Consider the following 72,089-nt stretch of genomic DNA (forward strand, 5'->3'; position numbering starts at 1 on the left):
ATGCCAAACTGTTTTTCAGTAGGAGTTGGCTGTACTATGAAACTAATCGTATGTATGTTATCTAATCATAGGGAAATTAATGAAACTAATATGTTTGCGTTTGACTTCTAGCATGACAAATTCATCGAGACTACCTAAACACAGTTGGACTAAAGAGGAAAAGGCAGGCCTCGTCAAGTTGGTCAATGCTGGTGGATGGAGGTCTGACAACGGGACCTTTTGCCCTGGGTACTTAAATCAGCTGGCGACAATGATGGCCTTCAAGATCCCAGGTTGTAATATCCATGCTTCAACGATCGATGGCCGAATCAAATTGATGAAGAGAATGTTTCATGCACTTGCGGAAATGCGTGGGCCAACGTGCAGTGGTTTTGGGTGGAATGATGAACAAAAATGCATCATCGCAAAGAAAGAAGTCTTCAACGATTGGGTCAAAGTGCGTTACTAGTCATTTGAACAATTACTGTACTATATTTCAATAAATGGACTAACAATTTATTATTGCACTTATACAGAGTCATCCGACGGTGAAGGGCCTCCTTAATAAGTCATTTCCCCCACTATGACGAACTGTCGTACGTGTTTGGCAAAGATCGTGCAACGGGAGGCCGGGCCAAGAGTTTTGTGGACGTTGGGTCAAATGATCCTGCTGGGTACGATGCATTTGTCGCTGACGCTGCACCGGATATGGACTTCCCGCCAATGTATAGTCAGGGATTGAACATGTCGCCTGATGATTTGATGGGAATAAGAACCGCTCGGGTCAGTGAAGGTTCCACTGCGATTGAGTACGGAAATGAACAACTGAACCGCATTGCTGAATGGCCTGTCCTACAACGTCAAGACGCAAGCCAAACACGTCAAAAGGTTGTCCGACAGTTGGAGGCCATCCCTGAGCTGACATTGATGTATAGGTGTCGTTTAATGCGTGTACTTATGCGTAACGTCAATGACATGAAAGTTTTCCTTGACGTTCCCGACAATATGAAGTACCCGTACTGCAGCATCATTCTTCAAGAAAACTGATGACTAGTTTGTTTGTTGTATTTGTATTAATGAAACTTTTCTTACTTCGACTATATGTTCTTCTTCTAACTTGTTATGTCTTATTATGTAACGAACTTGAAATTATGTTGAAGCTAATTGGTTTGTATTTTCATTTCGCTTTCCAATGTAATGGTATCAATTGTTGTATTATTGTATTAATGTAGTGTTTTCGTTGAAGTTCTTTTTTACAATATTTATAGGTTGCGTACACATTGAAATAATTTGGTTTAAATGCACTAATGAATTTACGAATTTACGAATTAATTTTGCACGACATAACATAAGAGAAGAAACAAAATTATTAAATGGGACTCAATATAATTATTTTAGAAAATAAATATTTTCTTACTCGCAGGGTACGTAAAAAAAATATTTCAAAACCTATATACAAAAGTTATTCTAATTACATAATTGAATATTGATCATGAATAAAAAATGTTAAATTATATATTTTTTATTCTTATATTAACATTCCTTATTTAAAAAAAAAATAACATAAATCTAATTAACGTAATCTTTGCTCCAAACAAGTTTTATAATAATAATACACTCATAACTCTTCCTCCAAACACATATTATAATAATACTACAATAATAATCTTTTCCTCAAACACATGTTATAATAATACTACAATAATAATCATTTCCCCAAACAAATATTATTATAACACTACTATAATAATCTCTTTCCCAAACACATACTATCATAACACTACATTTTATATTTCTTCCCCCAAACATATATTATAATAACACTACCAATAATAACTCTTCCCTCAAACACATATTATCATAACACTAGGATTATCATAATCTTTTGCCCCATAACTCTTTCCCTCCCCCAAACACACTCTGAATATTTAAAAAAAAAAAAAAAAGTAGCCACCTTTATGGATTTTTTCATTTTGTTACATAGGCAGTAAATATTTTGTCAATTTGTTATTTTTATGAGATATACCTAGAATTTATATGAGAAATAAAAAATTAAAAAAAATATTTAAAATTATATATATATTATCTCATATTAAATGTTCAAAAGTAAAAATGAATAATAAACATCGAAAGTTAAATTTGAAATTAATTCAATATGAAACTATTTTCAATTTTTTCCATATTTGTGTGATTAAGAATTTTTTCTTTTTTTTATTAATATTAATCAGAATGATGGATGATGTTGGTCATTTGAGTTTTAATTTTGTATAAATTTATCTTTTATTAAAAAAATGATAATTTTAATTTTTTTTTTTATATAATTGAGCCTATACATTTCGAGCTGAAACTCATTTTTCACAAGCGGCCTTTTGCCATCGGTACCCTAGAAACCTTACGGACTTTTCATTCCTGAACCTTTGCCCAAAATATTTCGAGCTTTTAGTGGGGATTTGACGTTTGGGGCCCCCTTTTTCGGCCCAATTAGTTGAACCCTATTGATTGAGCCCAGGGTTCTTACAGGCCCTTACCAACTCTAGTAACTGCTAAATTTTACTTGCCTCAATTTTTTAGAAACAAATGTACTTGCTTCACTTTTTTTTTTATTTAAATTGTATTTTCTCTTTCATATTAAAAAAGTGATGATCCAACCTTTAGTCTTAATTTTTTTTAATCTTTTACAATTTTTTATAATTTTCATTTATAAAAGTTTAAATTCTCATTTTTGTTTTTCTAGTACAATTAAGAGTTTGAAATATACTTTCTATACATGAATTTTATATTAATTATCGTTAAAAAATTAAGTTTTGCTTTGAAAAATTTGCATAAATTGCATTTATAAACTTTGAATAATCGTATCCAACGAGTTAGTATAAAATTGAAGGCAAAATTTAGCCCCTAAAAAAATTAATTTCACCTAGAAATTTCTAATACACCAACAAATTAAATTTCATCTTCTACGACTCTATTAGGTTTTTAAGTTTTTGTCTAAATTATTGTAAACCCAAATTCAATATGTGTCTTAGTTTTTTTTTACGACTCGTTTGGCTTGTTATTTACCCTATATTTTAAGCTTTATTTACCAACATTTAGTATATAATATGTATAGGAGTACATTATTATTAAATTTATTACCCTTGTACTAGAATGCAGTGTATAGTGCACGTACACTATTTTCAAATATTTTGACCCTGCATGCTAATGAATTCTGTTTAATGTTTCATAGTATGCCCTGCCCCTAATCTGTCATATATTATATAAGACTAAACTTAAACTATGTTGTATATATTATATAACTAACCTTGAATTTGTAGTACTGGTTGTACATACGTTTGAAAGAAACATAGTGTGTATTCAAAAGAAAATGAAACTCATATGAAAACAAAGTTTTGTAACCCTACTTATGCATTGAATGCACATTTAAAATTTACAAAAATTATTTCTTTTACGAAATGACAAAATTGGAGAAGAATCCATCTATAAAAAAAAATCAAAGGGAAAAATTCAAACAAAAATTTAGAAAATAAACCCTTCCGCTTTCATAAACTCGCCACGTGTGTGCATATATATATATATATAAAAGTATATTGAAGTAATTAAGAAAGTTGGTTGTTGATTAATTTATTTACAACTATAATAAAAAAAATCCTCAATGTATTGAAAAGTTTATTTTTTGTTGTTTTATTATGATTGAAAATATTTAGGGTAGAAAAAAAAAATTGTTATTTCAAATTAAAAATTGAAACTAATACCAAAAAAAAAAAAAGAGGTGTGTTTTAAAGAAAAAGAGAATTGAAGAGAAGAAGAAGAAAAGGATGGTGGGAAAGTAAAAGATTGGAAGGATAAGGAGGAAAGCACCAAGTGAAGGTGAAGCAGTAGAAGAGGAAACTAAAAGAGATCAATCTTGCCGAGCAAGGAAGAACGAAAAAATTAAATTTAAAATAGAAGAAAGGAAAAGGAAAAGGAAAAGGAAAAGGAAAATAAGGTAGCGATGGACCAATCAGGTGTTGCTGACGTGGCTGAAGTGGTCCCAACACGATATTGTGTCTTTGATTGTCGTCAGTCCGGTGACGATGATGGCGTGACTAAAACAAAAGAAAGAGAGAAAGAGAAAGAGAAGTTAAAAGTCTCTGTCAATCCCTTTCTTTAGAAGGCCCCACATTCCCCCCCCTCCTTATTTTATTAAGTCTTCGACGACTCCAGCTCAGCACCATGCATTCTTTTCCTTACTTCCTCCCCCTTTCCTTTTTATTTCTGTTTCTTTTTCTTCTTCTTTTTTCTCTTTCTATAACTGGGGAACACAATAGACTTTTAATTTCTAAATTTAGTTATATAGTTTCAATTAGAAAAAATGGTTTTGTTATTTTTATATACATTAATTTTAAATTCAACAATTAAATGTTTTTAAAAGCCATTTCTTTTGTTTGGTTTCAAAAATACTACTAATATTTGAAATATGAAATTTATAAACTTCATTTTCAAAAACCAAATCACTAAATGGAACAATGACCATAATAGACCGTCCATATTATACTTCCTTCATGAATAGTTAGATTATATTTATTATTTATGAAAGTTTTGTGAAACAATGGGAGCTAAATTCTTGTTTCTTTTCCATCATTTGAACTGAATTTATAGTTTAACTTAATTTTTATTTTTTAAATTCTTACAAAAACATTTTTAAGAACAATCTAAGTTATTGAATAGGGATTAGAATTGTCGATTGATAAGTCTATTTAAAGCAAACATAACTCAATTGGTACACAGAAAAGTTGGACTTCTATATAAAAAAAAATGTTTCCAATTTTATCCTTAAAAAAAATTATTGTTGGAGTAATTGAAGCAATTATTCTCTCCCAACACCATAATACTTTAGTTTAAAAGTGGGCAAAAAGTAGGCATATCTTGAGTGGAGACTTACAGAAACGAATATAATGATTCGCGGAGGTTTAGTTTAAACATTCGATTCAACAAGACCTTTTCCAAAATGTAATCCGTACGGGGTTTTAGTTGAATTAGTTTATAATAATATATTTATGCCTTGTGACTCATGGAAAAGAATCTCTACATACTTTTTTTTTTTTATTATTGACTAAAAGTCTCCACCCTGCCCTGCAGACTTGATACGTGGCCAAATGGTGCCACGTGTCAAACAAACTATTTTTTTAAGAATAAAAAGAGGATGAAAAAAAGGTTAAATGAATAAAAGAGAACTTTTACACGTGGCACTAGAACGACGGATGATGTATCTAGTCAGCCGGAGCTGGGTGGAGACCGTTTGCAGAGTAAGTTCTTGTTCTATTTATTTTTCCTTCAAAAAATACTTTTACTCTGTCCACTTTCACAAAATTAATAAGGTAAAGAAACGGAGGTTTCTGTTGATTCATTCCATGATTAATTTGCATAAACATCATTTGATTCACAACTCTTCTTTTACTAATAAATCCTCATTAACGTTACATCTTATGTTCTTGTGTGTTTATCGGTGCGAAAAGGAATTGACTTTTTATTACTTATCTATTTAATTTTTTTGTAACTCTTACTTAAAAATTAAACTGATATTAAATAAACTCACCATTTTTTATACCCATTGGAAACCCTAGTCATTTCTCTTGTCCTCCTTTTTATTATCATCTTCTTCATTAGATCTCATGTTCAACTCTTACAAAACTTAATCCGTCTGCACAATTTTCCCCTTCATTCTTCTGCTTTGAGCATTCTTCTCTCGATCCTATTCCTTATTATGACGACTATCTGCTTGAATTTGAAAATTGTTTTAACTTTGAAGAGTAATCGACATTGCGATTAACACCACAGTTGCATCGTAATTAGTTTCGAGACCATGATTCATCACGACGTAACAATTCTTTTCAACATATATTCTAACATTTACTATACACTACAAATATTCATAAGGCTGGAAATAGTTATATTTTATGTTTTTATATATATGTTTTGTGGCATATTCAAAAATTGGATTACAGTTTTAAAAAAATGTTTAATGTATTTCATACTATATATGTATTTATAAATTATAAAAACACTTTGAGATTTAGTTGATAATAAGTTATTATTAATTTATTTATGAATATAATTTATTTTAAAATATTGGTTAAATTGCAATTTAAGTCTCTATTGTTTGCAAAAAGCTAGGTTTTATTCTATAGTTGGGTTAAACCTCATATCTAGTGCTTATGGTTTGAGAGCTTTCATAAATTAATAGTCCCGACAAGCGAGATTATTTTATATGATTTTATGAAATCAAAAAACTAAATTTTATTTATAAACCATAGTGACTAAATTCTATCATTAACCAAATTTGTAATTAAACCTAAAATTTTTATATAATTATTATTTTTTATTATTATACAATTTATAATACATATATCATATTAGAAAAATGAAGTGAGTTTATAACTTTATATATTGTAAATATTTATTGAACATAATTCCACTTTTTAAAGTTTAAGATTCAAATTATAGATACAATAAAAATATTAAAAAATTTGTTTTTTCAGAAACAAAATTCTAGTTCTCTGCATATTTAATGAACTCATTGAATTGAATTTGAAAACATAAAATATTTTTTGAATTGTTTACTGGATATGTGCTATAAAAATTTATTTTATAACTAACTAAGAAATTGTTGATAAAATAAAGATAATTTTTAAAAAATTAAATAGCGATAAAATAAAAGTCTAAAGTGATTAAAATGAGATTTAAAAGAAATAGGTAAAAAAAATTAGCAAATTAATCATAAAAATAATAATAATTAAAAGAAAAATATGGAGAAAGGGAATTAAATCAGGATTGTTAAATATAACTTAAAAAATTGAAGTTAAATTATTTACGAAATATAGCAATATTTATCCAATTAAGATAATTGATTTATCCATTTAAGATTTTTTATATTTTGTAAATAATTTTAGTTTTTTTCGTCTATCGAAGATTTTTCTATTAAAATATGGTTATTGCTTTCGTTTATAAGCACATCGTAAGGAGATCGCTAGTAATCATCTTTTTTTTTTTCTTTGTCAATTTTTATTAGATTCTTTGTTTATTATGGTTTTTTTCCTTTCCACTCAAATCTTCAATCCACTTGGTCAAAAAGGTATTCCTAATATCTTGCTTCTCCTCCCTTTCTCTTAAGCAAATACTAACGATAAATGTCTTCTTTTAAGGATAGAGTACACCTCACTAGGATAATCAGTCTCCTAGTTAAGCATCTCGTCCTACCTTCACAGAAAGAAAAACTGGATTGAACAAAAGTTCTAACAGTAGCTCATGCAAGAGAGTAAACAACAAAATAACAAAAGTGATTACAAAAACTAAAAAGAGACATTGTCAAACGCTTAGCCATAACTATAAGTATCGTCCACTACGCTCTGTGTTTTAGTTAGGTCAACATTTGGATCGTTAAGAGTTTGAGCAATATTGGTCGAATATGACTTTACAATCAAAGGCTAACCTAACATGATTTCGTTCTCAGTTAGAGAAGGAAAGATAAACTGGGTTGCTCCTACGATCATAGATGATAAAATAAATTATCCTTTTTGTGCCATCAACCTAATTACATACCTGTACTTAAAAAACAAGCTTAGAAAATCGAACTTTGCAATATATACCTTATTAATTTATAATGGTTTGGAAACATATTTGATAAATTGCCCATCAAGAAAATCAGGCCAAACATGTCATTTAAAACCCTTTCCAAATGCCAAGCCATCTAGAAAAGAGATCTTGACGTGTTTTTCCCATCAGAATAACATATTTTTTTAGGGTTGACAAGAAGAATAGCAAAATAAAAGGTTTCCTTTAGATAAATGACAAATTTTTATTTAAATTGATAATATAGCAAAATCAGAAAATATGGAAAACTAATTGCTGGAATAACGTCTTAAATAAAAAATTGAATCCTAAATACAATTATTCAAAAAACTACAATTACCCTATAATTAAAATCAAACTCTCAACACATGATTAACACAATTAGAATCAAACTATTGGAGCTTCCAACTCGTCTCCTTCAAACCTTTCAAAGTCTTCATACTTGGATTTTCTTCTTGTCGGCTCATCTGACCGAAGACTTTGAGATTTTCATCTTGCTTGCGGCTAAACCCATGAAAGTCGACTAAACCCGACTCCAATAAATGTCAAAACGTTAGAACCCATCGCAAACCCACGACCAACGTTGGACGCCGTTAAATGCTGCTAAAAAAAGCTCGTTGCCGTTGTCGAAACTCCAACCTCTGACGACTCCAAAAGCATGGTTAAACTAGCCGTTAAACACGTTGCAAAGCTGTTGAAACGAACGCTGAAGCTACCAGAAACAGTGAAAAACCGTCATCTTCTATCCGCCTCGAAACCCATGACTAAACTTCTAAATGTCTTCCTCTTCATTGACCAACGTCTCTCTTTCTGTTGGAACGCCGAAAACCGTCACACCACACTCTTCTCGATCAATCTTTTTTGCTAGAAAAAACTCTGTTTTTCAACTTGCGGTTGCCCCTCTTCTTATTTTTTATGTTTCTTTTCTTTTCTCTAATTTAATTTAAAAGACATAAGGAAGAAGATTCAACTAATTGCAAAAACGCCATTGAGGCATATTTAAGATCATTTAAGAAATTGTAATAATTACTAATATTATTAATGAATTATTTAAAATATAACAAACTCCAGAATCTTATAGATATATTTGCATCATTCTAGGGTTAGTGTATAAATTTTGAATTCAAAATAACAATTGCGTATTATGTATTATTTATGAAATTATTGTTAAATCAGCAAAATTTGGGGATAAAAATGTTGTAAATGAAATTTGTTATTTTAACATTATTTTAGGGATAATAATCTAACTCAAATTTAAGTTTAGTATTTTTAGTATAATTTTAGGATTCAAATTAACTATTTAAAATTCAAGTCTAAAAATTAGATTTAAAATAAGGTTAAAAATTGAGATTAAAACTAACTATTTTAAGGTGAGATATATATTTCTAAACTCAAAAGGTTAATAAATATCAAATACGTATTATGTATTATTTACGTCTATTTGTTGATAAATAGTTTGAAGAATAAAAAATGCGAAATAGTTAAATTTTATCTTTGTGTTATTTTGGGATACGAAGTAAAATTCAAATTGACGATTTTAGGAAATTCAAATTATCTTAGATGATATAAATTGTAGATTCAAATTGTTATTAAAATTTTGTAATATGTATTATTTAATAAATTTTTGATAAATAGTATGAAATATAAAAAATTGGGAATTAATTGATTTAAATCCTAATAATTAGGGGATGTTGAAACTAAAGCCATATTTTTTATTTTATTTTGAAATAAAATCTCAAATTCCACTTTTAAGATAATTAAGCATATTTAAATATTTTAAAATTTAAATTTTACCACCAAAATTTAAATTTAAATTTAGAGTTTACCTTTATTTTTATCTCAAATTTAAGTTGGAGCCATAAATCTAACCCAGGTCTCGATCTCAAAATTAAATTTAGTCATTTTATCCTAAAATTAACATTGTTCATTCCAAATTCGTGTACATGGTAGAAACTTTATCCTTATATCAAATTAAAATTTGGTTTCAAATTTTTTTCAGAACAAAAAATTATCAAATTCAAATTTTTATCCTCAAGTCAAGGTAAGTTGAGGATAAAACCTCGAACTTTTCTCAAATTAAGGATTGGCCATATTCCAACCCTTAATTCAAATTTAAATCAAATTTTAGGTACTAAATTCATAATTTGATTTGATATGTCAAATTAAACAAAAAAAAAATGCTCGTATTTGAACTTCAAATTTATCTTTTTTAGATTCACCCACTCTTATACGTGCATAAATCTCAAAAAGGGGTATTTGTTAGAATGAGAAATTTTGAAACCAATCACAAATTGTCACGTGGTTTACTAAAATAATTGTATTTGGCATTAACTAAAAATTTGAACGTGTCCCAAAATTAAATTTAAAGACAAATTGCGCCACATGTCTTTATTATTACAATTGAATCAAATTAATTATTTTGATTCAATTAAATATTATTTAATTTGGCTAAAATTCAATTATTGAACCTAAAAAATAAGCTTAATTTAGTGCAAACGTTAAATATGACCCAAATCATGTGATCGAACTCATGGGTCTAGTCCATGGACCAACTAGGCCCAAGTCTATAAAAGCCCACAAGAGAATAGAATTCTCTTCATTTGTAGGGGTAGTAAATTTTTAACTCCAAAAAGCTTAGAGATAATTCTCGAAAACTGAGCCTTCGAAGATACAAGCTTTATTTTAAGACTCCAACTTCAGAACATCATGTGCTATGCTTCCAGCGTAAGCATCCAACCAAGAGAGAATCAGAGGATCAAAATCTAGAGATCAAATCACATCGCATTAAATCAACATAAATACAACATCAACACAAGTTCAACTCCACGAATCAAATTTCTCCAAAATTCTCGTGCGAATAGTACCCTTATTCATAAAGAAATACATTACATGTGAAAAATGTTATATCTTGAATATAAAAGTTCCCATGGAGTAAATACACGGTAATATATCTATGGTTGCATATCACATAAAAGGAATCTTGGCACTGAATGTGATAATATAAGTAATCAAATTTTGATTGTGGAAATCTACAAACATGACTAAACAAAGTTGATTTTAATAGCAATAAACAACACTAGCGTAACTCGAATTTGTTGAATTTAGAAAATACCAATTAGCATATTTTTAAAGAGTGAATTGTAAGGGTGCCTAAGTATTCACTAGCATCTTTCAAAGTATTTAAAATGACAATAATGTATTGTAATATATTTAAATTGTAAACCATTTTGAAAGTGCCACTATATATAAACAAATACAATGTACGTGAAATATACATACTTGAAGATAATAATTTTCATAGTAGAAATATATTGTAAGGTAACTATAATTACATATAACACAAAATGAATCTTGTCCCTAAATTAGAACATAAGTCTCAAATTCCGATTATCAAAACATATAAAAATTTAATTGCAAACTAAAGAGGGTTAGATTTAATACTAATAAACTACGATAGCGTAACTCACAAAATAGTTATACTTACATGGTTCCCTTAGATATAAAATACACTGTAATTTAATGATTCTTAGATCACTATTGCGTTCTGTTCGCGTCATATCTTACGACATCGTCGGAATTACTCATCGGAAAATACTCCAAAGTCATCTTTATCGTTAGAGTTACCCTCAAATTTTCAATTCAAAGTCCCCCCCCCCCTTCAAATTTTCAATTCAACCCCCCTCCCCTCTAATTTTGAACCCACCCCCTTCATATATTCAATTAAATCTCACTCCCCCTCTTCAAATTCAACCCACACATTCAAAATTTCAATTTTCCAAATCAATTTCTCAAATACCCCCTCTTTCAACCCACATTCAAAATTTCCATTTCAAAAACCAAAATCTATTCCTAAACAATATCCTACAACTAATTCATCATTAAAATCCTAAAACTAATTTTAAAAAACAAAAACCTAAACTATTTAAATAAACCTAACATAAACTAACATTTTTTAAGATTTAGGATTTTAAACTTACCTCAACTAGGAATGTGTAGTGGCAGACGGTGGGAGAGGGACAACGATAAGCTCACGGCGGTGAGGGCAAGGGCAGCGACAGTTGGGCGCTTCTCTTCTCTTCGATCGTCGGCGGAATCGATCTCTCCTTTTTCTCTCTTTCATTTCAATTCTGTGTTTCACATAACTAAAACATCTATTTTAGAGGGGAACTCCCACCGCAGCAAGAAAACGTTGAAAAATCCCCTTACTCTCGACGTCATTCCTGACGAATAACTAACAGCGTCGGAATTTCGCATTACTCCCAAAGTCATTCCCGATGCACCAAAATATCATCGAGAGCTCCCTTAACTCTTAAAGACGTCCCTGACGCCATGCAAGATGCATCGAGGATATCTGTCTGACATAATTAATGTTCAAAAATTTCTGACTGATAGTTCCCAACGCGTGCATGTCGCGTCAGGATAATTCATTATTTCCGATGCCCTACACCCAAACGTAAAAAATGTTATCTTCTTTCCCGACGTCTCTATCACGATGTCAGGAAAAGGTTATTCCCCCGATGTGTGAAAAGTGGCATCGGGATAATGCGTATTTCCCAACGTTTGTTCTTCCGATGTCTTTTTCTACGTCGGGAGAACCTCGATTTCTTTTAGTGTTAAGGAAATCATCGTTTAACTCATTCCTTAAAGTTGAAATCATATTGATTTGAGGGTTTTAGTGATTGAGAATTACGGGCTCTCTATCCCAAAGGGTTCTTAGTTCTAATTCGTTAGGGATTTCTTATCACCACCAACTCTAATATCATCTTAAATTATTGATTGACTCAAAAACTTAAGTTGATAGGTAAAAAAAATTAATAATAATAAAAAACGTTTGCAGAAGGATGGAGGACACTCAACTAGGATAATCAGCTATCTTCGAACAAGCATCTCGTTATACCTTCACAGAAAGAGAAAACTGGAGAACAAAAATTCTAACAATAGCTAGTCAAGAGAGTAGACGACAAAATTACAAGAGCGATTACAGAAACTTAAAGAGACATTGTCAACACTCTTAGTTAGAACTAATGTGGTGTCCACCATGTTCTTTGTTTCACTTAGATCGACATCTGAATCTGTAAAAGCTTGAGCAATACTCATCGAGTTTAACTCTAAAATTAGAGGCTTACTTGAATAATTCTATTATCGGGTGGAGAAGGGAAGATAATGTTGGGTTTTGGCAAGATATGAGATGTGAAGAATCCTATATTGATTAATTTTATGGAGTTGAATGACTCCAAGCCCATCTCATGTGTTTTAAGATGTCCCAATTAGCACCACTATAAGTTTTTGTGTACTAGTTTTAATAAATTCTCTTTTGTTGCCAACATGAACTTAGCTTAACTAGCATTTGTATGCTCGAACTAGAAGTCTGGGGTTCAAATCCCTCCACCTCAAGTTGTACTTAAAAAGACACTTTCAAGAAAAAAAAAATCTTTTGTACTCTAAAATGGTAAAAAAATGGGTGAGTAATATAAAACTTTGAAAATAGTGATTTTTAACTGAGATTATGAGAGAATTGTTATATGTGATTGTCACAAGTTTCACATAGTCTATTTAAAAAAAAAAAAAAGGTGTATGTGATACATTTAGCATTATATATACACTAGCATTATCTTCCAAATGAATGAAACATTAATTTTAAGTAAAGAAGGGAAGCGAGATATTTTTTAAAAGATAATATAATAATAATAATATTTTTATATAAAGAAACTCTAAAAGAAAAACAAATAGAAAAATGAGAAAGTGCATTTTTTTAAATGTTATTATAATTAAAGATAGAGGGTATTTGGAATGAGTTTAAAAAAAGTTTTTTTAAAAATTCATTTTTATTTAAACATTTTTTATAAAAACGTATTAAAATAAAAAGATAAATGTGTTTGACAATCCTTTTCTAAAAGTATTTTTATATACAAGTTTGTTTGGTTTGCTATATAAACAAAAAATGTGTGTGTGTGTATATCAGCAGTCAACTTTATATATATATATATATATATATATATATATATATATATATATATATATATATATATATATATATATATATATATATATATATATATATATATAAAGTTGACTGCTGACATCCGGTGGTTGGTTAACGACGATCATTGAAGTTGGCTGCAAGAAGTTCGTCGTTAGAGTCATCGAAAGTGGTGGTCAGAGATTGACTGACGATGGTTACCGAAGGGGTGTCAAAAGTCGGTCGACAAAGTTTCGAATTCTTGAAACAAACACCCCCTCAAGGTTAAAGAAGAGCAAGAGTGTGGGTAATTTGAAATCTTAATCCTAATCCTTAGTTAAAGGGATAGTTGCAAATATAGTTATTAGATTTAAAATATTAGTATATATATCAACATTTTTAAAAATTTGTAAATATAACAAAATCTGTCAAAATCTATCACCGATAGAAGTTTATCATTGATAGCTCATGTTGCAAATAATGGTCTACCACTAATAAATCATAAGAGTCTATCGTCGATAAAAGTATATCACTAATAAACTTTGTTATATTTGCAACTTTTTAAAAAAACATTACTATATACTTAATTATTATTTATAAAATTGCTACTTATTATAATACGTTGAACTAAAAGTAATCTTAGTTTAATCCAGTCCATTTGTAACGCCCCGAAAATTTAGATAATTTTTGGAAGATATTTATCTTAGTTTTGGTTAATGAGGTTTCAAATAATGGACGTTGTTTTAAAGATTTATTTGTTCTTAAATAGAAATTGGAGTTAATTAAATAATTTTGGGTGCGTATTTAATTAAATTGGAGAAGTGGGTTTTTTAGAGATTTGGAAATTTTATGTATGTATGGATTTATATACATATAGCAATTATGGAAAATGAAAAGGATAATTATATTGGTTTAAATATAATTATTTTAGGAATTATATTGTATGGTTGAAAGAAGATAAAGAGATTTATTTGAAGAGTGATATTTTGGAGAAAGACATTAGGGAAAAAGAAATTTAAAATAATAATTATATAATAGAAAATATAATTATTATTTAGTAAAAGGTAATGTGATATTTTATTTGGAGGAAGGGTGAGGTGATTGGTGGAATTTTTTAGAAAAAGAAGGAATTTAGTGGGTTTTAAATGAAGAGAGAGAATTATGATTGTTTTGGAATATTTAAGAAATAGGAAAAAGGGGAAAATAATGATAATTGTATTATTATTATTTTGGGTTTAAATAGGGTCAACTATTCATCATCTTCCCCAAAATAAACACTAATCCCAAAACTTCCCAAACCCTAAAAACCCTAAAGAGGGAAGCCGTCGCCGCCCTCCTTCCACCCGTTGGTCGCCGCAACCCGCAGCCTATTCATCATACAGCTCCGTCGCGTCACATCCTTCCCCGCACTATCGAGGTTCCGCCAGCGTCCGCCGTCTTCCGTCGTCGAACCAACCGAGTCGACCCTCGTCGTTGCCGTCGTCTACCTGAGCACTCCGTCAGCTGCCGTTGCGAGTTCAGCTGCGTCGTCCAGCCGCTCGCACAGCCACGCCGTCGCACATCGAACGCCGTCCGTCGAAGCCAAGCCGCGCCCGTCTCCGCAACCCAAGTCGCACGCACACTGACCCGAACAGCCACACCCGTCTCCGTAACCCAAGTCGCACGCGCACCCGACTCGAACAGTCGCGCCCGTCTCCGGAACCCGAATTGCACGCGCAAATCTGCACCGAGCCGCGCCTACATCCATCAGTCGAGCCATCCGCGCTAAGCCGCGCCGACGCCTGCTTCCAGCCGAGCCACGCCTGCCTCCAGCCGCGAGCCACGTCTACCATCAGTCGAGTCGTCAAGCTTTTTTTTTTTTAAGCTACAAGCGTATTCTGGGTTTTTCACCTGTTTTGGTAAGCTGATTGGGTTTTGGAATATCCAATTAAGATTAAATTTTTGGATCTTAAATAATTAAATTTTGGGTTAAATTAAATTATTTTTTCTTAAAGGACAATTTAGACCAAGTGACCTTAGAGCGTAGGATTTCTCCAGTTAAGGGTTTATTCGTTACAACCTCAACCTCGGGTAAGTTATTTCAACTGAATTCTTGGGTCCTTGGTCGTTTGATGAATAAGTTATGAAAATTGTTGTTTCCTAACCATTTAGGACTTTCGCTGTTTGGGAAATGTGTTTATACTCCTAGAATTCGTTTAAGCAAATCTCCAGATAAGAGATTCTACTACTAGACCTTTGACTGAATTTACGAGACCGTAAATACTTATGTTAGCTAAGATGCATAAAGGGATGCGGTAGATGACGATTGATGTTGTGTTTATGATGACAATTGACGTTATGGTTGATGATCGTTATGTTATGTTTGATTTTGATGCATGTTATTTTAATCACATGAATAAGGACGTTAAGGTTAATACTCAAGTCATGTTATGATGCTTATGACGATATTACATGCTTTGGACTGTGGTGTGTCTGTTAACTTTATATGATGAGTTTCTTACCCCACATGTATCATGGTCCTATCTATGGGGTCACTCGCACAACTAGGGGTGTTCCTGCGGGATCACTCGCACAATTAGGGGTGTACCTACGGATCACATACACGGTTAGGGGTAGTTATTTTGTGTATACGGGGCCACTCGCACGACTAGGGGTGTTCCGACGGGACCACTCGCATGATTAGGGGTGTACCCTCGTATCACAGATATGTTTATGGAGTGTGTACCTGCGATCGCTCGCACGACTAGGGGTGTTCTCATGGGATCACTTGCATGATTTAGGAGTGTTCGTATGGTCTCACTCACTCAGGTGTGCTCCATTGGACACACGATACTACTTGTATGTTTCTAATGAAAAGTTAATAGACTACCTAATGGGACTAGTAGTGAGTCTCTTACTGAGTATATTTATATACTCACTCTTTCTTATGTTTAACATTTCAGGCTGAGGCAAAGGACTTAAGAAGCTGGCGAGCGGCAGCGAGGGATCCGTGACAGGCCATATGGGGACACAGTTCAGCTTCCGCACCCGTTTATATGTCTTTCAGTATTTTTTTTTTTTAATTTTAACCATTTTACTTAAAGATTTTATCCTATTTATTTATTTGTAGTTCTCTCAAAATTGTTAGAACCCGCGGGTCACATTTTTAAATTATTTTTTTGTAGATCTTGAAAATCTTATGTTTTTCGTGAACGTTTGATATTAATTTATAAAGATTTTAGTTATTCTCTTTTAAAAAATGTGTTTTTTTATGTTTATCTTTTAGTAATGACCTTAACTTAGTCTAAAAGTTCGGGTCGTTACACCATTCTAGTATTGAACCCAAAAATATCTTTGAGTTTATAATTATAGGCCACATGAGGTAAGTAAGTAAAAGCTCCTTCGTTTTAAATTAAATATGCACGAGCATCTAATATATTATTATTATTATTTATAACAAGATACAAAGTAAAACAAGAAAAGAAGTTAACTGAAGCTACAACGTACAAAACTACTAATAAAAAGAAGAGTAAGTTAATAGCAAAAGTAAAGTTTTTAATGGAAAAAAAAAAAGTAAAAAAAGTTATAAGACTAAGAAGGAAAAGAAAAAAAGCAATATGTTGGGATGTAACATACAAAAGATAAAAGAAGTGAGAATGGAATATAAAACGATTAATTTCGTAATTTCGCAAGAAGAGAAACATCCTAACTTGTACGGATCGTAGCTTCACTTTATTCCTTTCCTCTCCTTTTTAGTTTATAGATTAAATAAATTTAAAAAAAAAAAAAGGATTTAGAAAAGAAACTAATTATCCAGCTCAGTTGTGGGGTCCACACATATTAATTTTTTTCTTTTTTGTTCCTTTTCAATAGAAACGTTTTCAATCTTCAAAGAAACAGCGCCGCCGCCTGCAGTGTACAGTACACACTTTTTTTATTTCCACCCACTCGCATTCCTTTCTCTCACTCTTGGAGCTGAGAGGTCTTTTTTCTTAAAACAATAGATGTAATATTTAATGATTAATAACTTCGTTTTCATACAATTTGAATTAAACCTTCTAACTTACATTCTTCTACCTATTATTTTAGCACTAATTTTCATAAATATGGTGTTTTTAAAAAATAATGACAAAAATAACATAATTGGAAAATAATTGATAGAAATGGGATAGATGGACAAAACAAATATAATAAGCATGGTTGTTTTTTATACAATGAAAGTCGTGTACCCGATACTACATGACTTTTATTAATCCACGTTACATGACAAACTGATCTACGTGGAACGTGATTGGAATAAGGAAGTCGTGTACCGAGTACATGATTTCTTAAAAAAAAAAGAAATTTACGGTTTAATTTTTTAAAAACATAATTAATCAAATATGTAATTAAAAAACTTTAATATCCAAATGTTTTAATTTCTTAGACATTTAATTTATCGGAAAAAAACTATCCCATTTTTAGAAAAATAGGATTGCTATTGTATGGAGTTTTTATAATTTATATCAGATTTTGAGATAATATATTTTCTCTCCTGTTTTACTTTTTAAATTATTGGTTTCCTTCGTGATTGTAGGTCATTTTGATCTCTAAACTTTTAAATTTGTTTAATAAATTTCTCGAGCTTTTAATTTAAAATCAAATAAGTACTTAAATTTTAATTTTGTGTTTATTGGATCATTGATAAATTTAAAAATTAGTTCATCTAGTTGATTTTGTAAAAAAAAAAACTCTTGATATTATCTAGAAATGAGAAAAAAAATAAAAAAAACTCAAAAATTAACATGAAAAAACTTCACAAGGAAGAAAATAAATATTAATTTAAATTTTGTGTACAGAAATTCTAAAAACTTTATTTTGCATAAAATAGATAATTATAAAACCGCAAGAGATTTTAAGATTTTAAGGATTAAATTTACAAGTTCTAAAGTTCATATATATACAAATATTTTAGAGTTCTATATATATATATACACATAAAGGACTAAACTCAAAACTCAAATGTTAAAACGTGAGTTTGTAAACTTCGGACTCAAATACAGTCTATCTCAAATTTCATAAACCAAAAATTAAAGGTTTTAGTTTTATTTGGAGATCTATAATATTCTTAATTGTTATTATAGAAAAAAAATTGGCAACATTCTTTTAGCAAATAAAGAAATTGTGAAAAATTTTCGTATAAAGTAGTTTTGAAAAATCTTCAAAAGCATTTTTTATTTTGTCTATCAAATTGCGTATGGATTAAAAATCCTTTTAAATTTTTAATATTTTATTAAAGTAACAATGTTGTCCTTTAAATTTCAAAAATAACAGTTTGGTTTACGTATTTCAAAATGGGTGACAATTTAGGACCACTTTTTAATAAGATGGTCGCTAATTCTAAAGAATATGAACTAAATTATTACTTTTAAAAGTTTAAAAGGATTAAATTATAAGTTTTATGTAAGTTAACTTTGATTATATTAACATGATTAATAGTAACTTAAATACCTTTCTTGACGTCCATGATTTGATCTTGAAATTTTGGGATCTCACTAATTCTTTTACTACACCATCATTTTGATTTATCCATTGTGATTAGAATAACATCGCTCATCTTTGAGCAACTCGAAGTTCTTTTAGTATTGTTTTCTCTCGGTCCTCAAATGTTTTTGATTGATTGATTTCTATTAATTCTTAAGTAAGGGGCGGATTTATTAAGGGGTTAGCGAGGGCACGTGTTCCGTATCACATTATCGATTTTTGTATTTTAATATTAATTTTGAAATGTCAGATTACAATATATATTAAATAATGTTTTGTTTTTTTAAAGTCTTGTTTTGGTGTAATGGTTGTGGTTTCTCTTATTATGGCTAAGTTAAGAGGTTAAGAGTTTGAATCTTGCATATTGCAACTAATTTTACAAAATAATTTTTATTTCAAATATCAATAGTTTTCTTTATCCAAATATCAAATTTGTTCCTAAACTGTCTCAAAATATATTTTATTTTCTTAAATATCAAATATTTTTCCAAATTTCATTAATTTTATTTCTCCAAAAATAGTTTTTATTCTAAATATAAATAATATTTTTTCCCGAATATAAAGTTTCTTCGTAAATTGTCATAAAATATATTTTATTCCAAACATCATTAATTTTCTTTCTCCAAATTTCAATAATTTTATTTTTCAGACTCTAAATGTCAATTTTATTGATAAAATTCAATAATATTATAAAAAGAATATAATTTATTAATAAGTTGAAAAAAAACTAACTAAAATAAAACTCTAATTTATTTTTAGATTTTATTTGATAGTTTGTAAGTTTTAGTTAGATTTAAAAAAAATGGAAGGATATGGTAAATGGTAGAAATGGTAAAATTTGAAGTTGGGAATATAAAATAGGGATTTGGGATAAGGTGGAAAAGTGGGGCGTGAGAAGAAGAATGGTACGTACATTTGCAGCTGCTGCCTACCCATCCGATTCGTCGTAGTTTCTATCCACTTTCTTTCAACTCTCTCTTCTTCTCTTGACCAATATGTTTCTGTCTATGTTACACGACCATTTTACCCCCATTTTACACCAACTCTACTAATTCTAAGTAATTCTAAATTTTGTATTTTATGAACTCTTAAACCTCCTTCCGTAGTGTAGTTGCTTATATTCAACATGTTCTCAACTTTCAATTTTTTATTTTTCAGGCTTATATTGATCATTTAATTAAAAATTGTGAAAACGTAAAATTGAACCTCTTACATCTAAAATAAAAAATAATATCAATTATCGTTGTGTTAAATTCATTTTTCGTCATATGCTTCGTTGTAATTTGACTCGAAAGAAACTATGTTATCCGTTCATTTGAAATGATAACTCTTGCAAACTAGTTATCAACTTTACCAAATTTTAATGAGTCAAAATATTATCATATATGAATTATTAACTCCATACAAATAGTAATTTATAAAATTTTCATATTTGTTCTTGAATATTGCAAACGATTTTCTATTTCTTTTTCTTATTCTTCCTTACGTTTAATTCATCTTATCTTTCAGATTTTCTTTTCTTCTACTTTTAGATGATATTTTTCTGTTTAAATCTTTTATTTTATCTTCATCATTTTTGACATAGTTTAAATATCGTTATAAATGATCAACACGCGTTTACCATAGTCAACATGATCATTAGATTTTAAGCTTTTACGACCATTTACATTAGACTATACGATTGCTTACCATAACTAACACGATTACCTACCATAATTAACACGATCGTTTACCATGGTTAGCACGACCGTTTATCATTGCAAACACAATCATTAGATTTGGAGTATTTAACTATCATTGGCATTGAACTAAACGATGGTTTACCATGATCATTTACCATGGTCAAAGATCGTGTAAAACATATTATTTCATTGTACGATCGTCTATCCTTGTGATATATCTTAAACGATTTTGTAGTCATGGTAAATGATAATGTGGTCGATTATGTATTATTAAAATATATTATTTAAAATGAACTGTACGATTATATCATGATCTAAACGATCACTGATCAATTGTTTAGAAGGATATTACTCACATATTGATAAGAATATTTTTATTATTTTGTATTATAAATTTATAATTTTTTTTGTATTTGTAAAATTATTCTATACGATATAAATATTTTATGGTTTTGTTCTATTCTTAAAGAAAACTATACTATATTTGTAATTGAAGGAAGGAAGCTTATATACGTACATTGGAGCCGTCGTGCATTAATGTTTTATTTGGTGGAGCTGTCATTCAAGCTCCATTCATCATTGCCTCCTCACAAACTTCAATAAATTTTAAAAGATAATCATAACAATTTTAATTAAAATAAAAATAGTAGAGATAAAGGTTAAAAATATACTCCGATTTTTTTTTAAAAAAAGCTCAACTAAAAGTTTCTAACCTCTTCAACTTTTAAACAAAATTAAAAATACATTATCGTTAATTTCAGATGAAAGTCATTAATATTTTATTTGAAAAATGTATTAATCATACATTTTCCTTAATCGTCTAACTTTCATAGAATTACTCAAAATATCATTATTTTAGCTTATGAACTGACAATATAAATTATTAGTATGATGTGGTTAAAAATAAATAAAATGTGTCTTTTATCTTTCTTTTTTTTCCTTATGCAACAAATAAAACTGAAATAATTTGAACTTTTCTTATATCTAAGTCACAGAGTAAAAAAGAGTAGAAGCTAGAGACAGCTCGTGGGTAAGACTCAAGTTATTTTCTATGAAGTTATATAATAATTGTATTTATAGAGAAAGTTGATATAGAATGTGCTCCAAGGTTTTTGAGTCTTCTTAGAATAACTAGATAATCAATGGACCAAAGGGATGTGTTTGATTTCGTGTTTGGTTAGGGTTGACCTTAGCCTCAACCTCGGTTGAACGTCTTCCTTTGGCTCAAAATTTTACTTTGAGCTGGGACATGTTGACTTTTATGTTTTAAAACTCATGGTTTGTGAATAGTAAACACATTTCTATTTGCAATAAAGTTATTGAGATATATTCAATAAAAAGTATTATAGAATGTGAATTGCTCATTTTGTATTAGAAAACCCTAAATCCAATAAAACAAGACCCATACTACTAGTACAATTACTTGAACTTTATGTGGAGACATAAAAGTGGATCAAGTTCGATTAGATAGCTTAAACGGTTTATAATATATGGATAAGGTCGAATGCCTTATTTTGGGGACAATATTGGATGTGACCTATTTTGTAAAAGTTACAAAATCTGTCTTGTAAAATTTTATAAACGACGTGGTTCTAAATTGTTCATGTGTAAACATGAGAGTGAGGGACATTCATATGCAAAATTTTTGTATAAAATCAGACTAAGAAATAAGTCACTTTTATTTTATAACATCGTTTACTGTTTAAGTGTTATAAACGATGTGATTCTAAATAGTTCATATGTAGACATGTGATCGAGGGACATCCCTATGCAAAAAGTTTGTATAAAATCGGACATAGAAATAAGTCACTCGTACTTTATAACGTCGTTTATTATTAATTAAGACTGGCTATTTCAATACGATGACTTAGGTAATTGACCTTAATCCTCAGCTTACTATGAACTCCTGTTTATTTAAGATTGTACTTTGATATGCATCGGTGAGATGGGTTAGATATCGGTGTCTCAACAAGCCTTCTATTTCAGGGGTAAGTATGGATAGATAAGAATACATGATACAAGATGGAATTTACTCTTACTCGCTTCTAGAGATAGTAGAGAGGTTGGTTTCCTTAAGTGCTGACTCGGGGTCTTAAACAAGGGGTCTCACCTCTCTCTTTGACTTGAGAAAGACTTGGTTTGGTAGTTAGATTACAAACCAATTTTCATTAGAGGATTGGTGAGACTCAAGGAAGACTCGGTTTGGTAGTTGAATCACAAACTAATATTGTTCATTAGAGGATTAGTTGGACTTAAGGAATATGATGTAACTACGAGATAAAACGAACATTCGATCCCATTTGTGATTGCGAACACACCATGTGAAGGGTTAACTTACCAATGATAGTTATACCGAGTGGATATAAATATATCTATGCTGAGAATAGTGCAAGTTTTAGTGGGGTGAAGTGTAGTAGTTAACGAATATTTGCTAACTAGATGTCAATTAATATTGGATTGTTGGAGCAACTCCTATCGAATTAAACCTTAGAATAGTGTTATTTAGTAAATTCAAAATGTTTGAATTTAGTTTTGATAGTAAATATTAGTTAATAAGGATATATTAATTAACCTAAAATCTTTTAATTATAAATTAAATGACAAGGAGGACTGAAAATATTTAATTTTGAACATGGATTCAAAGTCCAAAGTGATCGATTTTGGAAGAAGTCGGGATTAAGTGCAAAACGATTAATATTTAAAATTAACTTTTTAAAATAAAAGCCAACATTTTACGAATTGGGGTTGGGATCATTTAAATTGAATTTGAGAAATTCAATTAAGCTGTGGTTAGTGGGTTTGTATGAATTGATGAGTCTACTTGCTTAAGCTATTGTGAATTCACATGTTGCCACTTAAATGATGAACAGATAGTTGCAATTCTGCCGTGGTTAGTTAATCTTGCATAAAACTTCAATATATATGGAAGAAGAAGAAGATGGGAAGAGGTCAATCAAATATTCTTCATGCTGGAATATTTTTCTTTTGAAAAATAAACATCCTTCAACCAAAATCACTCAGAACTCCAAAAATCCATCAAATTTATCACTTATCCGAACCCAACATCCCGCGGTAAGAAAGGAGTTTAGTTGGAAACACAATAATGATGCTCCACCAAGTGTTCTTGATCAGAATCGTTGAAGAGGTTGTTTCAATTTCAAACTACAAAAGGTTGAAAATTTAAGTCTATTAGTTTTTAGAAACCTAAATCAAAATATATTTTATTTATGTTTTAAATCCCAATGATATCTAGAATGTTACGATTTAAAAAATATATTTATTTTTGGAATAAATTAATTGCAGATGTATTTGAGGTATTTTTGAAATCTATTAATTTAATTAATTAAATTCAAATTAGTTTGGCTACTTTTTCTATTCTTTAACAAATATTATTTATTTTGTAAATCCTATATTTTTAGCAATCTGAAAATTGAATTGGTTGGATTGAGAATCCACAGAAAAAATAAATTTAACCAAATCTAATTTTAGTTTTGTTAAAAAAATTAATTTAGTCACGAAACCTAAAAAATTTGGGTAGTGTGGATTGTCAAATAATTCTAATCACATACTTACAAATCTGTTAAGATTAATATTTTTTCTCAGCAAAATATAAATCATAATAAAACAATTAAACGATTTTTAAAAATTATTTTGTGGAATGTTGTAATTTGATAATTTCTTTAAAAAAGTTATTATCAAATTATGAAAACAATTTCTTTAAAAAATGATTAGGCGAAGAATAATTTGGGAGAGAGGGGAAAACAAAAGGAAAAGGAAGAGGTTCTCTGAGAAGCCACTCCCACGGTAATTGCGCGGAACGGTTAAAAATTAAGGCCACGATCTTGCAGTTACCAAATTGGATTCCGGTAACCATAGACGTCCAGGTGTCGGTTTCAAAACGGTACGGTCGGGGTTATGGGAGTCTTTAAACACCGTCCCACTGTACCACGATCCATTTCTTTCCTCTTTCTCGGGGTTTGGAAGGTTTTCATTTAAAGCAGAATATACTTCTTTTGTTTTTTTCTTTTTTCTTTTTTTAATAAATATATAATACCATCACTTTCCTACTCTTCAATGATTCCAAATTTTTTTAACCACAAAATGAGGTATTTTTCAATTTTTGTTTCTAAACTATTTTCAAACTCAATTTCCACAAACTCTTACTTCATGGTCTAATCTGATGAATTTATGTGCTTTTTAATTTTTGGCAATAAACTTGAGGCGATGTTAATTAAAGTATCTAATACTCATTCATCTATTTTAATACTCTTAAAATACAATATTGAAAATTTTAGCCTATCTTTAACATGTATGTCTAATCAATGAGTTAATCTTGAAAATCTCGAATATTAAAATAAATGATGAAAGACATTTTCGTTTAAAGATTTGGAAATTCAAATATGTTATTTTAAAAAATTCAAAGACTATTATTAAATATACGTAGAGGCTACAGTTTTCATTTAACCTAACATACACACATCTTATGATCATATAATCAAGAGTTTGAGAAGAAGATAACTTAACACTAAATAAAAGAATGACGAGTGTAAAATAATAAAAATCAACAAATATCCTCACTAATTGGAGAGTATATAAAATAATATTTACGATAGCATAATGTCGTTACTATAAGCTTAAGATAGTCCTTGCCCATCTAATTTTATATGATCAACACTATTTTAAGACTTTTTGTTAACTACAATTTTTATTATTTTACTTTCATAACTTTTTTTTTAATTATTTGTCACCATATTTATTATTTTATTTTTTTTTAACTAAACTAGTTTATATTTCAAATATATATTATAATAATTTAAACTAAAAAAATCTAGTGAATCAATAACCTATTTAATAAATTATGATTTTCTTATTTTATAAAAGAAATCTATAGATCTCAAATACAAAAAACACTATAATTTCTTAGTAAAATATTAATGGACATTACTTACATATAATTATATATATGGAGTAATCTCCTCATCAAGGAAAAGAGAAGAGCATTGAATTAAAATGGATTTCAAATATTAAAATCCTTTTTGTCTAATACTTCTTCTTAAGGGAAAGAAGGTCTCTATTTTGAATTATTTGGAAAAGAAAAAAAAAAAGAAAAAAAAAAGAAAAAAGAGAAAAAAAGAAAAAAAAGGTCACCATTTTTCCATTTTCTCTCCTCTCTCTCCAAAGTTGCGTTTTCTCTCTCTGTTTCTATATAAACACACACACCCACTGTCAACTCACTCGCTTTCATCAAACCTCTCAACTCTTCCGTTGTCTTCTTCATCGAAAATCTCAAGCAAAATGTCTCGCCGAGGCGGCGGCGGTCGTGGTTCGGGTGGTCGTGGTGGACAGCCCTCGCCGGCTGTATCTCGCGGCGGCGGTGGTGGTAGCGGCAGAGGTGGCGGTGGAAGAGGTGGACGAGGCGGTGGTGGGAGAGATGGAGGCAGGGTAGGTCATCCGGCTACTCAGCAGTTCCATTCTCCGTCTCCTCAGCCTACTCCGGTTGTTTCCGCGCCTCCTCAGCCTACTCCGGTTGCTTCCCCTCCTCCTCCCCAGACTTCAACGGGAACATCTTCTGCTTCCTCATCGGGAACTGCTGCGCTCTCACAGCCTGAGGTTTCCAAGATCGAAGCACAAGTGGAGAAGATGACATTGACGCCGCAGAATGTTCCGCCGTCTTCATCTAAAGATTTGACTGTGGCGAAGAGGCCGGGATATGGAACCGCTGGCCGGAAAGTTGTTGTTCGTGCCAATCATTTCCTGGTTCAAGTTGCTGACAAAGATCTCTACCATTACGATGTAAGCGGAATTTTCCTTTGTAGAACATTTTCTCTTCTATATGTGGTGCTGGATAGTGGATACTTCTATTGGTTAGTTTCTTTTAATCTTATGGATCATCTACTTCACTATTCCGGTTCGCTCTTAATTTTTCTTTGTTCTTTTGCTCTTAAAGGCTACATCCTTGGCGCGCTTTTGATGTGTTGTATGCATTTAACATACGGACGAAAATATTTTTCTGTACAATTTTTGGTATCTCATTTGATATTTTGAAATATCATTTTGAAATTGTTGATAACGGTAGGCACTGGTTTGGGAGTGTCCTTAGTAACTTAGTGTCCAGAGAATTTTGTATGTGTGATTTTATTTGTGATGTTAGAATTCTATGACACCTGATGTTACGAGTTTATAGAAATATATGCAGAATCTCGTGTAGTTGGAACGGTACTAGCATCAGACAGTGTAAAGAGGGTTCATGTTGCTATTCATTTTCCATTTTCGTCTAAATGAACTATTTAATTAGTTTTTATATAATCTGTTCTGTGAATGACATTTGTAATCCGCATTTGATCTTCTAGGTAAAATCTTAAACTCTTTGGTAGTCATTTATTGGTCTATGCTATGGGAGTATTCTTTGTATTTCAGTGAATGATAGAGCATTGAATGTGGTTTTAGGTTTCTATTACTCCTGAAGTTGCATCCAAAAGGGTCTGCCGAGATATAATAAACCAGCTTGCAAATACGTATAGAGAATCTCATTTAGGTGGAAGATATCTAGCATATGATGGAGGAAAAAGTGTTTATGTTGCTGGTCAACTTCCATTTTCGTCCAAAGAGTTCATGATAAAATTAGTCCGTAAAGATGGTGCTGGGTCTTCCCAACCAACAAGGTATATCCCTACCACTCATGTATCTGCCTATGTATGAACTATCAACGTTTAGTTTATCTGTAATTCATTCCACAGGAAAGAACGAGAGTTCAAAGTATCTATCAAATTTGCCTCCAAACCAGACCTCCATCATCTACAACAGTTTATACATGGACGTCAACGAGATGCACCACAGGAGACTATACAAGTTCTTGATGTTGTTTTGAGAACAAAACCATCTGTCGAGTTAGTTTATTTGAAACTCTTTAGTACTGTATATAGTATTGTAGTTCATGGGCGGAAATGATAACCATTTGTTATTCCAGATACACAGTTGTTGGAAGGTCATTTTTTGCGCTTGAATTGGGGGAGCCAGGTGATCTCGGTAATGGTGTTGAGTATTGGAGGGGATATTACCAAAGTCTACGACCTGTACAAATGGGTTTATCTTTAAATATAGGTACCACTTCGAATTATTCATTGACTCTTCATTGCTGCTCTTTTTAACATTCACGAGTTCTGTATTGCAGATGTGTCAGCTAGATCATTTTATGAACCAATATGTGTGACAGAATATGTTGTTAAACACTTCAACCTAAGGAATTTCTCAAGGCCAATGTCTGATCAGGATTGTCGCAAGGTTATTCAAACTATCATTAATATATGCACATGTGATGTTTATGGGTTTTGAAGTGCAGAATTTTTTTTTATCCTCAGAAATGTAGTATTTATGTTTTACGTATATATAACAACTGTTTTTTTGCTTAATATCAGATCCGAAAGGTACTTAGAGGTGTGAAGGTTGGACTTACCTGTAGGGAGCATGCCAGGACCTACAAAATTACTGGGATATCATCAGAGCCTGTTAACAGATTAATGTGAGTTCATTTTTCTGCTTCTCCAAATTCATTTGGAGCTAGCGTCAGAAATGCATTTGAAGTTTATTAGGGTGGAATTTATTTTAGATTAAGACCTTTTTTAAGTATATGCATTTTTGTAGACATGATCTGATATGACAAGCATGAAGTAGATATTACCTAAGACATATTGTTAGAAAAGAACTTGTCATTTGAACAAGGGAGGAACAGTAATTTATTTTTCTTGGGGTACTGCAGATTTGAATGTGGTCACTATATTTTTTGTATAGAAATATTGAAAGAATGAATGTTTATGCTTCAGGATGATTAATAAAATTTAGTATCTAATGCAGAACATTGTTTAATCTCTTCCTTTGCTATCACAAAGATTGTGGTTTGAACCATAATTGCTGTTGGTCAATTGTTTTTCAAAATTGTACCTAACCATTTAGTTTGTTTCTTTGAATCTTTTGTTGTGGTAGTTTCTTGAATTCTTTAGGGATTTTTTTTTTTGAATCAGAAGCAGTTTCAACTAGTCATATTGGTGTTTATTGTTCTTGTCTACGTTGTAATTGGCTTTGGTTCCAGCCTTGTTCCTCTTATCTTGCTCTCTACATGCCATGATTTTGTATTCAGAAGAATCTGAAATTAGCTTAGAAGGTTTTTTTTTTTTTTTTTTTTTTTTTTTTTTTTTTTAAAAATAATTTATTATTATTATTATTATCATTTATTTATTTATTTATTTTTATTTTTATTTTTAAATTATTAAAATTGAGTTTGATAGTGGCTAGCAAGGCATTAATGGCACTTTTGTTTTGACTTTTTAAATTTATTGCTATTCTTGGTTTATTTTTAGGTTTACTCTTGATGATCAGAAAACCCGAATCTCTGTTGCACAGTACTTTCGTGAAAAATATGGTGTGGCACTCAAATATCCATCTTTACCAGCTATACAAGCTGGTAGTGATGCAAAGCCTGTTTATTTGCCTATGGAGGTATGTATGTTTGATATGATTATTTGTGATTTGAAGTATCCTTGATTCAATGATTATTTGAAGATATTATTAATTAGGTTTTTCCTTACCAATTGCTATTGTTATTGTAGGTTTGTAAGATTGTTGCTGGGCAGAGATATACCAAAAAATTGAATGAACGCCAAGTAACTGAGATGCTAAGAGCGACTTGTCAGAGACCTACGAACAGGGCAGAAAGTATAGGGAAGGTAAAGTATGGTTTCTGTCTATTTGTTGTAAACTTTCTGCTTTTGCAGGTTTGATATGAACTTTTATGTATATATTCATTTGGCAGATGGTTGATAAGATCGATCATTCTAAAGATAAAATTGTCAACGATTTTGGCATTAATGTTGAATCTGGGTTATGTGATGTTGGTGCTCGTGTTTTGCCATCCCCAATGGTAATTCTAATAATCTTAACTGTTTAAAGACAATGAGTAGTTTATTTTTTCCATTTTTATTTGATTACAAGAATTAATATTTGCAGCTAAAATATCACGATACTGGCAAAGAATCAAGAGTTGATCCAAGGATGGGTCAATGGAATATGATTAACAAGGTAGGTGCCTAACAAATTTTATTTCACATCTAATTTTTCAGTTTTTGATCATGCAATCCATTCTGTAGTATTATTACTTGCAATTAGTTAAATTATAATTATAGTACACAAACTAAATTCGTTAACCTATTTGAACCACATTTTCTTATTGGGATATCAGTTCACTAATTAATGTATTATAGGTTAAGAATTTTGAAGAAACAAATGCAAACAACATTTGTTCCTATTAAAATGAAAATTTGATAACATTTCCATGTAAAAGCTAAACACAGTTAATACTCAACAATATTTTTCCCAACATCCATGAACTTATTATCTCAATCAAATATTCCCTTATTATTCAAGCCTTGTAGTTATGATATAATTTTACAACTTAGCTTGAGTTGAAGTATCTTATATGTTCCTTTATGAAGTGAAAACGTATTGTTTTGATCAATTTTTTTTAAACATGTTATTATTTTAATCTTGTGGTATATTAGAAAATGATCAATGGTGGTAGAGTTGATTATTGGGGCTGTGTGAACTTCTCTTCACGGTTGGATCCAGGTTTGCCATCTGAATTTTGTCATCAGTTGGTTAGCATGTGCAATAGCAAAGGAATGGTAAGAAAGAACTATTACTAAGTTGGTTTTTATTCCAAAAGTTAATATTCCTGTTTCATTCTTAATAATTTGTATAAATATGTTTTGGGATCTGTTGTTGTAAGGTTTTCAATCCTACACCGCTGTTTCCTGTACGTACTGCACATGCAAATCAAATTGATGGTGCACTTAGAGACATTCATAGCCATTCTTTAAAAAGTTTGGGACCCCAGGGCAAATCTCTTCAGTTGCTCATAATTATTTTACCTGATATTTCTGGTTCCTATGGTGAGCAACAGATGCCCTTTGTAAGAATTTTATTCTCACTAATACCATGTGGAGCTGTGATCGTTGGCACCATTAAATTGTGCTGGTCCTTGCAGGGAAGATCAAAAGGATATGTGAGACTGAGCTTGGAATAGTTTCACAATGCTGCCAACCTAGGCAAGCACAAAAGCTGAACAAGCAGTACTTTGAAAATGTGGCCCTTAAAATTAACGTTAAGGTCTGTGTGCTCTCCTTTAGAGTCAGCATCATCTTTGTAATTTCATTTGATTATTTATTTTAAATGAACTAAATATTTATAGTTCATTTTTTGGCCCTTAAATTTTACGTTAAGCTATGTGTGCTCTCTTTTGGAGTCAGCATCATCTTTGTAAATTTCATTTGATTATTTATTTTAAATGAACTTAATTTTATAGGTTGGGGGAAGAAACAATGTCCTAAATGATGCTATTCAGCGGAGAATTCCTCTTGTTTCAGATCGGCCTACAATAATCTTTGGAGCAGATGTAACACACCCACAACCTGGAGAGGACTCCAGTCCTTCAATAGCAGCTGTAAGTCCTGTGTGCTTTGTTTTCTTTTTTATCCTTTTATTCATCTCTGTTTTGTGAAGACATACATGGTTAATTGCAGGTTGTTGCCTCAATGGACTGGCCCGAGGTAACGAAGTATAGAGGAATCGTTTCAGCTCAGGGTCACCGTGATGAAATTATACAAGATTTGTACAGAGAGGATAAAGATCCTCAGAAAGGGTTGGTGCGTGCAGGAATGATCAGGTAAGCAGCTGTATAATTTCATCACGTAAGCAGCTGTACAAGGTTATCTAGCCTTGAAATTGCTGAAAATGTTTTTTTTTATTCGTTCTGGTTTTTTACCTTTTCTTTTTTTAATTTAATTATTTAAATTATTAATCTTTTGGTCTCCAGGGAGCTTTTCATTGCTTTTAGAAGGTCAACAAATATGAAACCGCACAGAATAATTTTTTACAGGTTTGTTTACTTTTGTATTTTGGAGAATAATATGAATATGGGGTTTGGATTTAAATCCATTTGTTTGCTGATTTTGGGTTTCCATTGACAGAGATGGTGTAAGTGAAGGACAGTTCTCACAAGTTTTATTTTATGAGGTGGATGCAATCAGGAAGGTACATTAGCATTGGTTAATGTTGATATTATTATATTAGTTATATATGTGAGTATCAATGGGCAAAATCTTATTTCAATGTGCCCTACTGATCTTTCTAATTGATTAGGCGTGTGCCTCTCTTGAAGAGGGTTACCAGCCTCCGATTACCTTTGTTGTGGTGCAAAAGAGACATCATACCCGTCTTTTCCCCACCAATGCGGACACTGATCGGAGTGGAAACATCCTTCCAGGTTATCAATCTTATTATCTAACTTGTGGATCATGAAAGATCAATCTTCATGTGAAATTTAAATTATGCTGTTTGTATTTGATGGTAGGTACTGTTGTCGACACCAGTATTTGCCATCCAACGGAATTTGATTTCTATTTAAACAGCCATGCCGGCATTCAGGTTGAAAACCTTTCACCATTTTTACACATGTACTCAACATCTTCTTTCTGTGTTAGTTGGAATCTGAATTTAATCTGTGTTCTTTGTATAGGGGACGAGTAGGCCAACACATTATCACGTTTTGTATGATGAAAACAAATTCACTGCCGATGCAATGCAGATGCTTACTAATAATCTTTGCTACACGTGAGTGCTGAAATTGTTCTCGTTCTCTTATTGCTTGTTTCTTTTTTCCAATATTTTTTTTGTTTTTGTTTTGCAATGCTTAAAATATATTGTTGCTGTTTTGTTGTTTTAAAGGTATGCAAGGTGCACTCGGTCGGTTTCCATTGGTACGATCTAATAAAGATAACAACAACAATTCCCCAGTTCTCAATTCAGTTATAAAGTTCTATTTATGTAATGCTCGCATACATTATGTTTGTTTTGCAGTTCCACCAGCATATTATGCCCATCTTGCAGCCTTTCGTGCCCGCTATTACATAGAGGGTGATTCATCCGACAGCGGTTCCACAAGTTCAGGTGGTGGGAATGTAGAGATTCAACGGCTGCCAAGCATAAAAGAAAATGTGAAGGATGTGATGTTTTACTGTTGAGCGTGTGAGAGGATGTGGTTGGTGTGTTATGAGTTTTGGTTTTGGAAGCTCTCCTTCTTTAGGGTCCGTCTCTTATTTTGGTACATATTAGCTTTATTGGTGCTTTCTTGATGGAAAATTGGAGCACCAGGTACAAAACTATTTTTAAAAATTGCTACTACACTTGTGTTCTACTCTGTTTTTTTTTTTGGGAAGGGGGGAGTGCATACACTCACCATGGGTTTTTTGGGTTTTTGCATGTACATATGCATGTAAATAACCAGTAGTTTATACCTTACCTTAACAGGTCATTTTGTGGGAATATCATGCAAAATTTTAGATTAATACTAATAAGGAAATTTATGTCTATTGGTTCAGTCCTTTTATCTTCTTTTCTTAGATGTTTCTGAAGTTCATAGATTCAGAGTAGTACACTCTTACACTTTGCAGAAAAATTCATAGCTGTCTTTTGTTTTTGAAATCTACAGCTTTAGGTTAGAACATGATTGGAGTAATTGCTGTGGAATTTAGGTTTTTGTGTTGGTGTAGCCAATTTGATTGATTCTTTTATATCCCTCACCGGTGAAAATCGTTTTCGACTTTTTTTTGTTTGGTATTTACTATTACTATTTATTATTTAGTTGCATTTATATGGTCTATGATTCCCCAAACCTAACCTGATTCTCTCTATAAATGAAATTCAATATTAATGGTTGTTGGACTAGAGATCAAGTAACTGTGAACTATTTTTCTCCACGACTAGCATTATTTTCAAATATTTAACTTGTCTTCTTTAACTTTTTGTCAGAACAATGAATTGATTAATAATCAAAATTGATGTATCAAGCCATAATTAAAATTGGTGTTGGTAGATCACACATTGATATTTGGATCGTACGTATCTTTTATCTTTAGACTTTATTTGTTGGTATGGATATATTTCCTTATGCTTATGGAACACGAGTATACGAATGGAAAGTTTGTAAACATAGGGTCTTAAGATATTTTGAAATTTTATGTTCAAAACTTCTTCAACACATTTAACCACTCTTAAATTAAATCATTTTTCAAAATGATTCTAGAAATCAATTTGGATATCAACTATAAAGACCTACCCACGAAGAACTAGAACGAAGAGAAATTAAGATCATGGGCTTTTGGATCGGAGGTGGAGATCCATGTAAAAGTCTATCAAAGAACTTTTAAGCTAAAACATAGATCTTCGTGAAGATCTGGAACCCATGGAGGTTCATACACATATAGAACTTTTAGGTTGGAGAGGAGCAGTACTTGGAGAACTTTAGTAAATTAACGGCCTTAAGAAAAAAGTTTGGGTTGCAGATGATTGAATTGAAATTGAAGATCGAAATAAAAAAAATATATCAGATTTGTTTGTCCATGTGATTTGCTATTGAAAAAGTAGGAAAATTAAAATAGGTCAATTTTGGAGGGGTTGGTGACTCTTAGGATTAGGGTCGGAAAAAAAAGAGTAGAGTTTTAAGACAAAGTTATAGTGAAAAGTCAATTTTGCCCTTGATGAGATATCCCTTCTCCTTAATCTAAAACACAATGTAAAAAAAAAAAAAAAAAACCATTTGGCTCTTGCTCTCCTGCCCGTGAATCCCTTCTCCTTCAACACAACGGTGAACGTTTGAATAATCCTCTCCTCCAGTGAACGTCTGCAACAACAACGGTGAGGCAATTTTCCATTTTATGCATTTTATTTAATTCATATCCACTTTACGCAATTTTCCACTTTTTTCTTGTTGTTTTCCTCATCTCGGTGACCTCCATCTCAAACCCATTTTTCCTTTCCCCCTTTTTCAAGATATTGCTCATTCCGACATCCGATGACCTCCATTTCAAACTTCTACATACATAAACCCACCATTTTCACCTACCCCAATTTCTTTTCCTGTAGATTCTTCTTTTAATCACTTTCCTCCATTTTCTTTAATTTACTCACATTTCTCTTTTACTTGAATCATAAGTTATGCCTTCTACAAATTTTGTGCCTTTTTAATCAATAGATTTATATCTTTGATTCCGCTAATGGTGGTTTACTACTATGAATTTCCTTTTGTAATGGGGCATTGGATTTATTTTGCTTTCTCAATCATCATGACAAGTACATAAGAGTATCAAATGGGTTTTGTTTGGAAATAACATAATCTAGTTGAATTCCAAATGACTGTTCATTAACTTGATTTTTGCAACATATTTTAACGGCTTGGGAAGGAAATTACAATCTTTCATGGATTTTTATTGTTTTGTAACTTTTGTTTTCAATGATTGTCTAATTGTAAGGAAATTGCATCATATTTTAAGGACTTGTGTATTATCTCGCAAATTCCAAACTTTTACTATGTGTTCCAAAATCAATTATGTACCTCTCTTAAGTCTTTTAGATTGCTTTTACGCATGTTTAGGAAGCCTTTTCGGTAGTTATCTTTTATCTCGTACACATCTCGTACATTCCAAATTGCCACTATACGTTCCAAAATCAAATTTCTACCTCTCTTAATTCCTTTAGAGTGCTTTTACGCGTGTTTAGGAAGTCTTTTAGATACTTATGTTTTATCTCGCACATTTCAAATTCACTATGCGTTTCAAAATCTAATTTTTACCTCTGTTATGTCCTTTGGAGTGCTTTTACGCATGTTTAGGAAGCCTTTTAGATACTTATGTTTTATCTCACACACATCTCACATACATCTTGCATATTCCAATCTTTCACTATGCATTTTGAAATTAAATTTCTACCTCTATAAAGTCTTTTGTTTGAGTGCTTTTATGTTTGTTTAGAAAGTCTTGAATCCAATAAATTAAGGTCTCGAGGCTATCTTGTGTAGACTTGAACTTTTTATAGAGATATAAATGTGGATCAAGTTCGAGTATATAACACAAATGATTTATAGTGTATGAACAAGGCTGGGGGCCTTATTTTGAGAACACTATGGATTCAACCCGCTTTGTAGTTAGTGCAAATGATGTGATCCTGAATCGTTCATGTAAAGACATGGAAGTGGGGGCTCCTATGTAAAGAATTAACTTAAAGACTGAAAACATGAAATAGTCACTTTAAAGTTATAACACCGTTAACCATATAAAACTGACTATTTCGATATTTGATGACCTAAGTAACTTAATCTTAATCCTGAGCTAACTATGGATTTTTGTTCACACGGAATTATCTTTAGATCTGTATAGATGAAGACAACTCAACAATGTTGGCCCAATAAGCCTTTCATTTTAAAGGTAAGATCGGGTGGATGACTAGGGACATAGGGTGCAAGGCGAAATTCACTCATACCTGCTTTAAGGTTAATAGATATGTTTTTTTCTTAAGAAATGAATATACAAGTCTCGAACAAGGGGCTCTACCCTCTCATTGGCTCGAGAGGAATTCGGTTTGTACGTTGGACCTAAAACTAATTGCCAATAGTGGATTAGTGGGACTTAAAGAATAAGATGTAATCTCGGGGGTAAAATGATATTTTGACCCAATCGAGATTACGAACAACTTGTGAATGATTAACTTATTGATCATGGTTATATCAGATTGACACAAATATATCTTTAGTGAAATGATCCGTTAGTTAACGAATGTTAATTAGCTCGGTCTAAAAGGATTTAACCATTTAATCTCGGATCGTTGGAGCCCATGATCTATAGGTCCATTACATTCCTCTGGTAGCTCATATAGAATTAACATAGAACAATACGATGAAATAATTTAAATTGTTCAAATTAGGTAAAGAGAGAGAAACCGATGAATATATGTTTAAATGTGATTTAAATATTAAAAATATGAATACGAAATTATATTCGAAAGCTTAGAATCGATGAAAATGGTCAAAGTTGTAAAAAGTCAAAATGTGGACTTTTGACTTTGAAAAGTCAAACTTTGATCGACTTTATATTCAAATATGATTTGAATTTTGGAAAAATGAATGCGGATTCATGCTCGAGAGGTCGGGATTCGTTACGGATAAAATGGTAAAAAGTCAAAATGTTGACATTTAACTTTGACTTGAATGGTCAAATGACCATATTGCCCTTGGACTAAAGTTAGTGGGAAAACCCAACATTTTTTTTGGAAAATTCCACTAACAAAGTGGGAGTGGGATAAGTGGTTACATAAGATGTAAACACATAGCTCATTAAGATTGAGTGGAGAATGGGGTGTTGATCTTTGGTGAAGTTTTTTTCATGCATTTTGCATGTAATGATTTTATAAAATTTGTTTGATAATTCATTTTAAAAAACTTTTGATAATTTTAGAAATTATTTTTTTTTCCCAAAATTTTTTCTCACATCTCTCTCTTAACCAAAAGTTGGTTTCTTCCTCTAAATCCATCTCTCTCAAATTCCTCCACCTTACAGGTCCCACAACCCGATTCTAAGTATGGAGAATAGCGGGTCAACACTAGTGGTGGTCTTGGATCGAGTTCGTGAGGAGATCATCGAGGAATTGGGAAGCTACGAGGGTAAGTTTTCTTTTAACCCTAATTTCATTTAATTAGGATAGTTTTGGCATGTTAATCTCTAAAATGTTTAGATGCATCTAGAGTAATTTTTTATCCAAATTTTCGTCGCCCATGTCTCGCATTCTATCATTTTTATGCATGTTTAGTAAGCCTTTTAGGTACTTATGTTTTATCTCTCATACATCTCGCATATTCCAAACTTTCACTATGGGTTTCGAAATCAAATTTCTGCCTGTCTTAAGTCCTTTAAAGTAGGGGTGTAAACAGGTTGGGTTGAGAGACATTCTCAACCCAACCCATATTTTCGGGTTGGTTGGGTTGCCGATCCGAATAACCCGAATTAAGTTTTCAACCCAATCCAACCCAACCCTACCCGTAAAATATGGGTTGGGTTGTATTATTTTTATTTTCTTTTTTCGTTTCTAAATTTTAATGTTTGTAAATGGAAATCATCAATCGTAAATCGAATATGTTTTGCATCAAGTTAAGCAAAAAAAAAAAAAAAAAAAAAAAAAACTCTCGGAACTTAAGATTGTTTAACTTCTATTAAATAAATAAATAATAATAAAATATAATATATATTTATTTATTAATATTTATATTTATTATATTAAATCGGGTTGGGTTGGGTTGACCCAAAATTTTCAACCCTCAAACCCGCAACCCAACCCAACTTGAAAAAAAATCAAAAGTTTCAACTCAACTCAATCCACATTTTAAATTAACCCAACCCAATCCATATTATATGGGTGGGTAGTCCTGGTTGTCGGGTTGCTTAGGCTATTCTTACACCCCTACTTTAAAATATATTTATGCATGCTTAGAAAGCCTTTTAGGTAATTATGTATCATCTCGCGCACATCTCGCACATTCCAAACTTCTACTATGCGTTTCAAAATCAAATTTCTACCCGTTTTAGGTCCTTTAGATTGTTTTTGTGCATGTTTAGTAAGACTTTTAGGTACTTATATTTTATCTCGTACACATCTTACACATTCTAAACATTCACTATGCATTTCAAAATCAAATTTATACCCCTCTTAAGTCCTTTGGAATGTTTTTATGCATGTTTAGTTAGGCTTTTAGGTACTTATGTTTTATATCACATACATCTCGCACATTCCAAACTTTCACTATGCTTTCAAAATCAAATTTCTATCTCTCTTAAGTCCTTTAGAGGGCTTTTATGCACGTTTAGTAAGCCTTTTAGATACTTATGTTTTATCTCGCACACATCTCACACATTTCAAACTTTAATTGCACAATCCAATATGACTTAAGGTGATTTAAAGTGCTTTCCCACATGGCGGAGAGACCTTTGTATGTTTTTCATTTGTTTCTTCTTGTTTTCTATATTGGTCATATTTGTTCCTATTAGTGCAACCTCTCTAATTAAACCATGTCTATTCCTTTTATTTTCAGGCTTCTGTTCTGACATCGTCATTGACTAACACACCCATGTACAAGATTAAGCTGTCCCATCATTTCCAGGCTCTAGTAAGTTGTTTGTCTCATTTGAAAAATACACATGTAATTTTAAGGCCAAACTCAAACTCGATTAGTTAGCCTTATTTAGGAAAACAAGGTTCGACAACTTTTTGGATATAAATATCATCTTCAATGAACCACTCATCCATTACTTATTGGTAAGGAAGGTAGAAGATGAAACGAAAGATCGTATAAGTTTCTTGTTAGGGGGTGGTTTCTGTACTTTTGGAATGAGGGAGTTTAACATTGTAATCGATCTATGAGGTCCCAAAAAGGAGTCTATTTAGTCTGCTAGGAATAATATATTTTTTGAGGGTGTCAACGATGATATAGTCAAATTAGCTTTTGGTGTACTTTATAGAGCTATCCTTATTAGGAAAAGATAGGAGAACCAAAGTACACTGAATTTTTTTTTTTAAAATGGCTGATGATTGGGACACATTTGATAATTATGTGTTATTGAGGTTGGTTGGCTTATTTTATTAAAGGCAAAATTGGAGCTTAATTTCCTATATGGTTAATATCTATTAATAAATAAATGGGTAATATTTATTAATAAAGATATTTAGTTAGCTTTAGAGATTTGATTGTTATGTTTATTAATAAATATATGGAAAATATTTATTAATAAAGATATTATGTTGGTTGAGGTCGTTTCTATATATTCTCAAGTTGGTTATTAATAAATATTAACCATATTTATTAATAAATTGATGGAGTTGGCTGTTGTTTTTCTAATGACGTTTTTTACCTAAAAAATATTAGCTTGTGGCCGTGTGGTATTGTTATGGTTGAAGATATAAGTATCACAAATGTGCAACAAAGTTACGGTTGAGAGAAGAAGGGTTTTCTCGAAAAAGCATTGGCGGTGATATGTTCAGATTTGTGGAAGTTTCAGTGTGTCCCTTCTTTTACCTATGAGTTACGATACTGTACACCAAAGATAAGAGATAAATCAACACTTCAAGAAGGCTTGATGATCTGATTGCTCATGAATATTGATTTAGGGGGAGTGCTCATATTACATATTATGACAGTTGTTCTTATACAATAAATAATACTGATAGTTGAGTTAGTTCATGGACAACACGTTGATCTATGTAGAGTGCTATACCCTAGGTCAACAATGTAATCATTAATTATTACATGAGCCATATAATCTCTTATCATGGGTCTATGACCCCCTAGATGTAGATGTTGTGTCATCGAACTGGGTTACCAAAGTTTGATGTGTTCACTATGCTTTTATGTGTTTCCATAGTTATACTCTGTGTTATTATAACTTACGATACAACAAACAATATATCTATCACTAAGTGTATATTTTCTCATTATGATTTAGTGACTAATCTTGTATACTCGACTTCTCGGTTATTGCAACTAGATTGGTAGCGTTAATATGTTGTGGGCTATTTCTTTACATCGACCACACTTATGCAATTTGAGAGCAACACAGATATTTAGAATCCTTTTTTTCTTTGGTCGACCAACGTTTTTCACTACTTTCGGAGGTAAGACATTCATATTGCACATAGTCTTCACTTTTCTTCCAATCCGATTGATTCCTAACTGGGTAGATGACCTCTGAATTTGCTGTTAATAACTATTCATTAGTGTAATAATTAGCAGATAAACTATAAATATTTATATTGCAATCCTGTGCTGCAGCAATGGCATGTGAGCATGGTAGTTGCGCAACTTGAAACTCCTTACAAATGCACTCTTGAGTATAAAGATTTACAACCTCCTTCTTATCTAATTCTCTGACATGGAATTGGTAAAAGTCAATTGGTTGACCTTCATTATTAAAGCTTGTTCTTTTTTCTTTTGTAGAACTAATTCTACCCATTTGTCAGTATAGATGTCACTTTAATACCTTCTTCTTGACTCTCCCAAAACCAATGCTATAGCAAAGCTCTCACATGTTCAAGGAATGAAGCAATAGGCAAATCTCTAGGTTCTTTCAATACACAATTTATGGTATCTACTATATTTGTTGCCATCATGTTATAACGTCTTCTTGGACAGTGAACACGAGATCATTGTGCTATTCCAATGTCGTTTAAATATTTCCTCGAACCATTAGGAAATGCAAGAATACTTCTCCACTTTTCTAGAAACATTGATTCATGATATGTTCTTGATGCATTGTAAAACAAAGTAGCTACTTGTTATTCTTATACTTATATTTCAAATTTTGAGTCAAATGTTGGACACAAAGGCAGTGGAATGCAGAGGAACAAATCGATGAAATACCCTTGGAGAAGCATGTTTTCCGATCTATCAAAAAGCCTTGATTAAGCACCTCACCTGTTGCTTCTTTCAAATTTTCCAAGAACTACTATATTAAGGCATCTATTTCTCTAACAAATACTCCAAAGGCAAGAGGATAAATCTGATTGTTATCATCTAAGCAAACGACAACTATCAACTGACCTCAATATTTGTTCTTAAGAAATGTTCCATCCATAACTATGATCGACCTAATGCAATTTAAGAATCCTTGAACACATGAACCAACAACCATAAAAAGATATTTGAAGAAACGATCATCTTCAAGTTCCATGTGAAACATTGTACCTGGATTTATAAGTTTGAGTGTTTCACCATATCAAAACAGTAGATTATATGACTCATTAGGAGACCCTCACTTCATATGCATTTTCTCTAGCAAACCATGCTTTTTCACAACTCATATTTATGTCATTGTCTTGCCTCAGTCTTCTATGATAGCAGGTGGTTTGTATAGGCGATCGACTCCCTTGAATTTGAACTTTAGTAATTCTCCAACAACCCAAGATTTTGCATGCCTATGGTCACGATTCAAAAACTCAAGAGAACACGAAGGAACTTTGACATACTTTTTAATCTTGAATATATTCGAATCCTTCAATCTCACCACTCACAATCTCCAACCACACTTGTTATCAATGCATCTAACAAAAAGAACTTCTTTTGTAGAATTTTTTACAATAAATTGAGTTTTTCATTGCCAAGACACTTAATCTCATTGACAATTTTCTCTTGCAAAAAAGTATTTGTCCTCATCCAACTCCTCACTTGTAGAGTTTTCTTTGGACCTGTAACAACTCAACGCCTTATACTAAGTTAAAGCCATTACGAAATGTAAATAACAGAAATAAAGTTATAAAGTTTGGCTACACTAGAACAAATATAGCCTTTAATGTCGCTTGGAAAAAAATGAAAAAAGACCATTAATGTCGGTTTTGAAAAAGCGGACCTTTAATGTCGGTTTTCCACCGACATTAAAGACTAAGTTTTAATGTCGGTTTTAAAACGACATTAAAGGTCCGCCATTTTGAAAACCGACATTAAAGGTCCATTTAAATTTAAATTTAAATTTTTTTATTTTTTGAATAAATTAGACACTTTAATGTCGGTTTTCCACCGACATTAAAGGTCCATTTAATTTTTTTTAATAATTTTTTTTCTGAAAAAATAACATTCTCTCTCTTACTTTACCCTTTTCGACCGTCTGCTATACGAAACCATTCGACCATCTATTCGACATCTCCCTCGTCTTCTCCGAACGACTCCTATCAATTTCTTCTCCGATCGACGCCACCATTTTCATCGACGCCACCATTTTCATCGACGCCACCATTTTTATCGCCGCCACCATTTTTATCATCGCCACCATTTCTATCGCCGCCACGATTGTTGTTCTGTTCGCCCACCCTTGGAATCAAATTCGGCCGCATTTCTCTCCTTCTAAAAAAACTCATCCGCTCGTCCGCTTTCACAGCAACTGCGTTCACAGCAACCAGGTTTTTTGAAACTCATCCGCTCGACCGCGTTCACAGCAACCAGCAACCAGGTTCGCCCACCCTTGGAATCAAATTCGTCCGCGTTCACAAAAAACATCCTCTCACATTCTCATTCTCCCTCTCACATTCACAGCAACGACGGTAAAATTTTCATCTTCTTTCAAGTGGTCGCGATTTTAATTTGGGGTTTTTAGCATGTTTTAATGTATTGTACTTGTTCATTCTTGTTCATCAATTCGAAATTTTAATGTATTAGTTTTAGGTTTTAGCTGTTACCAGGATAGATATGGAAGATTGAGTATATGTTAATGTATTAGTTTTAGGTTTTAGCTGTTGTGGTAATTGAATGTGTGTTTTTTTATTACTATCAAAAGGGCTTGCTCCGGAGATTCCTGAGGATCTTTACCATTTGATTAAGAAGGTTGTCTCGATTAGAAAGCATTTGGAAAGGAACAGGAAGGACAAAGACTCCAAGGTACACATTGTACTCTATACCCACTTTATATAGTAATCAATTAGGGATTATAATGTAGATTAATTGAAGATGAATGGACATTAGCCATAGTTAGAAATGAATATATATATATATATATATATATATATATATTCTATTCATATGTGTTGTTAGGTCATTGGCTTGATTTTAAGAAAAATTCTTAAGAGTGGCATCTAGTTAGAATGGTTAAGACTTTGGTGCAATGACTATTTATGACCTCTTGCGATAATTATTTGAGATTTTGGAGCTATTGCTCTTTATCTTATTATATATATATTCTATCATTTTTATACACTCCTTTTCTTTTCTTTTTGTTTCTTCCCAAACTATACACTTTTTTCTTTTCCTTTTAAACAAATGTATCATTTCTTTCGGATTCCTTCATACGTTGTTTGATAGGCAAACAACAAAGAGTTATGACTCTTTATTTGCCTTAGAAATGTCGAGCTTAGATATGACAGAAGGGATGTTTGTATTGGTAGTCCTAGCCCTTCTAGGAGCTTTGCTTGTAGATCATTCTTTTATTACTTAATAAACTACTCTCCTTCTAGGCAGTGTTTTCTCGATTCTTTGGAAGGTAAAAATCACAAAAAAGAGTGAAGTTCTTTGTCTGTTAGATTATTGGTAGAATCAATACCTTGGATAGGCTCTCGAGGAAGTTCTAGTCTTTGGTTGGGCGTTTTGGTTGTATCCTTTGTTGGAGTGTGGAGGAAGATTTGGATAATTTGTTTGGAATTATGATATGATTGTTCGGCTTGAAACTACTTTGGAGGGTTTGATCTTCAGATAGCTCGACTCAAAGCTTTTAGTGATATGATTGATGAGTTCCTTCTCCATTTATCATTTAGGGGGAAGGGAGTTTTTTTTTTCCAGCAGAGATGTGCTTTGTTATGGAGTATTTGTAGAGATAAATAAAAATTTTTAGAGGGGTTGAGAGAGAATTTCTTGATGTTTGGTTCCTTCTCTTATTTAATATTTCACTTTGGGTCTCAGTCACGAGTTCCTTTGGCAATTATTTGTCAGGTCCCATTTTGCTAGATTGGAGCCTTTCTTCTCTACGGTGTTTGTGTTCCCTTTAAGGGCTTTGTTTTTGTTGTTGTTTGTTATACACACACACAAACAACCCTTGTATTCTTTCATTTTTCTCAACGGAAGTTGGTATCAGCTTATTTATATATAAAAAAAATTGCAAACAGATAAATTTTAAGCAACTTCAACATGCTACATAATAATTTCAGACTATAGACAAAACCAAAGTTTATATTCAAAGATAGATTAAGACAATTACTATATTATTAGACTGCAAGCACTCAATTATTCATAAAATTCATATTGTTTTTTACTAGTTTTGCGATACTTCAACCTTGAGAGGAATAGAAAGACATTTGGAGGGGCTGAGAGGTCTTGAGAGGATTTTTTTCCTTGTCACGTTTAATTCATCTCTTTGGGTGTCATTCTTTAAGAATTTTTGTTATTTGTTCGAAGTTAATAGTAAATACGATAGTAAAGAATAAGTGTAATTGTTGTTCACTCAATTATTTTTGTTCACGTGTTCCATTTTATCGTAACAAGTAATTGTTGTTGATTTTATGACTATTTAGTTGTTTTTCATTTTCTTGCAAAATATGAGATGAGAATATTAAAGTTTTAACTTTTGAGCTTAATATTATAAACAATATGTGTGAGATGAGTTATGCTCATCATTTTACTAACAATTTTAGTTTAAGTGTAATTGAAATCCTAACTTTGACACTTCCCTTATTTATTTTTCATTCTTTTATTCTCTATGATATATTTAGTTCAAAGAACAAATTATATAAAAATCATTGATCATTCATGTTGGATTCGCAATATAAAACCACAACAATAGTTATTAGTTTAGTTAACTTTAAAGAGTGATTATAAAAATGATAAAAATGATTTTAATCATTTTTAGAATCATTCTCGAACATCCCTTATTAGAGTATTTAATATTATGTTTTATTTACTTATGTGATCTTTTAGCCATTTTATCGTAACAAGTAATTGTTGTTGATTTTATGACTATTTAGTCATTTTTCATTTTCTTGCAAAATATGAGATGAGAATATTAAAGTTTTAACTTTTGAGCTTAATATTATAAACAATATGTGTGAGATGAGTTATGCTCATCATTTTACTAACAATTTTAGTTTAAGTGTAATTGAAATCCTAACTTTGACACTTCCCTTATTTATTTTTCATTCTTTTATTCTCTATGATATATTTAGTTCAAAGAACAAATTATATAAAAATCATTGATCATTCATGTTGGATTCGCAATATAAAACCACAACAATAGTTATTAGTTTAGTTAACTTTAAAGAGTGATTATAAAAATGATAAAAATGATTTTAATCATTTTTAGAATCATTCTCGAACATCCCTTATTAGAGTATTTAATATTATGTTTTATTTACTTATGTGATCTTTTAGCCATTTTATCGTAACAAGTAATTGTTGTTGATTTTATGACTATTTAGTTGTTTTTCATTTTCTTGCAAAATATGAGATGAGAATATTAAAGTTTTAACTTTTGAGCTTAATATTATAAACAATATGTGTGAGATGAGTTATGCTCATCATTTTACTAACAATTTTAGTTTAAGTGTAATTGAAATCCTAACTTTGACACTTCCCTTATTTATTTTTCATTCTTTTATTCTCTATGATATATTTAGTTCAAAGAACAAATTATATAAAAATCATTGATCATTCATGTTGGATTCGCAACATAAAACCACAACAATAGTTATTAGTTTAGTTAACTTTAAAGAGTGATTATAAAAATGATAAAAATGATTTTAATCATTTTTAGAATCATTCTCGAACATCCCTTATTAGAGTATTTAATATTATGTTTTATTTACTTATGTGATCTTTTAGCCATTTTATCGTAACAAGTAATTGTTGTTGATTTTATGACTATTTAGTCATTTTTCATTTTCTTGCAAAATATGAGATGAGAATATTAAAGTTTTAACTTTTGAGCTTAATATTATAAACAATATGTGTGAGATGAGTTATGCTCATCATTTTACTAACAATTTTAGTTTAAGTGTAATTGAAATCCTAACTTTGACACTTCCCTTATTTATTTTTCATTCTTTTATTCTCTATGATATATTTAGTTCAAAGAACAAATTATATAAAAATCATTGATCATTCATGTTGGATTCGCAATATAAAACCACAACAATAGTTATTAGTTTAGTTAACTTTAAAGAGTGATTATAAAAATGATAAAAATGATTTTAATCATTTTTAGAATCATTCTCGAACATCCCTTATTAGAGTATTTAATATTATGTTTTATTTACTTATGTGATCTTTTAGCCATTTTATCGTAACAAGTAATTGTTGTTGATTTTATGACTATTTAGTTGTTTTTCATTTTCTTGCAAAATATGAGATGAGAATATTAAAGTTTTAACTTTTGAGCTTAATATTATAAACAATATGTGTGAGATGAGTTATGCTCATCATTTTACTAACAATTTTAGTTTAAGTGTAATTGAAATCCTAACTTTGACACTTCCCTTATTTATTTTTCATTCTTTTATTCTCTATGATATATTTAGTTCAAAGAACAAATTATATAAAAATCATTGATCATTCATGTTGGATTCGCAACATAAAACCACAACAATAGTTATTAGTTTAGTTAACTTTAAAGAGTGATTATAAAAATGATAAAAATGATTTTAATCATTTTTAGAATCATTCTCGAACATCCCTTATTAGAGTATTTAATATTATGTTTTATTTACTTATGTGATCTTTTAGCCATTTTATCGTAACAAGTAATTGTTGTTGATTTTATGACTATTTAGTTGTTTTTCATTTTCTTGCAAAATATGAGATGAGAATATTAAAGTTTTAACTTTTGAGCTTAATATTATTGTAGTTTCTTTTCGGTTTATATAGAACTTATTAGTTTTTGGAATGTGGGTTCAGTTTAAGTTTACTTAATTTCGTTGTTTTCTCGATTTTTTTTGTAGATTAAAGTTTTAACTTTTGAGCTTAATATTATTGTAGTTTCTTTTCGGTTTATATAGAACTTGTTAGTTTTTGGAATGTGGGTTCAGGTGGTCCCGTACTAATTGTTGTTTGTTAGATAGTTTGTACCTATACTTTAGTTAGTGAAGGAACTTTCTATTGTGTTTATAAATCACGATCTTATATATTATCTTTATATTTTTGAGTTTTCACTTACAGTTGTTGGTTGTTTATTTAAATATGTGATTAGGAGTTGGATGATTTTATTTGTTGTAATACTATGTAGAAGGGTGGAAAGGTGTGCTGATATTTTAGGTGTTGGATGATCGTATTTGATGTAGTACTATATGGAAGTGTGGAAAAGTATACTCGTATTTTAGTGTTGGATCTTATGCATTGTAGGTGTTTATTATTGGTTTGCCATGGATGGCAGGATGTGTTGTTTGATATGTGTGATTATATATATAAGTGGATATATTGGAGGATTTGGAGTAGTTGGACTTATAGTGTTGAATATAATTGTGTTTATTGATATGTGATTATATGTAAGTGTTGGATGATGTGTATTTGTTGTAGTTCTATATGGAAGTGTATGCTGGAATTTTAGGTATTATTGTGTGCATTGCAGGTGAACTAGGTATTATTGTGTGCATTGAGTAGTAGGCATTATAGCCAGTGTGCAAGCCATTTTTTTATTTTTTACAATATACGATGACGAACATTTCCGGACGTAATTCGACTCAAATAATATCGGTTTTGCCGTCATAAAAACTATTATAAATACGACATGAAATGTATCTTTAACGTGGGTATAAAAACGACATTAAATGTGTCTTTATTGTCGGTTTAAAAACAACATTAAATGTGTCTTTAATGTCGGTTTAAAAACGACATTAAATGTGTCTTTAATGTCGGTGGTAAAATGACATTAAAGATGTGTCATAAGCGACATTAAAGACATCTTTAATGTCGGTTTAAAAACGACATTAAAGACAGCTTTAATGTCGGTTATAAACCGACATTAAAGATGGACCGACATTAAAGACCTTCAATAACACCTTCAAAGATGTCTTTAATGTCGGTTATAAACCGACATTAAAGCCCAACTGACGTTAAAGGCCTTTAATAACGCTTACAAAGATGTCGGTCGCCAAGTGACATTAAAGGCCAGATTTCTTGTAGTGTTAAAACGAACAAAACCTCAAAATTTTATTTATTTAAAAACTAAATCAAAAGTAATGTGCGAAATGTAAACAAATACTAAAATCCTAACTCGGGCCCTATCTAATTTTAAAGAAACGAAATAACAAATAAAGAATAATTAAAACTCAAACACTCAAGGTTTAAACTCGGATGTAAAGCGGAAGCAGAGATCCCTATGGCTCGCCACGGTCACTTCTGGTCGCTCGCCAGCTTGCCCTTGCCCTCACCTCTGCCCCTACCTGAAAAATATGAAATGGAAAGAGTGAGTATAAAATACTCAGTAAGGAACCCACTACTAGTCCCACTAGGTGCTTATTAACTTCCTTAGAGTCCAGAAAATGGTACCCAAGAACTGGCACGTTCCCGAACACGTGCAACATGTGATCCCGTAGGAACAAAATCTGGTCTTCGGTGACCCGAAGGAACACCTAGGACAAACTAGTCTGTAGCGAACCCGGAGGAAGCGCTAAGATAATCGGGCTGCGAGGATCCCGTCGAATCGCTCGAATCATATCTGTATCAATGCTAGACTGACGGTCCCGTTGGACTACACAGCCCTAAATAGGTGGTGATCCCGAAGGACAACCATGCAGGTACAACTCTAATAGGGTAAGCTAACATGCACCTTAACCACAGCATACATATAACATAGTATCATCACATAATCATATCACGCCTAATCATCATATCACATCTAATCACAATGTCAAAACATAATGACATAGCAAGCCATGTCATCATGCTATACCATGTCATCATATCAAATCACATCATCAGTCACATCATATCCTCTTTAATTGACATATCGATACACAATCTAGTCCTCAATGTGCATAACTAAGAATGTATGCGATCTCGTGATTCTAGTCGTAGAGCTAGTAATAGGAATCTTTTACCTAGAGATTTGCTCTACGAGTCCTAACAGCAAGAACAACACGCTTTCCAATCTGCGGGGTCCTAAATGGTCAGAAAACACTAGTCTTCATAACTTGAGCATTAAATGACCAAGGACGCAAGAATTCAGTTGGAATACTCACCCGAGGTTGTGGTTACAAAGAGATGGTCCTTAACTAGAGAAGTCTTTCACTCTACAGGTCAATTTGTCCAAGTTGCCTTTTTAAGAAAGATAATTTACTTTAATCCAAATAATTTATTTACATTCAAAAATCTTAAGTCCTTGCTGGGTGTGCCAAAAACCCAATCAACTTACCAAAATAAGTGCAAAGGACCGGAGCAGGCTGACAGCTCAAAGACAGGCGAATCGACTCGGCTAGAAAGTAGGAATCGGCTCGGCAGGGAGCAAGAATCGACTTGGCTTGCGGTAGGAGGCGCGACTTGACAGGGGTGCACGCAGCTCACGCGGGCGTGTGGCTCAGCTAGCGATGCTGGCGCGACGCGCGACTCGGGTTGCAGAAGGGGAGATGCGGGTCGGGTCGGATTCACGTGGAGGGGTGCGCGGGTCGCGTTTCTGGCTCAGGCGGCGACAGGGATGGAACTCAGCCGCTCGGCGACGGCTTGTAGGCGGAGGCGACGCGGGTCCGATCGGCGCTTCGTTTGACGGCAGCGTGGATCTGGTTTTCGGTCCGTGAAGAGTGGCGGCTGGAGAGGCGCGGGTCGACGGGCGCTTCGTTCGACGGAGGCGAGGTGAGTGGCGACTGCTTGTGGCGGCTCGGATTGGTCACGGCGGCGACGAGTTCTGCGGCGGCTAGGGTTTCCAAGGGCTTTTCTCTTTCTCTTTTTTTTTTCCTCAAAGAAGAAGAAGATAGTTTGCACAGGTTCCAAGGGCTCTTTAAACACCATGTTGGTCAAAATTATTTATCTATTTATTTAATAGAAATTTTCTTTCCAAATAAAACATACCAATATCCTAACCAATTAATCCAATTTTTCTCTCTCCTCAACTCAATATTCTCAATCTCCAACAAATAACTTTTTATTCTCCCAATAAAATACTTAAATTGCCCTCAAAACTTAATGAATTACATAATCACATATAATTACTCAAGTTCCTCCAACACATACAAAAATTTCAAAACCACACTTAAGATAAATAAAGTTTCAAAACAAATTTTGGGGCGTTACAGGACCAAACACTTTTTTTTTTCAACTTTCGACTAGTGGAGTCGTAGTGAACTTTAACTTTTCCTTTTCAATCTTTTGTAGGAGAATTTCCTTGTTGTGGGATGTCAAACGATTCATTGTTCATCTCAACTGGCTCCCATGTAAAATTATCATATTTTGAATCATATGACTAATATGATTCCCATATAGCTGGAGTGGTCCCTATCATGTTATCACACAAGCCAACATGAACTTCATTCTTGTCTAATGTATCCATTCCAATTGGAGGATGAGGGTTTAAGTTTAGAATTTGGTTGCTGCCAGATATTGAATTGAAACACATGTTTAACCATTTCTTGCTTTGGTTGCTTCTAGGCTCAAATGAGATATATACGGGACCTTTAATGGATTTTCACTAACAATATAAAACTTCAAATCACGGTCATTACTTAACCCAAATGGAGGAGCTTTATTTTTCACTTTTATCTCATATATGCTGTAACGACCCAACTTTCCGGACTAAGCTGAGGTCACTACTCAATACCAAAACTCGACCACACAACATAAAATTCATAACGGACCGGTTACGATTTCATAAAACGTTAGAAATATTACAAAAAAAATAGTATCGGGCCCTATTTTAAATCAAAGTCACAAAAGTTTCAAATAAAAACTCAGGTCATCAACTCAAAATCACAAAACCAAATATTCTAACAAAATACATCAGCAGAAGCAATAAGAAAACCAGACGCGTCCATATGGCCTTCACGCGTCCTTCCTGCCTCTCGTCGGTCTGCCCCTCGCTGTGCCCTTACCTGAAAAGTTTAAGAAGAGAAAAGGGTGAGTATAAACATACCCAGTAAGGGACCCACTACTGGGCCCGTTAGGGAACAACAGTTAACTTCCTATTCAGGGGTACCCTACATAACAGTCTAGTGGTTCCGTAGAACACACATATCAGTCTAGTGCTCCCGAAGGATGCACATATCAGTCTAGTGCTCCCGAAGGATGCACATATCAGTCTAGTGCTCCCGAAGGATGCACATATCAGTCTAGTGCTCCCGAAGGATGCACATATCAGTCTAGTGCTCCCGAAGGATGCACATATCAGTCTAGTGCTCCCAAAGGATGCACATATCCGTAAGGCACACTACCCCATAGATGAAGCTAACCGTTACCCCTCAGTCCATACTAAACCGTCTACAACAGTCATACCCCAACGACATTCATATTACAGTTTCGCCATAGGCTTTGCCAGTCAGATAGTATAGGTTTAAACAACTACACCGCAGTTGCTATACGCATTTCCAATTCGCACACCATTAATAACCCCTAGACCCAGTCAACTAATCAATCAAAATCGGACTCACCGTCCTTCCTCGACCAAACTCCGTGATAAATGTCCAGACCAATGACTACCACGTACCTAATCGTAAACTTCAGGGTCTATCGACATAAAACCCCAATCTACAACGTAGCCCATTAACATAACCACCCTATACCGAACATCCAGCATCGGGGTCTATCCGCAAGCAACTCCTTACACCCAATAGCACACAAGCTACAACTAGCGGTCGCGTTACCTTTACATCAGACAAGAGTATAGCCACAATACTTAAAAGTCAAACACACATACTTTTATTCGGCACAGTTACTAACGTGTAATCCCCTATGGATTACTACGTTTCCAGCCTCGATCCGAGGTCCAGTAGTAGGAAAACCCTTACCTGAAACTTGGTTATGCCCCTCGATCGAGTCCACGCTCAACGGATCCACCTGAACGAAAACACAAGGGTTTTTAAACGTTGATACTAGTAGAAGTCATTTTACTTGGCCCTAAGCAACAACCGTTGACTTACCCAAGGAAAAGAAAGCTATCTCCAAACAAGCCTGCCGCAGAACCCGAGAACTTAAACCTCAACTCCTTAATACCTTCAAGGGATGAAAGATAGGACAAAAGCTTATTCCAATATTCAACTCGAATTGGATATAGCAACATTATGGAAAATCATCAAAACAATCCTTACCGAAGACTCACCGTGACCCGGAGTGGAGGAAGGAAGGCTTAGGTGGCTCGGTGAACAGGGAGCTCGGCTTGGCTTGGAGGTGTCCAGCTCGGGTCGGCTCGGCTCGTGGCTTGGGTTGGCCAGCTCGCGGCTCGGCTCGGCTTGGATCAGTTTACGGCTCGGCTCGGCTCGGCTCGACTCGGTCCTCGGCTCGGCTTAGCTCGGTCCTCGGCTCGGCTTGGCTCGATCCTCGACTTGGCTCGGCTCGGTCCTCAACTTGGCTCGGCTCGGGTATGGGTGGTGGCTCGGCTAGCTCGGGTCGGGTCGGTTTGCAGCTTGAAACGGGGCAACCATGAGCGGCGGATCTCCGACGTTCGACGACCGTGAAGAATCACAGCTTGGAGGCGTTCGACGATCGGCCTTGCTCCAACGCGGCGGACGACCGAAGGAGGGGCGCACGCCGGTGGCTGGCGTCGTGAGCCCGAGAGGAGATCAGAAATGGACGGGGCCGCGGCGGTCGGACATTGAAGCTGGAGAGTTCGACGATGTAGACGGAGACGGACGACCACCACGGAGACGGAGATGGAGATGTGCGCGAACGGAAGGAAAAAGAAAAGAAAAGCGGGCGGCGGCGAACGATGTAGGAAGAAGAAGAAGAAGAAGAAGGAGAAGGAGTGGCTGGGGGGGGGGTGTCGCGCGGCTAGGGTATATTTTTTAAAAAAATTCTTATTATATATATATATATATATATTTTAAATAAAAATAAATAAATAAATAAATATAATGATAATATTATACATAATAAAAAAAAAATAATAATAAAATTATTTGGTTATAATATTAATATCACCTAATGAATATAATATTCAATAAAAAAAATATAAAGGTTTTAATATTAAACTAAAATGGTAATAATAAAAATGATAATAAGACAAATCATATTATATTATTATTTCATCATCTACAAAATCTTAAAATCCCGAAAAATTCACATAAATGCTAAAATTTTAAATTTTACCTCGAAATTCGGGGCGTTACATATGCATCTTATCTTTATGTCGAACTCTGTGGGGTCAACTTTTGCAAGGTCATATAATTCAACCAGTAAACCTTTGTGTGTTATTTTCAACTTTTGCAAGGTCATATAATTCAACCAGTAAACCTTTGTGTGTTATTTCTTTATTGACAACAATGTCTTTTAACATGCCTCCTGCATATTTTCTTCCTCCTTCATCCCATACACCACCATAACGCATTGAAATCCAAACATGTGACATCCTTAAACGACCTTAAACTTTTTAGTTCCTGCAGAAATTGATTTGAAGTTAAAATTTGACATATCACATAAACAAAAGTGTATGACTTATTTGTGTGATTAAAAAACAGTAGCTAAAAACTAAATAAAACATTGCATAGTTGCACCCTAAGTAACAGTAGCTAAAAACTCCCTAAACATGTATAAAAATACCCTAAATCACTTAAGCACAAGTATATAATTCTATTGAGATGAAGCATTTGATTTTAAGAAGCTGCGAGATGCCTACAAGATATTTGTAAAATGAAAAAAAAAAAATAACAAAAAAAATTGCTAATAAGTTTGCAAAAAATCTAAGTCAACTTAGAACAAATAAAATTAGATTATGTTTATATATTTAAGATTTAAATGTTCTACCAAGAGAGGAGACAAAAAAAAAAAAAAAAAACTATATATAACATAGTTCAGAGGAAAAAATAACAAAAAACCTAAAACCTAAAAACTTACAGGATAGCATGAGAACTTGATCAATATTAGCTAAATATTCTATAGAATGGCAAGAGAGGTTGAGAGAAAGGGAGTTTCGAAGAGGTTAAAGAGATTGAGAGGTTAGATGGGTTTACCGTTATGAATGATTTTTTTTTTTAACATTATGTTTTAGGTTGAGGTGAAGGAAAATTTCATTAAGGGCAAAATTGATTTTTCACTATGAATTTTTTCCAAAACTCTACTTTTTTTCAAACCCAATCCTAAAAGTCATCAACCTTCCAAATTTGACATATTTTTGGCAATTTTCCGAAAAAACAGTGTTTCTGATGGAGGACTAGAAACCAAAAAAGGAAAAAATCCATTTAAAAATGGAGCCGTATCGCACAATGCGATTGGGAAGAAAATAACCAGCATTATCAATCAATAGAAAAAAAAAACAATAGCCTCGGTTAAAAAAGAAATTGGAATTGAAAAAAAAAGAGATTTGGAATTGGGTTTAGAATGTGTTTGGATTATCTATGGAAAAATGTTTTTGAAGAATGCATTTTCTTTTAAACACTTTCTTTAAAATGAGTTTAAAATTTAAACACTCAAGGGGCGTTTAGAGTAAGGAGTAAGTTATAATAGTCTGAAGATTATAATAGTGTAAAATATTATAGTACAAGTTATTATAGTTTGTGTTTGGGATGCATAGTATTATGGTTTGTGTTGTTTTAATCTATGTTTGGATTGCAGATTATTATAGTCTGTGTTATTATAATCTATGTTTGTGGTAGAGTCTATTTATAATATGAGTTTTTCATTATTTTTTTTGGCGTACATATATACTATACATGAAACACACATTTTTTTTTTCAATTGATTTTATTAAATCTAATTAATTAGAATGTCCAATTAATAAATTTAGCTTCAAACTGAGCTTTTCACTACTCTTTTTTGCCATACATATATATGGTACATAAAATACACAAATTTCTTACATGAAACAAGTAGTTTTGCATTTCATTACAATTATAGAACACAACAACAATCAATCGGACCACACTACTTTTCAAATTACCATTGATAGATTATTTTTCCTCTAAAATAAACATGGTCTTAATTCATTTTCGTGTGTAATAAAAATTAAGATATATAAAGATCAATGCATTTTGGTATTTATCTAAGTATCGTTGTTTTTAATTTTGTCACATGTTAGCACAAAAAATGAGTACAAAAACATACATTACATCTAAAACATATTTTCCATTTTTACCACATACTAGTGGTAAGTATTTTTAACTTTTAAAAAAGTTGAATGAGCATTAATGTAACTTGAAAATTATTTTTTAAACGAAAAACAGTAAGTAGTATTAACTTTTATAAAAAACAATAAAATCCAAGATAATTTTCTATAATTTAGTTGGAAAATGAGACCTTTATTAGTTAAATTAAACTATTTAGATGAGATTGATAGTAACTCAAAGGTCGACATGCAAATTTTAGGTTTAAATTGAAACGATTTTAAGAAAATGTTAAACTTAATCGAATAATTTAATAAATAAAAAAAATACTACTTAATTAAACATAATTCGATATCGAAATTTTTTGAACAATATATTTCATATCTCGTAATTGTTGAAGTTGAACTAAAAGATAATATATTTAAACAGTACATAATTTCATTTATTCCTTTTGCAAAAAGCTCCCTTATTATAGATTAATTTAATCGAAAAAGAAAAAAGAAGAAGAAAAAATCTCACAAAAAGAAAAAAGCTCCCTTATTATAGATTAATTTCATTTATGTCCAAACAATGATATGATATAGATCCCAGTATAGTAGAAAGGGTGTTAGAGATCATTTATATGGTAATGGTATTGATGAAAGTTATAATATTTGGTTTTGGCATGGTGAAGAACTTCCTAACTCATCTTTCTATGGAGAATCTTCAAAGTTTGACACACATACATGTGAAGAGAATGATGTTGGAAGTGTAAAAGAAATGGTTGAAGTTGCTCACGAGGAGTATTCAAAAGACCGAGATGGATTTGAGAAGTTGCTTATTGATGCTGAAAAATCATTGTATGAAGGTTGCAAAAAGTACACCAAGTTGTCTACTCTAGTTAAATTGTATAATTTAAAAGTTAGGTATGGATGAAGTCATACCAGTTTTTTAGAATTACTTAAAACTTTGATGGATATTCTGCCAATTACTAATGAACTCTTAAATTCATTGCATGAAGCAAAGAAAACATTAGATGCATTAGGAATGGAATATGAAAAGATTCATGCATGCCCTAATAATTGTTGTCTCTATAGGAAAGAATTTGCTAATGCAACTGAATGTCCTGAATGTCTTGAATGTAGTCAATCGAGGTGGAAAAACATTAAGGATAGAAATGAAGAGAGAAAACAAATTTTCTCAAAAGTGATATGGTGCTTCTCACTCATTCCACGATTCAAAAGGCTATTTAGAAGTATTGAATGTGCTGAAAACCTGACTTGACATGCTAATGAAAGAATTGAGAATCAGTTACGACATCCAGCAGACTCTCCGACATGGAAGTTAGTAAACTTAAATGGTCAGACTTTGGTTCTGAACCTCGAAATCTTCGATTAGCATTATCAGATGATGGAGTAAATCCTCATGGTGACATGAGTTCTAAATACAGTTGTTGGCCGGTAGTGATGGTTATTTATAATCTTCGACCATGGTTGTGTATGAAAAGAAAGTACATGATGCTAACAATGATAATTTCAGGACCGAAACAACTGGGGGATGATATAGGTACATACTTAGCACCACTAATTGAAGACTTAAAACTTTTATAGGAAAATGGTGTTGAATGTTATGATGCTTATCAAGAAGAAGTATTCAACTTAAGGTCAATTTTGTTGTGAATAATCAATGATTTTCCTGCATATGGTAACCTCAGTGGATGTTGTGTTAAAGGGTATAAGGCATGTTCAATTTGTGGAGATAATACAAATTCTATAAGGTTACGATATGGGAAGAAAATAGCATACCTAAGACATCGAAGATTTCTAGCACGCAATCATTCGTACCGACGATAAAAAAAGTCATTCAACACTAAAAAAAGAACTTGGTATAATTCCAAAACCACTTTCTAGGGAGGCTGTGTACTTAAAATTGAAAGATCATGAATGTCGTAGAGGAAGGAAGATTCATAAGAAGCTGTCGATAAACAGAACTGAAAAGATTTGTTAGAATAGGTTATCTTTCTTTTTTGAGTTGCCATACTAGAAAGATCTTTCATGTTAGACATTATTTAGATGTGTTTCACATCGAAAAAAATGTCTGCATGAATATCTAAGGTACGCCTCTTGATATTCCTGGTAAAAGTAAGGATAGGTTGAATGCTAGACGTGATTTAGTTGATCTCAAACTTCGACCGAAGCTTGCCCCTATTAGTAGTGAGAAGAAAATATTCATTCCTCCTGCGTGTTATACTCTTACAAAGGAAGAAAAACGATGTGTTTTGAAGACTTTGTCAAAAATAAAGGTTCCCGAAGATTACTCTTCCAATATTAGAAACCTTATGTAACGACCCAACTTTCCGAACTAAGCTGAGGTCACTACTAAATACCAAAACTCGACCATACAACACAAAATTTAAAACGGACCGGTTACGATTCATTAAAAACGTTAGAAACATTACAAAAAGACAGTTTCGGGCCCTCATTTAAATCAATCATAAAAGTCTCAAATAAAACTCAAGTCATCAGTTCAAAATCACAAACCAAATATTCTAACAAAAATACATAGCGGACGCAATAAGAAACCAGACGCGTCCATATGGCCTTCATGCGTCCTTCCTGCCTCTCGTCGGTCTGCTCCTCGCTGTGCCCTTACCTGAAAAGTTTAAGAAGAGAAAAGGGTGAGTATAAACATACCCAGTAAGGGACCCACTACTGGGCCCGTTAGGGAACAACAGTTAACTTCCTATTCAGGGGTACCCTACTTAACAGTCTAGTGGTTCCATAGAACTCACATATCAGTCTAGTGCTCCCGGAGGATGCACATATCAGTCTAGTGCTCCCGAAGGATGCACATATCAGTCTAGTGCTCCCGAAGGATGCACACATCAGTTTAATGCTCCCGAAGGATGCACACATCAGTCTAGTGCTCCCGAAGGATGCACACATCAGTCTAGTGCTCCCGAAGGATGCACATATCAGTCTAGTGCTCCCGAAGGATGCACATATCAGTCTAGTGCTTCCGAAGGATGCACATACCAGTAAGGCACACTACCCCATAGATGAAGCTAACCGTTACCCCTCAGTCCATACTAAACCGTCTACAACAGTCATACCCCCTCAACACTCATATTACAATCTCGCCATAGGCTTTGCCAGTCAGCTAGTACAGATTTAAACAACTACATCCTCAGTTGCCATACGCGTAACCGTAACTTCAAGGTCCATCGACATGCAATTCCAATCTACCACGTAACCCGTTAACATAACCACACTATACCGGACATCTAGCATCGGGGTCTACTAGCAAGAAACTCCTTATACCCGATAGCGCACAAGTTACCACTAGCGATCGGATTTCTCTTACATCAGACAAGAATATAATAACAATGCTTAAAAGTCAACACACATATATTTATTCGGTACAATTACCAACGTGTAATCCCCTGTGGACTACTACGTTTCCAGCCTCGCTCCGAGGTCCAATAGTAGGAGAACCCTTACCTGAAACTTGGTTATGCCCCTCGAACGAGTCCACGCTCAACGGATCCACCTGAACGTAAACACAAGGGTTTTTAAACTATGATACTAGCAGAAGTCATTTTACTTGGCCCTAAGCAACAACCGTTGACTTACCCAAGTAAAAGAAAGCTATCTCCAACCAAGCCTGCCGCGGAACCCGAAAACTTGAACGTCAACTCCTTAATACCTTCAAGGGATAAAAGGTAGGACCAAATCTTATTTCAAATATTCAAACTCGAATCGGATGCAGCCACATTAGGGAATTCATCAAAACAATCCTTACCGACAACTCGCCGTAACCCGGAGTGGAGGAAGGAAGGCTTAGGTGGCTCGGCTCGGCTTGGCTCACTCTCGGCTCGGCTCGGCTTGACCTCGGCTCACAGCTCGGCTCAACTCGGCTCGGCTCGGCTCAACTCGGTTCGGCTCGGCTTGGCCTCGGCTCAGCTCGGCTCAACTCGGCTCGGCTCGGTCCTCGGCTCGGCTCGGCTCGGCTCAGTTTTCGGCTCGGCTCGGTCCTCGGCTCGGCTCAGTTTTCGGCTCGACTCGGTCCTCGGCTCGGCTCGGCTCGGCTCAGGTAATGCTCGCGGCTCGGCTGGGATTCACGACTCGGCTTGGCTTCGCGCGGCGCCTGCGATACTCGAGCTCCACGATCGTTGAAGGCTCGTCGCCGGCCGCTTGGCAAACGGTGCAACTCGCTTCAATGCGGCGGACGGCCAACGGAGGAGGCGTTTGGCGGTGGAAACAAATAGACAGGCGACAGTGGCGTTGGCTGGGTACGAAGCGGAGATTCGGAAGGGCCGACGGCGATACCGAAAGGAACGAAGGTAAGCTTCCAGGAATGCGGCTGTGGGTTCGGGTTGACCGGAGAAGAAGGAGAAGAAGAGGCTGGGGTCGCGTCGGCTGAAGAAGGAGGATGGAAGGAAAGAAGAAAAGAAGAAGAGAATGCTGGAGATGGGCGGCGCTGAAACGGAATGGAGAGGGAGATGGCTGCGGCGCTGAGGAAGACGAAACGAAGAAGAAAAAAATGGATGGGGGGGCTCGCGCGCGTTTTAGGGTTTGAAATAAAAAAAAATTATTATTATTATATATATATATATATATATATTTATATATTAACTTTTCATAATTAATTAATAATAATAATAATAAATAAAATATTATCATATGTATATATATTAACTTAAATAATTCTAATTAATAATAATAATATATAAAATATTATTATTATATATATATGTATTAACTTTTAATAATTAAATAATAATAATAATAACACTAATAATAATAAAAAATAAAAGATAATATTAATATTAATATTAAATTATATATAAAGGTTAAAATAAATAATAATAATAATAATAATATAATTACTATTATATTATTATTATATAAATTTACAAATATTAATTCAGAATTTCGGAAATTACTCCAAAATTTAACATTCCCGAAAAATTATATAAAACGTAAGAAAAGTTTACCTCGAAAATTCGGGGCGTTACATTCTTCCTTCCTTAGGGAACTTTCGTCCTTGAAAGTTTTATTCCTCGAACAGTTCGGGATATCGGGACCTCATGTCGTTTTCTCGCTCCCATGTAGCCTCTTCCACCCGGTGATTCCGCCATAAGACTTTAACCAGAGAGATTTCTTTATTCCTCAACATTTTCACCTCTCTAGCAAGCACCTCAACGGGTTGTTCAGCATAGCTCAAGTTTTCATCAATCTCCAGTGGTTCGTAATCCACTACATGGAATGGATCTGGCACGTACTTCCTCAACATAGAAACATGAAACACATCATGAACTGTCGAGAGTGATGGTGGCAACGCCAAGCGATAAGCTACAGGGCCAATCCGCTCTAGAATCTCAAACGGCCCAACAAAACGGGGACTCAACTTTCCCCTCCTTTCAAATCGTAAGACACCTCTCATAAGTGCTACCTTTAAGAACACCTTGTCCCCTACCTCAAACTCAAGATCCTTCCGCCTCACATCTGCATAACTCTTCTGTCTACTCTGAGCGGTATGCATGCGTGATCTAATCTTCTGTATCGCTTCGTTGGTAGACCGAACTAACTCAGGGCCCATCAATCTCTGCTCACCCACCTCACCCCAGCAAACCGGGGATCTACAACATTTGCCGTACAAGGCCTCAAATGGTGCCATGCCAATAGTAGCCTGATAACTGTTATTATAAGCAAATTCCATCAAATGTAAGTGGGAGTCCCAGCTACCTGGAAATTCCAATGCACACGCTCGCAACATATCCTCTAAAACTTGGTTCAGACGCTCAGTCTGACCGTCAGTCTGTGGATGGAAAGCTGTACTAAAGTCTAACCTCGTGCCCATAGCAGTCTGCAAACCCTTCCAGAATTTGGAAGTGAAACGGGCATCTCTATCAGAAACAATCGACACTGGCACTCCATGCAATCTCACTATCTCAGACATGTACAGCTGTGCCCACTTACTAGCAGTATAGGTGGATTTACCTGGAACAAAGTGCGCTGATTTGGTAAGTCTGTCCACCACAACCCAAACCCTTCTTGGAAGCATCACTATAAATCACAAAACTGCCAGAACCATCAGGTACAGTAAGAACCGGTGCGGTAACTAGCTTCTGTTTAAGGTTCTGGAAACTGTCCTCACATGCCTTGCTCCAAACAAAAGGAGCTCCCTTCCTGGTCAACTGAGTAAGAGGAGTAGCTATACGAGAAAAGTTCTCCACAAACCGTCGATAATAACCTGCTAAACCCAGAAAGCTACGAACCTCACTGACTGTGGAAGGTCGGGTCCAACCGGTGACTGCCTCTATCTTAGCTAGATCCACAGAGACTCCAGCCTTAGAAACCACGTGGCCCAGAAAGAACACCTGCTTCAGCCAAAACTCGCATTTCGAGAACTTTGCATACAACTTATTATCCTGAAGTGTTTGCAAAACCATACGTAAATGTTCCTCATGTTCGGCCTCCGTCTTGGAGTATATCAAGATATCGTCGATAAACACGATCACAAAAGTACTTAGGAACTCCCTAAACACTCTGTTCATCAAGTTCATAAACACTGCCGGAGCATTCGTCAAACCAAAAGACATCACAATAAACTCGTAGTGTCCATACCTGGAACGAAATGCTGTCTTTGGTACATCACCATCCTTAATCCTCAGCTGATGGTATCCCGACCGAAGATCAATCTTAGAGAACACTGTGGCTCCCTGTAACTGGTCAAATAGGTCGTCGATCTGGGCAAGGGATATCTGTTCTTTACGGTTACCTTGTTCAACTCCCTATAGTCAATGCATAGACGCATCGATCCATCCTTCTTCTTAACGAATAAAACTGGCGCACCCCAAGGTGACACGCTCGGTCGAATGAATCCCTTATCAAGCAATTCCTGTAACTGCACCTTCAGTTCTTTCAGCTCTGCGGGGGCCATTCTGTAAGGGGCTCTGGATATAGGAACCGTGCCCGGCTCTAACTCTATGGCAAACTCAACCTCTCTGTGCGGAGGCAACCCCGGAAGTTCTTCAGGAAAGACATTCGGATAGTCCCTCACCACCGGTTCTGACGACAGGGATACATCGACCTCTCTAGTATCCACCACGCTCGCTAAGATACCCCAAGTACCCTGACTGAGCAGTTTACTGGCCCTGATGGCTGAGATTACCTGAGGCAACGACTTTGACCCTCCTCCCTTAAATTTAAAACTGGCCATCGAGGGAGGGTTAAACGTTACCTCCTTACGGGAACAATCTATGCTGGCGTGGTTAGCGGCCAACCAATCCATACCTAGGATTACATCAAAGTCGAGCATATCCAGGACTAACAGCGTTACTTCAACCACATGGCCTGCTATCTCAAGCTGGCATGCTTTCACCTTTTCCTTCGACAACACACACTCCCCGGAAGGAGTAGATACTGATAGAACATGGTGTAAGGGCTCTACCTCTAAGCGGGCATGCAACACAAATGCGGAAGAGATAAAAGAATGTGACGAACCCGAATCAAACAAAACTAAGGCGTAATGCCCCAATACTGGAAGCGTACCTGTCACCACCGTGCCTGCCTTCTCAGCCTCAGTCTTGTTGGTAGCAAAGACCCTACCCTGATGTGGAGCACCTGCTCCCTGATTCTGCGCGTTCCCCGTAAGTCTCAACGGGCATCTATCAGCTGTATGACCCTCTTGCCTACACTTAAAGCAAGTCCTAGTCCCGAATAAGCAACGGCCCAGATGGTGCTTCCCACAAGTGGTACACAACGGCTTCCCTCTGGCAGCTTCCCCTGCCTCAAAAGGTTTCTGCTGGAAGCGGCGAAACTCACCACCTGATCTGAAATTCCGCTATGGCACTGGAACAGGCTGCTGCTCAGCCTTCCTCTTCTGTCCCGATGTTGAACCTCTACCAGCGGTCTTAGACGAGTTAGCCCTCTCCTGTAAACTGAGATCCACTGCCAGGCGCAGTGCATCGGCATGAGTAGCGGGTTGGAAAGCTCGGACCAAACCCTGAATGTCCAGTCGGAGGCCTCTAACAAACTTATCAGCCCTGGCCGCCTCGGTCGCTATCATCTCGGGAGCGAAGCGGGATAACATGTCAAACTCCGCATCATACTGCTCCACCGTCATGTCACCCTGCTCTAAGTTCAGGAACTCCTGCCGCTTGGCGTCTCTCAAACTAGCAGAGAAGAATTTCGCATAGAAACTCTCCTTAAACTGTTGCCACGTGATCTGACTCACATCAGCACCTAGCATTCTCTCTGTAGTCTCCCACCATGCAGTACCTCTGTCAGTCAACATAAAAACAGCACACTGAACCTTCTGATCCTCAGGGAATTTCATGTATCGGAATATAGTCTCCAAAGACGATAACCACAGCTGAGCCCTGGTGGGGTCCTCCAAAGACCCATCGAATGTCGTGGGATTATACTTCCTGAAATCCCTCAGGTGCTTAGCCTCTGCTGACAACTGATCCGGCACAACCTGGGGCGCAACTGGTACTGGGGCCGGAGCTGGAACAGGAGCGGGTACTGGAGCTGGCGCCGGAGCTGGCGGGGCAGGCTGCTGCTGCTCCCGCATCTGCATAATCAAATCTCTAAACCTCTGCTCCATGGCGGCTAGATCTGCATGAGTAACTGGCGCAGCCGGGTCAGTGGCTTGGGCTACAGGCTGCACCTCAGGCTGAACGCGTCCTGCTCCTCTTCCTCGGCCTCCTCGGCCACCCCTACCTGCACCTCTCCTTGGCGGCATTTCCCTAACAACCACCAATGATCCCTTTAGTCATAAATGGTAATTAACTTTGTAGTTTAACTTAGGTAAGGTAATGCATATAGAGTTATACATATACTTTCATGAGAGCGTACCTGACGAGTGGCAAGGATCGTTTTAGCCATAAGGACACAAAACACAGACTCACATTATAAGCCAGTCTACAGAATCTAAGACTTAGGCTCTGATACCAACTGTAACGACCCAACTTTCCGGACTAAGCTGAGGTCACTACTAAATACCAAAACTCGACCATACAACACAAAATTTAAAACGGACCGGTTACGATTCATTAAAAACGTTAGAAACATTACAAAAAGACAGTTTCGGGCTCTATTTTAAATCAATCATAAAAGTCTCAAATAAAACTCAAGTCATCAGTTCAAAATCACAAACCAAATATTCTAACAAAAATACATAGCGGAAGCAATAAGAAACCAGACGCGTCCATATGGCCTTCACGCGTCCTTCCTGCCTCTCGTCGGTCTGCTCCTCGCTGTGCCCTTACCTGAAAAGTTTAAGAAGAGAAAAGGGTGAGTATAAACATACCCAGTAAGGGACCCACTACTGGGCCCGTTAGGGAACAACAGTTAACTTCCTATTCAGGGGTACCCTACTTAACAGTCTAGTGGTTCCGTAGAACGCACATATCAGTCTAGTGCTCCCGGAGGATGCACATATCAGTCTAGTGCTCCCGAAGGATGCACATATCAGTCTAGTGCTCCCGAAGGATGCACACATCAGTCTAGTGCTCCCGAAGGATGCACATATCAGTCTAGTGCTCCCGAAGGATGCACATATCAGTCTAGTGCTTCCGAAGGATGCACATACCAGTAAGGCACACTACCCCATAGATGAAGCTAACCGTTACCCCTCAGTCCATACTAAACCGTCTACAACAGTCATACCCCCTCAACACTCATATTACAATCTCGCCATAGGCTTTGCCAGTCAGCTAGTACAGATTTAAACAACTACATCCTCAGTTGCCATACGCGTAACCGTAACTTCAAGGTCCATCGACATGCAATTCCAATCTACCACGTAACCCGTTAACATAACCACACTATACCGGACATCTAGCATCGGGGTCTACTAGCAAGAAACTCCTTATACCCGATAGCGCACAAGTTACCACTAGCGATCGGATTTCTCTTACATCAGACAAGAATATAATAACAATGCTTAAAAGTCAACACACATATATTTATTCGGTACAATTACCAACGTGTAATCCTCTGTGGACTACTACGTTTCCAGCCTCGCTCCGAGGTCCAATAGTAGGAGAACCCTTACCTGAAACTTGGTTATGCCCCTCGAACGAGTCCACGCTCAACGGATCCACCTGAACGTAAACACAAGGGTTTTTAAACTATGATACTAGCAGAAGTCATTTTACTTGGCCCTAAGCAACAACCGTTGACTTACCCAAGTAAAAGAAAGCTATCTCCAACCAAGCTTGCCGCGGAACCCGAAAACTTGAACGTCAACTCCTTAATACCTTTAAGGGATAAAAGGTAGGACCAAATCTTATTTCAAATATTCAAACTCGAATCGGATGCAGCCACATTAGGGAATTCATCAAAACAATCCTTACCGACAACTCGCCGTGACCCCGAGTGGAGGAAGGAAGGCTTAGGTGGCTCGGCTCGGCTTGACCTCGGCTCACAGCTCGGCTCATTCTCGGCTCGGCTCGGCTTGGCCTTGGCTCACAGCTCGGGTCAACTCGGCTCGGCTCAACTCGGTTCGGCTCGGCTTGGCCTCGGCTCAGCTCGGCTCAACTCGGCTCGGCTCGGCTTGGATCAGTTTACGGCTCGGCTCGGTCCTCGGCTCGGCTCGGCTCGGCTCAGTTTTCGGCTTTGCTTGGTCATCGGCTCGGCTTGGCTCGGCTCAGTTTTCGGCTCGGCTCGGTCCTCGGCTCGGCTCGGCTCAGGTAATGCTCGCGGCTCGGCTGGGATTCACGACTCGACTTGGCTTCGCGCGGCGCCTGCGATACTCGAGCTCCACGATCGTTGAAGGCTCGTCGCCGGCCGCTTGGCGAACGGTGTAACTCGCTTCAATGCGGCGGACGGCCAACGGAGGAGGCGTTTGGCGGTGGAAACAAATAGACAGGCGGCGGTGGCGTTGGCTGGGTACGAAACGGAGATCCGGAAGGGCCGACGGCGATACCGAAAGGAACGAAGGTAAGCTTCCACGAATGCGGCTGTGGGTTCGGGTTGACCGAAGAAGAAGGAGAAGAAGAGGCTGGGGTTGCGTCGGCTGAAGAAGGAGGATGGAAGGAAAGAAGAAAAGAAGAAGAGAATGCTGGAGATGGGCGGCGCTGAAACGGAATGGAGAGGGAGATGGCTGCGGCGCTGAGGAAGACAAAACGAAGAAGAAAAAAAATGGATGGGGGAGGCTCGCGCGCGTTTTAGGGTTTGAAATAAAAAAAAAATTATTATTATATATATATATTAACTTTTCATAATTAATTAATAATAATAATAATAAATAAAATATTATCATATGTATATATATTAACTTAAATAATTCTAATTAATAATAATAATATATAAAATATTATTATATATATATATATATATATATATATATATATATGTATTAACTTTTAATAATTAAATAATAATAATAATAACACTAATAATAATAAAAAATAAAAGATAATATTAATATTAATATTAAATTATATATAAAGGTTAAAATAAATAATAATAATAATAATAATATAATTACTATTATATTATTATTATATAAATTTACAAATATTAATTCAGAATTTCGGAAATTACTCCAAAATTTAACATTCCCGAAAAATTATATAAAACGTAAGAAAAGTTTACCTCGAAAATTCGGGGCGTTACACCTTATGTCAATGATAGATTTAAAACTTAAGGGGGTGTTTTGGGTTAGGGTTTGGGCTGTGGGGTTGGGTTAGCCCAACCCTAACCCCCGTTTGGGCCCAATGTTAAGGAAACCCTAGTTTTAGGGTTTCCTTAACACGATTTCATTTTTCCTTCGAACGGCGATAACGCGTGTTCGTGAATCCGGTTTCCTCCTTCAGCGCAATCCGTCTTCGATTCATTCTCAAACCGATTTCATTTCGTCCTTCAGCGCAATCCGTCTTCGATTTTTCGTTGAAATCGATTTCATCTTCTTCTCAACATCAAATTCCTCGATTCGATTCATCCTCAAACCGATTTCATTTCGTCCTTCAGCGCAATCCGTCTTCGATTTTTCGTTGAAATCGATTTCATCTTCTTCTCAACATCAAATTCCTCGATATTTTTTCCTTTTTCTTTGTTTCTGTCATCTCCCGCATGGAAACCACGAACCGTTTCGTCTTCTACCTCATGTCTTCTAGGGTTTCTGTTCGTTCATCTAATGTCCGGTCGATTTTTGTTTTCTTCCTTTCATCCTCTAATACACTCGTTCCTTTCGTCTTCTCCCTCAAGTTTTGTATGGTTTCTGTTCGTAATCTTTTGTCCGGTCGATTAGGGTTTTTTCCGTGGAAATCCTTTAATCCATTCGATGGTTTCGTCTTCTCCCTCGATTAAACCATTATGCCCTTGCGTTTTCGCGATGAAACCGGATTTCGTTACGCCGAATCTCTCTCTAAATCTCTCTCATCCGTCTCTCTCACTCCGAAAGGGTTTCTGTGTTCGTTGAAGCCGACGAATTCGTTGGCTCCGAACACGATTTCCTTTTTGGAATCGTGGCTTTTGGCTCCTTCAAACCTTCTTGCCGCCGTGGTTGGTTTATGCTCTCGGGTCCTTCGATTGGCAATAGGACAGATTCTTCACGTACCCATTGGAGCTTGGTAGGGAGGTTTGGAGTTCTCAATCCACTTTTTTTTAAAGCCGATGATGAGTTATAATTTCTGCTGAATTGTTCTCTATTGTTTACCAATGTCTTATGTGTTTTGTATTGTTACCTGTGTCTTCTGTGTTGTTCTGTATTGTTACCTATGTCTTCTGTGTTGTTCTGTATTGTTACCTATGTCTTCTGTGTTGTTCTGTATTGTTACCTATGTTTTCTGTGTTGTTCTGTATTGTTTAGCTCTATTGTTGTAATACTCTTACAATTGTTGAGTTCATGATGACTTCAAATTTCTGTACAATTGTTGAGCTCTATTGTTGTAATACTCTTACAATTGTTGTTACCTATGTCTTCTGTATTGTTTTGTCCGGCCATGATGAGTTCAAATTTCTGTAATACTCTTACAATTGTTGTTTTTTTTTACAATTGTTTTAGTATTACCTCTCTGTGTACAATTGTTTCATTTTCAAATTTGTTACATTAATTTTCAATTCTTCTATTGTTCTGTATATGTATTCTTTCTATTATTTTGCCATGTCTTATTGCTTTACTGTTGTCTCTTCCATGTCTTTTTAGTGTATGGATTTGACTTCACATTTCCTTACAAAATTAATTTCACTCTTCTATTCTGTTTAATTGTTCTGTTACAAAATTTATTTTACTCTTCTCTGTATTCTTTCTGCCCAGTGTTGTCTCTTCTTCCTTTCTGTCCAGTGTTGTCTCTTCTTCCTTTCTGTCCAGTGTTGTCTCTTCCATGTTTTTGTAGGGTATGCTTCTGTTATAGGTTTCAGTATATAGACTTTGACTATGCTATGCTTTATGTCAGTTGGTCTTTATATTTTTGTTGACCTCCCTCCAAGTCCTATCAACTTGCCCCATCTTTCCCCTATATATTGGCACCTTTCCTCTTTTCATTCACTGCATTCTTCTTCCTCTTTGTATCATCTCTGTGGTTTTAAGTTACATTCTGTAAGTTCTCTTCTTCTTTACTGTTACCATGTGTCTTTTGTACCCTCTATGTGCTTGTAACTTATCTTTTGTATTCATTACCGTTACCATGTACGTTGTCTCTTCCATGTCTTTTTAGTCTATGGTTTTTGCTATATGTTTTCTATACATTTCTGTCCTTTATTTATTTTCCTATAACTATGATGGAATTCCATTCATTTTTTTGGAATGGAATCAAAACTCTGAGGCTACTAAATTAAAATCAATATTGTTTTTACGGTTTCCCGATTCAATCTTCATTTGGAGTTAAATTTTTCGTCCTAAAAAGGTATGTATATTTAATTTTTTTTTCATACGTTTTCTATTGTGTTTTAATTAGAAATAATAATCATATTCTTTTCTTATGTAGGACGTTGCGACGAAGGAGTTCGAAATTATTTGAAGAGGTACTCTTGTAATAGCCGTTTGTAGGCTTTGATAATGTATTTTATTTTTTTTTCGTTTATTTCCGGTTTTGTATAATTTTATAATAAACATTTTGTATATAGAACATTCGGGTTAATTTGTTACATAATGTATCCTTTTAATTTTCTGTTTTTTAACAATTTTTTTTTCTATATAGTAATAAAGTTTGTACAAATGTGTTTGAAGCTTTCAAAATTTAGTACACACGTTCCAACGTTTAATCACAATTTTTTTTTCGTAATTTATTCCAAACCGTTTTAAACATAAATTATAACTTTTATTTTTCTACCAACAAATAATTAAAAAGTGTAATAAAAACTATTGTATATAGAATTGAGAGTTCGTGGCCAAAACTTGTAAGAACTATAAAATGGACATAGGTTGAGAAAATAGAGATAAAAAATATTTTGTATTTTGTTAATTTATATTTGAAGATCAAATGTTGAGATTAGTAATTATGAGGAATATAGAAGTCATAAAAAAATTCCTATACATTCTAAATAATTAGGTTATGTAGCATATTGTGAAATAATTAGGTTAAAAAAAATATATACATTGAAAATACGTTTTTTCCTAAAAAGAAAAAATAAAATAGGTTATGTAGCATATTGTGACGTTAAAGAAAGAAAAAATGTTGGTGATTTTCAAACTTTTTTCCCATTCTCGATTCTAATGTTCTTAAGCCTCATTTTAATACCAATTTTTATATTTAATTTCAAACTAATGAAACTTCAATTTTTTATAAAGTTATTTTATTCTCACACATTTGTATGAAATTGTATTTTAACCACAAAGTTATTAATATGTTTTCACCACATACTTTTTTATTTTATTTTTACCTTATTTATGTTTCGTTGATTTTTGTTTTCCAACAAATTTCATTTCTATTTTTAAAATACTTATTTTACAACTAAAATAGATTGTAAAAATTGTTGAAATAACCTTCTTTATTGTTTGGATTTCAATTGTTCAAATAATCTAATTTTTTTGTTCTATGTTTATAGTTTTACTAAATAGGGATATTACTAAGTTTACATATCTTTTTACAATATATCGATATTGTACTAATTTTAAATAGTACATGTTTTTAGGGAACTTTACATACATTGTAATGGATGAACAAACACTTATTGGAGTTCTAACTGCATTCACGTTGGCCCAACGTCAGATTTTACTAACGTTGGAGCTATTAATGAACAACAATAAGCGTCTCCCACATACACCGCCCGATACACGCCATAGAATTAGGGAGCTTGCTTACTTTCGCATGATACATGAGTCAGATCTTGTGTGTCGGCAAAGCACGCGGATGGATAGGCGAACATTCGCAATTCTATGCCATTTACTTAGAAATGTGGCTGGTCTTTCTTCAACTGAAATTGTCGATGTTGAGGAAATGGTAGCAATGTTCTTGCACGTCCTCGCTCATGACGTGAAGAACCGCGTCATACAACGAGAATTTGTACGCTCCGGTGAGACAGTATCTCGACATTTCAACATCGTATTGTTGGCTGTTCTTCGACTGTACGAGGAGTTGATAAAGAGACCTGTTCCGGTAACAAGTAACTGCAATGATCAACGTTGGAAGTGTTTCGAGGTGGGCATCCTACAAGTTCACTATAATTGACCTTTACGTACATCGTACTTAATTCATTGTGTTCCTTTCAACCTGCAGAACTGCCTTGGCGCGTTAGACGGGACGTACATAAAGGTGAACGTCCCCGCAGGAGATCGACCTACTTTCAGAACGCGTAAAGGGGAAATTGCCACAAACGTTCTTGGGGTCTGTGACACGAAAGGGGATTTCGTTTATGTCCTCGCCGGTTGGGAAGGATCTGCAGCAGACTCGCGGATCCTACGTGATGCGATTTCACGAGAAAATGGACTACAAGTGCCAAAGGGTATATCATGTTTATAATAAAACACCGTCGCTTCCTACTTACCTATATAAAGTTCATAAACAAACCATTTAATAACAGGATATTATTATCTGTGCGATGCTGGATATCCAAACGCGGAGGGGTTTCTCGCCCCGTACAGAGGCCAGCGGTACCATTTGCAAGAGTGGCGTGGTGCTGCAAATGCGCCAACAAATGCAAAGGAGTACTTCAACATGAAGCACTCCTCCGCAAGGAATGTTATTGAGCGCGCGTTCGGTGTTCTAAAGGGTCGTTGGGCCATTCTTCGTGGAAAGTCGTATTATCCCCTGCAAGTCCAGTGTCGCACCATTCTAGCATGTGCGTTGCTTCACAATTTGATCAACAGGGAAATGACATATTGCGACGACGTTGAGGACGAGGACGAGGGAGACTCCACGTACGCAACGACTACCGCTTCAGAAGACATTCAGTACATTGAGACAACAAACGAGTGGTCTCAGTGGCGCGACAACCTAGCCGCATCGATGTTCACCGATTGGCAGTTCCGTAACGCTTAGCTAAGACAAATTTAGATAACAAGTTTTTTATGACTTCGTCGCAATTCTATCGTGTCTAACATGTACTGTAAAAACTAATATGGGCTGTTGCATATGTATTGTACGCGTGCCATAATTTGTATCATGCCTATTTTACTTTGGAGTTTAATGGTGAAATTACTTATGTACTGCATGTATTTTTTCTAATTTCTGATTCTCAGTATGTCAACCTCAAATCGTGCACCGAGACATGTTTGGACGAGGGAGGAGGAGGGGACTCTTGTCGAATGTTTAGTGGAGCTAGTGTCAATGGGGGGCTGGAAATCAGATAATGGTACATTCCGCCCAGGATACCTTGCGCAGTTGGTACGCATGATGGCGGAGAAACTACCTGGATGTCAGG

The 72,089-nt window shown here is 34.2% G+C and overlaps 1 protein-coding gene and 1 long non-coding RNA gene across 3 annotated transcripts; both read left to right on the forward strand.

Moving 5' to 3' along the window:
* The first annotated feature begins 25,884 nt into the window (after positions 1-25,884).
* Positions 25,885-33,146, forward strand: LOC103500648 (protein argonaute 5). The gene is made up of 22 exons (XM_008464026.3): positions 25,885-26,520; positions 27,175-27,389; positions 27,465-27,614; positions 27,695-27,828; positions 27,899-28,008; positions 28,143-28,246; positions 29,082-29,220; positions 29,331-29,447; positions 29,534-29,641; positions 29,728-29,799; positions 30,279-30,401; positions 30,506-30,668; positions 30,764-30,885; positions 31,082-31,219; positions 31,299-31,441; positions 31,592-31,654; positions 31,746-31,809; positions 31,918-32,041; positions 32,129-32,202; positions 32,294-32,388; positions 32,503-32,534; positions 32,635-33,146. Exons 1-22 carry the CDS (start codon positions 26,023-26,025, stop codon positions 32,796-32,798), a joined length of 2,952 nt encoding a protein of 983 aa, XP_008462248.2. The 5' UTR covers positions 25,885-26,022; the 3' UTR covers positions 32,799-33,146.
* Positions 33,147-34,300: 1,154 nt separating this feature from the next.
* Positions 34,301-40,113, forward strand: LOC107992020 (uncharacterized). 2 transcript variants are annotated; one of them, XR_001764422.2, is made up of 4 exons: positions 34,301-34,470; positions 37,164-37,267; positions 38,690-38,764; positions 39,521-40,113. It is a non-coding gene; the product is annotated as an uncharacterized LOC107992020 (long non-coding RNA). The 2 variants fall into 2 exon arrangements; XR_001764419.2 differs by lacking the exon at positions 39,521-40,113 and having other exon boundaries at positions 38,690-39,204.
* Positions 40,114-72,089: the final 31,976 nt, after the last annotated feature.

This window comes from Cucumis melo, chromosome 12 (assembly GCF_025177605.1).
Source record: "Cucumis melo cultivar AY chromosome 12, USDA_Cmelo_AY_1.0, whole genome shotgun sequence".
Lineage (NCBI taxonomy): Eukaryota > Viridiplantae > Streptophyta > Magnoliopsida > Cucurbitales > Cucurbitaceae > Cucumis > Cucumis melo.

Excerpts from the sequence above, each read along its gene's own strand:
- LOC103500648 (XM_008464026.3), top strand. The coding sequence starts at position 26,023 with ATGTCTCGCCGAGGCGGCGGCGGTCGTGGTTCGGGTGGTCGTGGTGGA. Across the intron at positions 30,669-30,763 it reads TGATATTTCTGGTTCCTATG|GGAAGATCAAAAGGATATGT; the intron begins GTGAGCAACAGA and ends TGGTCCTTGCAG. Across the intron at positions 32,535-32,634 it reads CACTCGGTCGGTTTCCATTG|TTCCACCAGCATATTATGCC; the intron begins GTACGATCTAAT and ends TTTGTTTTGCAG.